The sequence below is a fragment of the Grammomys surdaster genome, unplaced genomic scaffold (genome assembly GCF_004785775.1).
Source record: "Grammomys surdaster isolate TR1022 unplaced genomic scaffold, NIH_TR_1.0 125928, whole genome shotgun sequence".
NCBI lineage: Eukaryota > Metazoa > Chordata > Mammalia > Rodentia > Muridae > Grammomys > Grammomys surdaster.
In genome coordinates this window covers 3391200-3455625 of record NW_021620751.1, presented here as the reverse complement: position 1 = coordinate 3455625, position 64426 = coordinate 3391200, and the positions used below count along the sequence as shown (strand labels likewise).

Below are 64426 nucleotides of genomic sequence, written 5' to 3'. Positions count from 1 at the left end.
CATCTCTCCTTCCTCCCTTCCCCCCTCCCTTCCTCCCCTCCCTTCCCTCCCTCCCCTCCCCTCCCTCCCTCCTTCCCTCCCTCCTTCCCTCCCTTCTTCCCTCTTTCTCCTCCCTCCCTCCCTCCCTCCTTACCACCCTTCCCTCCCCCCCACACACACACAAGAAAATAAATGAATACATCCTTGGAAAATTTCATTAATGAATTAATATGTCAGTGAACTGGGTATTGTTTCATCTGTAACCACCTCATGTTTAAGCTTAAGTGATACATGACAACCTTAGTAACCTTATATCACTAAAGTTCTGCAACAAAAGTAAACCTAGCAATGTGGTTGTCTTCAACAAAGAACACAGAGCAGTCACATCTGAGGAAATATTTCCTTCTGTAGAAATTTGACATCTCTGTGGACTCTCCTTTTAGAGCACAGATTCCAGGGCAGATTTTGCTTCATCTTTCTGAGGTATTGTCTTTGGTGATTGGAGCCTTCAAGTCCCTGCATGACCTTATAGCAGAGTATGAATTCAGTTTTTATGTTCTGTTTCAAATCTACTCTGCTTAAAAGGGTTTGTCTTTCCTGAACAATTATCAGCCACTATCCTTTCATCTCCCTCTCCCTTCCCCTCTCCCTCTTCTTCCTGCTGTATCTGTCCCCTCACTTTGTAGAATTGTTTTCATAAATAAATTAGATAAAGCTCTCATACTATGCTTGAAATCTCTTTTATTCTCGCACTTTCTCTATATTTCCCTTTCTGCTGTACCCTTCATAATTTCCTCAGATCTTCTAGGACAATTGTCTCTCTAGCTTAATCAAATCTACTGCTGAAGCAACCCCATGAGATATCCTATTGTTTAATTGTGCTTTTATTCTTAGAAGTCCCCGTGGGTCCCCCTCCCTGCTTCCTTGCTCTTTCTTTCCTTTCACCTGTCTGGTGAGGCTTCCACTCTTGAGTGCTGCTGGGTTTTTACCATTGTGTCAGTTTCTTGTATTTCTATTTCTTCTTTGATCTCTAATGACTTGAAACATTTATAATAGGCTCATTGATGGACTTTAATACTTTTGATTTTAGAAACTATGTCTGTTGTGGATTTGACTCCTAGTTAGAGTAGATGTTGCCTCTGGAGTTTAATAAATTTGGACTATCAACTCCTTCAACATGGCTTTATTTGGGAGAATACTGTGAGATCCATGGTGAAGGTGTGCCTTCAGCTTTAGTTCATTTTTGTCAGACATTGTTCTGGGGCCCTTCATAGTTCCAAGCTGTTCGAATACCCCACTGTTGCTTTAATGGAATCCAAAAGCTACTTAAGGGATGACACTAAATAGAAATCTGGTTTGACTCCCCCACCCATTCATGCTGAGGCAGACTTGCCCTGTCTCATTTATCTGTGTGCTTTAGTAGATATGCTTAGAACCTTCTGACATTTAAATAAGGGTCTTTGGTACAACCTTTCATCTTACTAGGATACATAGCTATGCCATCCATCTTAACATGAGGTTTAACTGTCAGCATCTCTATACTAGCTCCTCTCAAGCCTTAACTGACTACACTCAGAATGGCTACTTAACTGACTACTCTATGGAATGACCACTCTTGTTGTCACAGACCTCCTTTTTGAAGGAGATGAGAGGGGGCCCTGGGTGTTTTCTTCAACATTCTAAAAAATTAAGCTACTTATTTAAAGGAAATTTTTCATATCCAGTATTTCCAGATGACCTTTGATATAATACCTTTACCATAAACATACTGAGATCTCCTAAAGACAAAATAATACACTCACCCTCCTTTGATTTTAAAAAAGACTGCCTTCATGTCATAGGGTGACCCCACAAAGCTGTCTGACAGCTACTTTGGGAACTGTCTGCTTTACCCTGGGGGTTTCCTGGTAGCCACATTTCTATTATTTTGTCCACAGGAGGCCTGAATGTGAATGGCCTCAATGTCTCAAACTGGGTCAACCAATTACTTGCTTATAAAATATGGAACTTAACACACTAAAAAAACTCTTGGTCCTCTACCTTTGAATCTTTTTGTTTGGTTTCAGATGTCTATATGTAGCTTATTTGTATAATTATCATTTTTTGCTGTAATATCAAGAATAATATTTGCTATTTCTTCAGACAGTTTAACTGGTTTGATTTGTACATACAATAGTGAATACAAGTCTGAATGGATGCTGTAGGAGGAGCTAAGGTGGGAGGAGTAAGGAGAGGAAGAGGGAAAGGAAGAGGAAGAGATAGAGAGGGTAGAGATGTAGGCCGATGAAGCACCATGCAGGTATGGAGAACAGTAGCGGGTAACAACTTATATTTAGGTTAGCTAATTGAGAAACACCTCTAATTGTATGGGCATATTGTTATTGTATATTACCAAACATATAAAACCTTTAATTATTCTTTAAGCATTGGAGTTTCATTCATACTGGGTACCACATGGATGGAGGGATGGTCTTGGCACAGCCCAACCATGTAGAGACAGCATAGAGTATTGGCAGAGCCATCTCCCACACTGGTGTCTCGTGGGGTGTCAGGGCTGCTATTTTTAGCTGGCCATTCCTAGCTGTGGTGTGCACGTGGCCCTTGGCCGTGGAACATGGTGGCAGAGCTAAGCAGAGCCACTTAAATATCTCCCACTACAGGATGCAGTAATATCAGCATCTCCAAGCACAATCAGGCAATCACTATATAACAACAACAGAAACAACAATAATAATAACAACACCTGTTTTGCTTTTTATGTTTACTTTCAAAGCAACTTCAATATCTAATTGCAGCAACTCTGTGAGGGGCAGAGATTATTTTTTTTTAAATGTTCCACATTTATAACTGTGTATAAAAAAGATTATCTGAATATGAAGGAACTCAGAATTTAAGCCTGTGCTTTTTTTTTCTAGAATGTATGTATGTATGTATGTATGTATGTATGTATGTATGTATGTATATGCAGGAATTGGAGCAGCATCAGGTTCACAGAAAAGGTAAACATACAAGAGTTAGCTAGAGAAAACTAAAGGGCCTGGTGCCTACACCTACACACAGTCCTCTTTGGACACAGTGTTCCTGCCTTGGCTCCAAGGTAATATCATCTTGTAACACACTCTTTCATCAGCAATGACAAGCAGAAAGTAGAAGTTTGTTTATTTAATATTTATGGGTGTTATATATGCCAAATTTCTGCCAGGAATAAGCTAAGTGGTCAGAGCATAGCTGTCTTTCTACCTTTGTTCCCATCCACATTTTGGTTTGTCTATAGTCTTAATCAATGCTATCTAGAAGGTTTGCTCAATTAAAAAAAAATTAAAAAACAATGATTGGTCTTGAAAGATGACTAGTGCTTGTCATTCAAGCAGGAAGACCAAGATTTGAGTTCCCAGAATCCACGTAAAGCCAAACATAAATATATCTGTAGCCTCAGTACTCCTATGGTGACAGGAGGCTCCCTGGGATGCCATGGGTCAGCTAGCCTGGCATTCCCAGTAGAAAAACAACAGAGGAACCCTGACTCAAATAAAGTGGAAATTGAGGACTGGCACTTGAAGTTTTGCACACCCATATTCACACACATAAACAGATACACACACACATGCAAACTAAAAAAATGAAAAGTACATTTCAAATTTTAAAATATTTATGCTGTACAATTGATGTCACTTCATCTACCCATCTGCAACTGGTGGTGTGTGTGTGTGTGCGTGTGCGTGTGCGTGTGCGTGTGCGTGTGCATGTGCGTGTGCGTGTGCGTGTGCGTGTGTGTGTGTAGCACAGTTTCCATATAGCCCAAGTTAACTGACTATGTAATTCAGGCTAGCCTTGATGATCATTTTGCCTTAACTTCCCAACTGCTGGTATTACATGCATATCCTACCAAGTCTCAATTAACACATATTTTTATTTCTGATTTTCTGATGAATGAAAATTTTCCAAACAAGTGTTTCACTCTGGGGAACTGGAGATGAGGAGCCCTGCTCTACACTGAGATGCAGCCCTGTGACATCCCATACTGGAATGGGATAAGGCTTTGAAGCACAAAATATTAAGCAATCTAATGGTAGTTTGTCAGTCAATAAAGGGTATACCATGCCATTATATTTAATGTCAAAATGTAGAGGCAGGGGGAATAGTCACCTGTGAGCATCCACCATGAAGTCAAGTAGAAAAAAAGACAGTAGCTAGCAGCAGGAGAGGCAGAGTCTAGAAAGATAGTGAGCCTGACAGATAAATGCCTCATCTATTAAATGAGACTTGGGATTTATTTTTCTACATAATAATAGTATTGCCACCTCAACTCCTATCACCATTGTCATAGGCTAATCAGAAAAGCAACTAGAGGTCTCCAGAATTTGACAGGGGAATTCATTCTAGTCCTTAGGTTGCACAAATGAAAGATATAGAGGCTTTTCAAACTCCACACTGTACAGAAGCTTCATTCCCTGTGGATGTTTCATGTGTTCGTGGTCCTCAGGTAGGAAGCTGAAATACAAACAGAACACATATAATTACATAGATACATAGCATTATCCATCTCTGCTTAGAAAAAGCACATAGCTTGGTCCTCTGGGGGCAGACCTAGATACCCAGAGAGCCCCGCTATCACCCCACTTCAGAACTCCATTGCCCAGCCACCTCTCTGTTCATTAAGTGCCTTTATAAAAAAAATGGAGAGTTCTCATACTAATGATATAAAAGTATACATGAAAGGTCCAGGGGGAAAAAAAGAAAAGCAAACACACCCAAGAAGAGAAGATGGCAGAAAATAATCAAACTAGGGGGTAAAATCAATCAATTAGAAACAAAGAGAACAATACAAAGAATCGACAAAACCAAGAGCTTGTTCTTTGAGGATATCAACAAGATAGACAAACCCTTAGCTAACCAAACTAAAAGACAGAAAGACAGTATCCAAATAAAATCAGAAATGAAAAGGTAGACATAACAGACAACAAAGAAATTCAAAGAATCATTAGGTGTTACTTCAAAAGCTTGAGTTCCACAAAATTGGGGAATCTAATCAAAATGGATGATTTTCTAGATAGAACCACATACCAAAGTTAAATCAAGGTAAACTATTTAAACAGCCATATAACCCCTAAGGAAATAGAAGTAGTCATTAAAAATCTACCAACCATAAAAAAGTCCAGGGCCAGATGGTTTCAGCACAGAATTCTACCAGACTTTCAAGGAAGAGCCAACACCAATACTTCTCAAATTATTCCACAAAATATAAACAGAAAGATCACTGCCAAACTCATTCTATGAGGCCACAGCCACCCTGATACTTAATCACACAAAGACTCAATAAAGAAAGAGAATTTCAGACCAATTTCTCTTATGAACATCAATGCAAAATTGCAATCAAAATTTTGCATCAATGCAAAATCAATAAAATACTTGCAAACTGAATCCAGTAATACATCAAAAATATCATCTACCATGACCAAGTAGGCTTCATCCCAGGGATGCAGGGATGGTTCAATAGATGAACAATCCATCAATGTAATCCACCATATGAATAAACTGAAAGAAAGTAATCACATGTTCAGCCTGTTATATGCTGAAAAAGCCTTTGAGAAAATCCAACACCCCCTTCATGTTAAAAGTCTTAGAGAGATCAGGGATACAAGGCACATAACTAGACATGATAAAAGCAATGTACAGCAAGCCAATAGTCAACATCAAATTAGATTGAGGGAAACTTAAAACAATTCCACTAAAATCAGGGAAAGGACAAGGCTGCCACTCTCTCCCTATCTATTCAATATAGTACTTAAAGTTCTAGCTACAGCAATAAGACAACTAAAGTAGATCAAGGAGATATAAATTGGAAAGGAAGAAGGCAAAGCATTGCTATGGTATGATATATATGATATGAGAGTATACATAAGTGACTCCAAAATTTTACCAGAGAGTTCCTTCAGCTGATAAACACCTTTGGCAAAGTGAATGGATAAAAATTAACTAAAAGTAAATCAATATCTCTCCTTTATACAAATTATTAATGCACTGAGAAAGAAATTAGAGAAACAACACCATTTACAATAGCTACAAATAAGATAAAATATCTTGGTGTAACTCCAACCAAGCAAGTGAAAGACCTGTATAACAAGAACTTAAGTCGCTGAAGAAAGAAATTGAAGATATCAAAAGATGGAAAGACCTCCCATGTTCATAGATCAATAAGATTAACATAGTAAAAATGACCATCTTACCAAAAGATTGCAAATCTACAGTTCAATGGAATTCTCATGAAAATTCAACACAATTCTTTACAGATCTTTAAAGAAAAATTCTCAACTTCATATGGAAAAACAAAAAAACTAGAATAGCTGAAACAATCCTGAACTGTAAAAGAACTTCTGGAGGTATCATCATCCCTGATCAAAAGCTGTACTACAGAGCAATAGTTATCAAAACTGCATGGTTTTATATAGCAATAGACAGATTGATCAAATAGAATCAAATCAGGAAAGACCCTGAAATAAATCTGCACACTTGAGTTTTGACAAAGAAGCCAAAACCATCTAATGGAAAAATGAAAGCATCCAACTGGATCTCTCTATATAGAAGAATGAAAATAGATCCATATCAATTACTCTGCACGAAACTCAAGTCCTAGTAGATCAAAGACCTCAACATAAAGCTAGATACACTAAATCTAATAGAACAGAAAGTGAAAATTAGCCTTTGATCTCATTGGTACAGTAGACAACTTCCTGAACAGAACTACAATGGCTCAGAATCTAAAATCAACTATTGATAAATGGAACCTCATGAAACTGAAAACCTTCTGTAAGGCAGAGGACACTGTCAATAGGACAAAGTGGCAGTCTACAGATTGGGAAAGGATCTTCACCAAACCTTCATCTGACAGAGTGCTAATATCCAAACTTTACAAAGAAATTAGACATCCATAATCCAAATAACCCAATTAAAAAGTGGGGTTCAGAGCTAAACAGAGAATTATCAACAGAGGAATCCTGAATGGTCAAGAAGCTCTTAAAGAAATGTTCAACATCCTTAGTCATCAGGAAAATGCAAATCAAAATAACCCTGAGATTCCATCTTAAACCTGTTATAATGGCTAAGATCAAAAACTAAGTGGTAGCACACGCTGGTGAAGATGTGGATCAAGAGGAACACTCCTCCATTACTGGTCGGTGTACAAACTTGTACAACTCCTCTGAAAATCAATTTGGTGGTTTCTCAGAAAATTGGGAATAGTTCTACCTCAAGACACAGTTATACCACTCCTGGGCATATACCCAAAAGATGCTCCACCATACCACAAGGACACTTGCTCATCTATGTTCATAGCACCTTTATTCATAATAGGTAGGAACTAGAAAGAACCTAGATGTCCCTTAATTGAAGAATGGATAAAGAAAATGTGGTATATTTACACAATGGAGTACTCTTCAGCTATTAAAAACAAAGACATGAACTTTGCAGGCAAATGGATGGAACCTGAGATTATCATACTGAGTGAGATAATTCAGAACCAGAAAGATACAGATGGTGTATACTCACTTGTAAGTGGACATTAGCTATAAAGTGGAAGACAACTGTGCTACAATCCACAGACCCAAAGAATAACAAGGATAACAAGGAGGGCCCAAGAGAGGATGCCTGAATCTCACTCAAAAGGGGAACTAAATAGTAGTTGGAGGTGGATGGAGAGAGGGAACTGAGTAGCAGAGGAGGTGAGAACAGGAATGGGGATGACAATCAGATGTGGGAGGGAGGCAGAAGAGGGCTGTGAGTGAGAATGGAAACTGGTGGGGGAGTGCGTCTCTACCTGGAGACCTGGGATGAGAGAGGATACTAGTTTATGGGAGTGACTCTAGCTTAGATTCCCATCAGAAGGGTATATAGAGACTGAAGTGGCCACCTCCTGTAGCCAGGTGGGACTTCCAAAGGAGGAATGATACTTTGCTATGCTTGCAGACAGTAACCTAGCATAACTGTCTCCTGAGAGGCTTCATTCAACAGCAGATGGAGACAGATGCAGAGATTCATACCCAAATATCATGCAGAGCCCAGGGAGTCTTGTGGAAGAGTGGGGGATAGAAGAGAACAAGTCAGAGGGGTCAAGGACACCACAAGACCTACAGAGTCAATTAACCTGGGACCATGGGGGCCCATGCCACCAACCAGGGAGAATGTAGAAGCTGGACCTAGACCTCCTACACATTTGCAGTCTTCCAGTGAGTCCCCTAACAAGTGGAGCAGGGCTGTCTCAGTCTCTGTTCCTTGACATTAGATCCTCTACCCCCTATCTGGACTGCCTGGTTGGGCCTCAGTGGGAAAGGATTCCTAGTCCTGCTGGGATATAATCCCCAAGGTTGGTGTGGTACCCAAGGGAGGCTCCCCTTCTCTTAGGAGAAGGGGAGGGAACATTTGGGAAGGGATTTGTAAGGTTGAGACTGGGAAGAGAGGAAGGAGAAGTTGTGATCTGTATATAAAGTGAATTAAAAGGAGAACACATACTTTTTTAAAAGCTAAGATAGATAGATAGATAGATAGATAGATAGATAGATAGATAGATAGATAGATAGATAGATAGAGTCCATTTGCATTTGGTTGGTCAGTTGAAAGTTACCCATAGCCCCAATTAACCACTTCATATGTATATCTATGTTTCTCTGATAAATCAAATTAGGTCCAGATGATAGCATACAAATAAATGATGCTAAGTGAATTTTCCAGAATGACACCCTAAGTGATAACTGGTAAATCTAGAAACTAAAGCCACACCTCCATGACTGAATCTGGTCTCCCCATGCAGGCTAATGTTATCAAGATGACCATGACCTGGTTAGTTTTGTCAACTTGATTAGAACTAGAGTCACCTAGGTAGAGAGAACCTCAGTTGAGGATTTGCTTGCATCAGATTGGTCTATGGCCATGTTTGTGGGGATGTTTTCTTGATAAATAATTGATGTGGGAGGACCTGGTTTACTGGGAGCTGGGTCACTTCTAATCAGGTGGTCCTCACTTACATAAGAAACCAGGTTGTGTAGGCTATGCAGAGCAAGCCAGTAACAGCTTTCCTCCGTGGCCTCTGCTTTAGGTCCTGCCTCAGGGTTCCTGCCCTGACCTCTCTTAATGATGAACTATAACTGTAAGCCAAAATCTCCTTTCCTCCCCCAGGTTGACTTGGTCAGTATTTGATCACAGCAAGAGAAACCTAACCAGAACAGAGGCCCTTAGGTCATTCATAAGCCCTAACGTTTTGATTAGAAAACAAAGCAGAACTAGTTTCCTCCAAGTGGCTGCCTCTCCCCATTTACAGCACCGTAGCTCTAAAATCCCATTTCTTGGAAGTAAATTCAAACATATTCCTGCTGCCTGCTTTGTATTCATTATTCCTTTCTCATGTCACTGTTTTGCACATTGTATTTGGAGTTTCACTTAAATAAATGGTTATATTTTTCCTCTCACAATTTTTTTCCCTTAAAATTTCTCTTGACCAATGGGCCATTAGCCTACCTAGTTGGTTGGCATGAGACATATGCTAAACATTTTTATATCTCCTTTACATTCAATCAGGATATTTATAACTAAGGTCAAGTTGCTGTCACCTTCAATAAAAGGTGAGGAATAGTGACTCTCAACCTTGGGAGTTACTTGGAGATGCGTTAATAGACATCGTGGGATCTATTGCCATTATTTCTGAACCAGTAGAGCTGAAGAGAGACCAAAGATGCTGATCTAGGGATGCCGTTGGGGTCTATAGATTACACAATTCTAATCTCATTGTGGATTTCTTGTCATCTATGGAATATATATATATATATATATATATATATATATATATATATATATCCCTTTAAAATAAAACAGAGAGAATGTAACTATGGAGATTCTTGGTCTTCATTTTACCTGCCAGTAATGATGTGGACAAGAGTCTTTACCCATTCAGCATAAGGATTTAAACAAATTAAATCCCCATTTTTCAGTGTTGCTCTGTAAAAATAAAGTATTTTGGTCAAATAGCAATTGCACTTATTTACTAATAGGTCAGGTGTTCTCACTGTAATATCTGCAACATGGATGCATACACTTCAAATGAACACATAGATTTTTTCAAACTATATTAATCATATTGGTAGAGTGGAACTTTTAACACATAACAGTGTGCCTAACTAATTTAAAATGGCAGTTTGGTTACTTTTTTAAATCTAAAACTCATGATTTATTGAAATGAGGTGGCTTCACTGTGGAAAACTCTATGCCATTTCTTCAGAGATGTGGTTTGGTTGTGCATTTGTTCATGCACATGTGTGTGTTAAAGTGTGGGTTGCTGGCCTCAAACTCACGCTGACAGGCTCTACTTCACAGAACTGCAAAACTCTACAATAGATCAGGATTGTTTTGTAGTTTCTTATATAAGGCTGGATCATCTTACCACACTTTAAGCCAAATTGTATGCTTCAGAGGGTTAAAAAATAGCATAAACTAAAACTTTCCAATCATGAAAAATAACATAATCAAACTCTTAGCAATTGACTAACATAAGAAAAACCAGCCACAAAGTATTGTATGTAATGGTGCAAATTTGAAAATATTTGCTTTAAACACAGAAACAAGACAAGTGAGCCTGCCCTCAAAACAGCCATCTCAACAAGACTAGAAAGATAATTAAAAGTCATAAAGTTCCCAAGGGAGAAAATGAGACTGTCTTTAGTCCCAGACAGCATGAGCATCCATGTGAAGAGATGATGCCAACAAATGCAAAGCAAATGGATGCTGAGTCTAAGCACTGGTACCCAGGGTGTGAGATTTATTAGCATATTTTATAATAGCATTCAATTATGTAAAGTGTCTAATTGAGTAATGGAGAAATACTGAAGGACATTAAACAAGCCCTTATCAAGTGTGGTAGTGCACACCTGTAATCTCAGCAACCAGAATGGTGAGTTTGAGGCCATTATCCCTCTCATGGTCACTTAAAATGAGCACACAGAGTCATAGGAAGAGCCCCTGTCTCAAAGTATAAAATAAGAGAATGTAAATGTTATCAGTGAATAAGGAGCAAATCCATATTCTTGAAACAAAAAATTGCTGTTATAAAGCTTTCAACTTCCAGGATATAACTCCAAAGAATTACATTTGTAAGTATACTTATTATATAGCAAAATTGAAAACTGCTTCTAAGATTTACATGAATGACCAGAAATCCTAGGAGAAACAAGTTATATCTGAAGAAAAAAATGGAGTTGTCCATTCCTGTTATGCATAAGGCTGAAAATTAAGTCTCTAGAGGAATAAAATTGAAGATGTACAAATAGTAAACTCAATAAGAAATTCTCATATGAATAAACACATATAAAGAATGTGTGTCATAACAAAAACCTAGATAGGACACGAACTTTTATTTATTCAATACATTATTGAATAACTGAATTCTATTAATGTTTATGATGATGATGATGATGAAATACTATTGTTTCAACTTAATACATGAGCTAAACACAGCAAACTAAATGGATTGCAAAATATGATGTTAAGTAACAGAAACATGTTACAAAAAGATACATATATCCCAGTACAGTTTCCCTAACTTCCAAGTTTAAAAGCAGACAAAATAAACAGTAATTATTTTTAGTATTACATCTGGATGGCAAAGAAAAGAACAAAAAAGCAAGAAACAACAAAATTCAAATTGTTGCCATTTCTTGCAGAGATATATAATTTTGGAAGCATATAATTTGCATGGCTGTCGTAATATACCTGGCATAGAGTGACTCAAAGAATAGGAATGTGCTTTCTTCAAATTCTGAAGACTCTCTTCAAGGTACTGACATGCAAGCTTACTTTTTCCCCAATGTCTCTCTATTTGGCTTACACATGACCAACTTCTTCACACTTTCCCCATGGTCCAAGTGTTAACACTGTCTTACATCAGGGACTGGAGATGATCCCATGGTTAAGAGCACTGGGTGCTCTTATAGAGGACCAGGGTTTGATTCCCAGCATCCACATGGCAGCTCACAATTGTCTGTAACTTGAATTTCAAGACATCCAATGCTCTAATCTGGCCTCGATAGGCATTGCACATATGTGGGGCGCACACATACTCATACAGACAAACCCCAGGGGATAGGAGGGTGGGTAAAGGACACAAGTCAGCTGACAAAAACCAGTCACCTCTGGAGGCTTCTGCTGTTCTAGTTCCTTTGTAACTTAAATTTTTCCCTGAGTAGCTAATGCATGGGCAATTACCAAGGCCCCATAGCTACACTTCCATGTCCTCATACATGTTTATATTTGTGGCAGACAGAAGCCCACCCAGTTTCTCAACATTTCACAAAGAGGCATTGTGTTATCTGCTATATTAAGTTACAAAAGGGATTGTGAAGATACAACTAACGTTACAAAACAACAAAATAAACAAAAAAAGGTATGTTCAAATGCATCTCACGTAATATCCAGAGCAGTCTTCTCTGGTTGAAATCAGAAAAGAAAGTGGCTGGGAGGGGAGACCAGTGCAGTGTGAGGTACATTTTCCATTGACTATATCCAGAGAGCCAAGTGGAACAAGAATAGACTCCGGGAGTTTAAAAACAGCACAGACTAACAGCTTAGATCAGGAGTTCTCATCCTGAGAGTCATGAACCCTTGGGAGTTGGGAGGAGGTTAAATGACCCTTTCACAGGGGATATCTTAAGACCATTGGTAAACATACATTTACATTATGATTAAGTAGTAAAGTTACAATTATGAAGTAATGACAAAAATATTTTCACAGTTGGGGGCCATCTCAACATGAACTGTTTAAAGGGTCACAGCATTAGAAAGGTTGAGAACCACTGGCCTAGAAAGATGTTGGGGGGCTTCAGCAAGGTGCTAAATTCTACCAGCAGCCTAAGTTGAAAGCACAGCCCTTCTGAGAACCTCTAGATAAGCCTTCAGCTTCGTTGAAATCCTTCATAAAACAGTGAGCAGGCATGTTTCTCTGTGGCTTGACTGTGGTCTGGATGATAAACCCAGGACAGCTCCAGTGCCTTGTCACGTGCTCATTGGAACTCCATGGGTTGCCTCTTCTCTTCTCCCACTTTCTCTTCCCAATCAGCAAAGCAGCAATCCTAGCCACTCAGCAGGCTGAACTACAGAATGTAGAGCAATAGCTACATTCATTTTATAGTCTATTGTGGTAATTTGTACCTAGCAATGAATAACTGAGTCACACACATTTAGATAGACAGGTAGGTAGGTAGGTAGGTAGGTAGGTAGGTAGGTAGGTAGCTAGATAGCTAGGTAGCTAGGTAGCTAGGTAGCTAGATAGCTAGGTAGCTAGGTAGCTAGGTAGCTAGGTAGCTAGGTAGCTAGGTGGCTAGGTGGCTAGGTGGATGGATGGATGGATGGATGGATGGATGGATGGATGGATGGATGGATGGATGGATGGGTGGGTGGGTGGTGGGTAGGTGGGTGGGAGGGTGGGTGGGTGGGTGGCTGGGTAGGTGGGTGGATGGATGGATGGATGGATGGATGGATGGGTAGGTAAGTAGGTAGGTAGGTATACATACATACACACATACAAACATCATACATACATACATACATACATACATACATACATGGATGAATACATGCATACATACACATACATACACACATACATGGATGAACACATACATACATACATGCATACATACATACAAACATACATACATACATATATAGAACAAAAGTTATAACTACTGAGTTAAGGGATTTCATACAGTCTGTAAGGTCTGTAATTGCAGATTAATGCCCCAGAAATATTGGCCTAGAGTCATTAAGCTATATTGTATGTGTTAGCATACGCAAGTGTATAATGCAGAGATTCCTTTTTTTCTCATAAAATAAAGCAAACTTACTGCAACGGCTTCACTATAACATTCAATATAGCCAATATACAAAAGAAAACAAATTTTCATTTGCAGGGCCTTTGAGGAAGGGATTGTCCTATTGTTTGTAAGTTCTGGGGCTGGGAAGTCACTGATAAATGTGTACTGATATTTATTTTGGCAATAAATTGACTCAAAAGTTAAAAAATATTGAAATTATAATTGGTAATATTTTTGTAAGATCTAAATTTAGTGCATCTAACATTACAGCAACAGTGTACATAAGAATGTATTAATCAAATCTATCAAATTTTTAAAACTATACCAAGCATCTATCATGGTATAATATAATCTTTCATGAAAAAAATATATGTGTGTGTGTGTGTGTATCATTCATTGATGTAAGTATATGTATACATACATACATACTACATACATACAAACATACATACATTGATGGTTCCCCTTTTCTTACATTCTTGCCCATGGCCGTGTATTTTTGCTTTTTGAGTATTCACTGACTTCAAAATTAACTTTTCTCAGTAGAGCTTATGAAATCTACTGTCTTCTCTGCTTAAGAGCTGCCTTTGGTTTGTGGTTTGGTTTGGTTTGGTTTGGTTTGGTTTGGTTTGGTTTGGTTTGGTTTGGTTTGGTTTGGTTTGGTTTGGTTTGGTTTTTTTGATCTGGTTTGGTTTGGTTTTTTTCTGGAAAGAGTTCATGCCACTTTTAGAAATGAGGACACAAATGTAGGGCAATAGTTTTCCCATTCTGTGTGGGAATGACATTGTCCAGACCCACAGTCTTTTTTCTCTTCATGTAACAAAGTGCTTCTTACTCAACCTTCCTAATGCTGCAGCTCCTCAATACATGTTGTGGTGACCTCAACCATGAAATTATTTTTGGTGCTACTTTACAACTGTAATTTTGCTCCTGTTATGAATCATAATGTTAACATCTGTATTTTCTTATGGTTTTAGGCTACCCCTGTGAAAGGATTATTCAACCCACAGGTTGAGAATCACTGATGCACATTCTGAAAGGAGATGCCAGCCAGGAAACTTTCATGCAAGAGCCCCCACCTTCCTGCATGTCTTTACTACTTACATCACTTCCATTCTGTTGCAGTAAATATTCATGAAAATCACTTGGATAGTTTTAATGAATTTGAGAGAAATTGGCTCAGACTTCATCTGAATACACTGACACCGTAACTCCTGAGTGTCACAGGGATGGGCTGTAGGGGAAAGAGTAGAGAACATCTCCGCACAAACAAATAAGTCGCTAGTGCTCAGGTATTTACTTTGACTTAGGAGCCAATACAGCAGGCACGCAAGGCAAACACAGAAGGCTGACTGTATGATCTTATGACAAGGAAACACTCTTTAAGCTCCTACTGTGTTTGAGAAAACTGCAAATAAACTAGGTGACTAGCACCTTGCTTTAAGGTCAGATACAGTCAGTAACTAATGGTAAAACACTTACGCCTTCATGATTATGTGTAAATTTTATCAATTGAAAAGTGACTATTTCTATCAGCTTAATACCCTAAGTCTGTTGGTAATAATTCTGCTATAATCAACTCTAAAAACAAAAGCATAGACTCTTATTGTCAGCTGGTTCTAAGAAGTCAAATAGAGGCTTTCAGTTAACTCACTAAGACTTAACTTCAACAATCTAAATGCTTACAATCTAAAAGCTTAGGATTTAATTTAACCATTTCTATAGTTTGATTAATGGTCCAAAACACCTCAGTATATTTGAAATGTCTTCTGGTTTTTTTTCCCAGTACCTAGATAGAAAAGAAAAATGCCCCATTAGCTTACCAAAGATATCTAGGTTAAGGATAGCCAACAGAAGCACGGGCCATTGTGGAGCAGCCATGTCTGTCTGTAGTGCGACTCTGGTCTGGATGGTAAAATCAGCACAGCCACAGTGCTTCTTTATATGCTCCCAGCAGCCCTGGGGATTTAATTTCTGTTATTCCACTCTCCCCACTGAAGAAGGAAAAGTGTCATGCTTGCCAATTCACCAACCCATAAGGAGGGCTTATTTTTCAAGCTTTGTTTAACTGATAAGCTGAGAGCAGGTTGAGATGATGTATATGGATACGAATCTCTCATTTCTTGGAGCAGAAACTGTGTAAATATAAGGAGTCATTGTCGTTGATGAATGAGACCTCAAGAATAATTTCTACAAAACCTACTTTGTGCAAAGAAGGGAATTAACACCCTTTCCCACAGCATATTTGCTTTTGGCTCTTGTACGTGTTTGTATGGCCCTGCTTGAAATTTTAATAGAATTTACTGCCGTGAAATCATATTATAGCATCAACTACAAAGGAAACAGAATCCAGACTGAACTAAACTAGTAAGTTTTATCCTATCAAGAATAGAAGACTACAGCCATTCAGGGGTTAGTGTGCATAAGTTTCTTTGGGCTTCTAGATTAACCAAGTAGCAAAAGACTATGAAATTTACTCCCTTTGCTCTTAAGCAGATGACTGATCTTAATTATTAAAAATAAACTGTTCCCTGCTTGAATATATATATAATAACATGAGCTACCACAGCCAGAGGGTAGGTGGTCTAAATGGCAGCAATGTTTTGACTTTTAGTGACTTCAAGTCCAAGATCAAGGTGTGGACAGGGTTGGTCCTTTTCTGGTATTACAAGGGAAGGAAATGCTCCAGGCATTTTTCCCTCAGTATATTCATGGTTGCCTTCTTGATCACAATAGTGTTTTCTCTATATGAATGCCTATACCCAAATGTTCCCTTATTATATGACACTAATAATATTGGATTAGGGCCCATCCTATTAACTTAGTTTAACTCAATTGCTTATGTTTTTAAATGAAAAAAAGTTTATGCAATTATATTTTGATCATGTTTTTCTGTTTCCCTAGTTCCTCACAGATCATCCCTATCTCTTTACTAAACCAACTATCTAGTTTCAGGTTCTTGCTCATTTTAGTAATGCCATGTATGGCATGTGTGGGTTCCATCTCATGGAGTAGACCCTGAACCCAAACAGAAACCTGTTAGTTACTCCCCTAACAGTGGTGCCACTATTCCATTAGTGTACCCTGTAGGTCGGTCACTGTTACAGGTGACAGGATTTGTAGCTGAAGGATATTGATGATTACCTTTCTTCCCTAGTAGAGTGCAGAACATCTTCCAGTACCGTGAACTCTAGTCAGCAGGAGCAAAGATTCTAATTAGGTACCAGCTCAACCTCTCTGTGTTCAGTTACCCATGTTAGTGTTGTCTTCAGGAATAGAACCTACCATGTGGTTGTAAAGTGTAACCAACAGCCTTGGCAATAGCCTGTGATGTTTGGGGATTTCCATAGGGCCATTGGACCAATCATTAAACAAGATGTAACCCAGTCCTGGCACTGGAGGTTTTACTTGAGGGAATAAGATGTCTAGTTGGGACGTTGTCTTCCCCATTGCCCCAGTTCCTTCCCCAAAAGAATCAATTTAGATTTCTTTAATATGTGTATGTATTATAGGAAGTATCTACAGTAGTAAGTTTCTATATATGGTTTTTCAAATGGTCTTTAGTGTTAGTTGTCTTCCCCCATATTCCCTCCTCTACCTTTTTCTTCCATTCCCCTCCCTATTTAATCCCTCTACTGTGATGTCCTCTTTGTCTCTCCACTACACTATACAGCATCACATCAGTTGCCAGTTTAAAGACCAAATCTCCAAATAAGCTCACATTCTGAAGTATTGGGGCTTAGTACCTCTGCAGAAAAATTTTAAAGGACCACAGTTTAATCTATCATAGAATTTAGCCACAGAATCTACAAACACAAAGAGGGCTGATACAGTCCAAAGACGAACTTAGATTAAATAATAAAAAAGCTTCTTGCTCATTCTCATTGAGCATTCATTCTGTATCAGGACCCATTGTAGACACTATTTATTGAAAGAGAATTTAAATTGAGTTTTGTTCTTGAGAGACAGACCAAAAATAAAAGATTTAAACCCAAAGGGGAATCTGTGTTTACTATAATAATTCAGATCTTAAGTGTCCCTTAGAGTCCTGTGTGTTAAAGAGTTCATCCCTTGCTTGTGTTATGAGCAAGTGAAAATTTAATAAGAGAAGTCAAATGGGAGTTTTAAATTATGGCAACCAAGTATATCTAGCTACCAAAATACTAAATTTTTATTTCATTTATTTCACTTCTCCGAGCTGTCTGATCTCTTTTTCAAATGACGACTGAAAACAAGGGAAATGATTTTAACTATCTCACACTTTCATAGGGAAACACTGAATAGTATTTAAATGGAAGATAAATGTCAGTAAGGTACCGACCTATTAGAAACTGAAGCTGGTATGGCTTGGTAAATCTGCTTTCCTCTGTTTTGGGTGTGGGGAACTAAGGATTCAGGTCTAGGTTTCAGCTTTAAATGCAGTCAAAAATAAGAGAGGAGAGAAGAGAGAGGAGAGAGGGGAGAGATGGAGAGAGAGGGGGGGGAGGGACAGAGAGAGAGAGAGACAGAGAGAGAGAGAGACAGAGAGAGAGAGAGACAGAGAGAGAGAGAGATGGGTGGGTGCTCAAAGACTAACAACACTAACAACATCTGGCTTCTTAGGCAACTTATGAGCTTGACGGAAATGACTGCATCTTTGATTTCGTGATTTAAATTGGTTTCATAATTTCTTCGGAATAAGAATACAAACTCTACAAACAGCTCAAGTGGCCTATAGCCCAGGTGAAATCGGCCATGGAGTGCTTGCTGTTATACCCTAATCATACTGACTACATGTGTACTTTTGGTCAGAGTTCATAGATTTCCCGATTCACCTCACTTTCTCTACCTCACCCCTACTCCTAATTCTAAGGCAGTCTACTTATTAATAAAATACGTGAGTCTTCGTCTTTCAGGTCTTCTTTCTAGGAATACTAAGTGTGCAAGTTCAGTTTCCTCTGAAAGCAGAATCCAACAGGAAGATGCATCACAGGATGAAGCAGAGAAAGAAAGCAGAACTCGGAGGAGAGGAGAGAAAAGCAGTAAAACAGAGCAATGGTGAGGTAGCCCTGTGGACATCAAAACTGCTTCTTACTCTAGGACAACTTGTGAAATATTCCTCACAGTTGTCCCTTCGTTTATGTCATTTAAGATTAAAGTTAAACAGCCGAATGTCCTTCAGCAAAACATACACACTATGAGGCTAGAAAGAAAGCACGCCTCATCTGCTAACTGCCTTCTGCTCCTGCGGGTTGAAGGAAGCTTTTGAGGGCCTTACATCACAGATTTTTCTCTCTGCGAGTTCATCAAACCATTTGCCATGTCTGCTTTTCCTTCAGATGACCATGCCTCAGAAGACAGGCAAGAGGAGAGGGGCCTTAAGTTGAACTTTTGGTGATCGAGGGCGCATAGAGCGAGCAGAGTATCGATGTGTGCGACTAGACCGTCTCTTTTTCTTTCTCTGTGTGGGTAGAGAAGGAAACCATTTGTTTCTCTGGGTTGCCACACTGTACTGTTGTGAGCTTTCACTTCTGTCATCCCTGGTGGCTCTTTGGTTACTTCTGGTAGTCTCAAGAGAGTTCCTCTGGAGCACTCTCAAAGACAGGCTAGTGTCAGCCCCCACCCCCACCTCTCTGAAACCTTACTCAGGAGCCCCATCCGTGTCGCCATTCATGTTTCCGGTAGCCACTTTCAGGAAACAGTTCTGTTGCATCATTTTCATTTCCTGCTACTTTCAACCAATGACCACCACCTCAAGTCCTGTGTCCCATTTCTTAATCAAGAAAGATGCCCAAGATTGTGATAAGATTGACATAGACTCCATCAATCTGAGTCTTTGAAACCTAGTTTTAACCAATCTTTTGTCCTTCCTGTGTCCTGTGCTTACTACTGCTTACAAGGACATAGCAGCCTGAAGGACAAAATTCAGTGTTGGAGGGTCTTAGGTATGAATTATGGCTTCACCTAACCGTTAGGTTCCCTCTTCTACATGTTTTCCTGTATCAGGTCGCTTGGAGTCAGGGAGGAAATGCCAACGTTGTGGAGCTAATAGACGGGTCGCAGTGCATTTATTTCTGTTTAGTTTATAAATTTTTCTTCCTTCCAGAATCATTTACAACCAATAACCTTGGAGATGAAGAGATTACTACAACTTTCAACTCTTAGGTGTGAGTGTGTGGGGGTAGCCCACAGAGCTTGTTTCTCGCTTCTTACAGCCTTATTCATTCGGATACCGGGGACAAGTTGAAAAGATCTCAAATACTCGGGCTTCCCCTCCTTCCTCCTTGCCTCTATCCAAATCCAGGAGTTCCCAGAGAGTCCTAAATCCCTAAATAGAAAATAAGCACACCCTTATTAGGTACACACACACATACATACACACACACACACACACACACACACACAAAACTCTCATGTCCAGATTTGGAGTTTAGATGACTGACGTTTTTTCATGCAAATTTGTCCTTAGGAACTATAGTGTAGCTCTCATCTTGAGCATCTTTGTACACAGGATATTCAAAGGTTTCTTTCAAGGTCTATAAAATGTCATGATGAATGGTGAGACTAATAGATGATAGATAGATAGATAGATAGATAGATAGATAGATAGATAGATAGATAGATTAGCCTACATGTATGTCTGTGTACTATGTGAGTACCTGTTGCCTTTGGTGGCCAGAAGAGGGCATCAGATGCCCTGGAACTAGAGTGGAGAGGAGAGGTGGGGATTCTCCTGAGTCAGCACTGGGAAAAGTACATTCTTGGGTGGGGAGCAAGAGACACCACCACCACATGAACAGAGTGATGACGGAGAGTGTGATTTATTTTTTTAGCCAGCTAAATGCCTAGAGGAGGAGGAAGAAAACTTTGGAAACACTGAGGTAAATCACTGGATTAACCGTAACAGCCCTCCAAGGAAATAGAACACGCATTATGTTTTAAAATATTTTATTTTCAAATTATTTGTAAAAGTACCAATAAATATTTAAACTTCTCCATTCTGAGACATAGAGGCATTAAATAGTCATTGTGCCTTACTTTAAAATAATCACTTAAAATGTCTAAGGAATACATGGTACATTATAATTCTTAAAGCTTCAACACAAAGTTGATCGGTCATTCACGTGACCCTATAAAACCATTTCAATAAATAACAACTGATAATCTTGTCTAGTTAGAAAACTAGATGCGCACATACATTCTTCCTAAACTGAAATGACCTTGTTTGTCTGATTCTTGACTACCACAGCTGCTACCAAAATGGTCAGCTGGGGAAAACTGCCTCAGAAATAGCAATAGAATTCCCTGAGAGAATCAGAAAAACTTTAACCTTCAAATTAAGATTAAGGATTGGTGAAACTTAGACTTGATATTAAATAAACATTAAATAAGATGCCATCTTGCAAGTAGATTCAATTATATACCCTTAGTTTTTTCTTTTAACATGTAAAATATTAACATAGAATTTGGGGAAAATAAATAGATATGAACTCTCGGGAGCTGTTCAAACAAGCAGGTGAAGGCATATCCAGACAGCCTTGGGAGGGATTGTTTTTCTCTGCTTTAGAAGGCAGGTCCTCCATCAAAGCAAGGGGATTCTTCCTTTCCCGGCTCAGCTGGACTTGCCACTGTCAGGAGAAAATAAGATATCTTTATTAGATACACAGCATTCTTCTTTGTTCTCCTGAGTTTTCTGAGTGACCTCTTAGGCCTGGCCTAATTGACCTTGGCCTGTGATGACTGTGCCACAGAGCAAACACCTCAGGCCTGCAGATGCTCTCCTACGGGATGGAGATGGAGTGGGGGCCTGGGGTCTCAAAAAACTAAAGCTGTTGAAACAGCTTGTCTGTCACACAAGGTCTCACTTAACTTATGAAGTACTACTATAAAGACATAGATAATAGATTCTGGTGGACAGATAGATATATAGATAGATAGAGATATAGATTAGATATAGATATATACATATTTACCAAATTATATATAAACAAATATATGATTTATATATGTATATATATATATATGCACACACATATATGTATATATGTGTATATATAATGTATGTGGAATATATGTATTATATTTAATATATACATATACATCATATATATATATATATATATATTCTGAGCCACTGCAAATCTCTTGCTTTTCCTCATTAAATATTAAAAATTAGAACTCTGTTTCTAAACACCACTGACCTGCTGTTTAAAACTAACTGGGATTGAGAGGCCAAGCAGATGAGAATGTTTTAAAAAACAGTGCTGTCTCCCTCTTATACAATGGAAATAAGCTCCAGGTAGGGATAAAAGATCCTGGAAAAATCCTTTCAGACACTACAGTAGGCTAATTATAATTGTAAAAATAATAATCACTATCCTGTGACTTTCCCTGGCATGATTTTCGAGAGATAGAAGCCAGTACCTCTTCAGTATCTTCTGGATGATTTTCTGAAGCCTGGGGGCTTGGGGGTTGAGGCAAACTTCTTGACCATTCTTGAGAGTGGCTCTGTAGAGAGATGAGGATCATTATATGACAAGAGGTTCTGCTGGGTGAGCATGGGGCAGCAGGAGGGTCTGGGCTCTAGTCTGGCCATGGCAGAAGCTACCCAGGGAGACACTCACATGACTTCTGTCTGGATGCAGTGGGGTCCCGGGGGCGTCACCGTCAAGCTATGGATGTTCTCAAAATCAATCCATGGTAGAGTCTTTAGGCATTGACAGCGCAGCTCACTGGCCACAACAGCCCCTGTAGGAGAATACACTGGGTCAGCAGGGCTGGGGATGGCTGTGCCCACCTGAGGCTTCCCCAGGAGCATCAGCCTCGGATCCCACCTGTAGCCTGGTGGTTGGTGGCCAGCAGCAGCAGCAGGACCAGTGCAGCACCAAGGAGCCGGTAGGTGGGAGGGGCCATGGCGCTAGGTTGGAGTGTGACTGGAGTCTGGAGCGCGGGAGCTGATGCAAAGTGCTGTAGCACGATCTGAGGCTCTACGGCCCTGTGAGCCCCTTTTATACATGATGGCTGGAAGAGCCGAAGCATCAGGCTGGGGAAATTCCCGCAGCTCCAGGTCCCTGTGTCAGAAGAAAGATAGGGCCCCACCCCTGGGCTCGTGGGATGAGTGTGTAGGGGACACACGCGTGCTACTGGCTCTCCCTCCTTCGCTGCTTGCCCACTGTGGGACCCTGAGATGAGTCCTGCCTCAACTGCCCCCTCCCCTGCTCCTGATCCATCCCCTTCAAGGAAAGCCTGTGTACTTGCGCTGGAGTGACCCCCTGTGTGTCACTGCAGGGACTCCAAAGCACCAGAGCAAGAGGAGGAAGGGAAGAGCTGTGGTTGAAGGTAGAAATCCGCCACTGGGTGGCGAAAGGCCAATAGAGAAAAATAATTGAGGGTGAAGGATTTGCAGTCCATAAAAAGCTGGAAAAACTGAAGTTTCCACCTCGTCCTCCTGTGTATACATCCTTTCTGCCTCTGGCCTTGATTGTTTGTGTTTGTTTCCGGTGGGGTTTCAAAGCTAGAATCTTAGTTAGACACCTAATGATTTGTTTGATTTGTTTTATTTCGACATTTTCACACACACACACACACACACACACACGTGCACACGCACGCACACACATAAACAGATAACTTGCCTTTATATCAAACTTCCTTCCCTGAAAGAAAAATAAAATCTAACAGAAAGGTGTATCCTCTGGATTTTCTTTCACATCGATTTCTTTCTATTATTCACTGACCTAAGCTGTTAGTAATTGCCTTTAAAATGGAGAGGCATACCCTAGAGCTGAATGTTCATATCAAGGCCATAATCTCGGCATCTGAAATTCCTGAGTGTGACTGCTGTTCATAGGCGAACACCACCAAACGAGAATCTTGGTCAAGAGTCGGGTAGTGTGCTGGAGAGTGCGTTAGACAGTATTACTAAGAAGGTGTGCACTGTTAATGCTAGCATGTGCGCCCCAGTACTTTTCGCCTCTCTTTTCCTTCCCTACCCATTCTTCCAATTCTTCACAGGAAGAAACCACGCCCAAACACCACCAGCTACTAACAAAGGTGGAAACATGAAGTTTTCAAGCTATGGTAGGTGTGGTCGACTTTTAAAAAAATAATTAAAGGATTAATTGGTTGGTTGGCTGACTGATTGATTGATGATTGATTGGATGATTGAGGCAGGATCTGTTTGTACCAAACGTGGCTTGAAATTTACTACGCAGTCTAGGATGACCTTGACCTTGTGGTAGGATTTCTGGACCACCCATTCAAGTGCTGGTATTACAGGCAGACAACACCTTATTTTACAATGTTGAAACGTTCTAAATTAAAACAGTTAATCAAAGGTTTACTTAAAAAATAAAATAAATTGTGTTTAGGGATTTCTAAAAGAAATGGCCATATATAATCTACTGGAAGGTGCACTTGGATGGATTTGCATGTGTGTGTGTGTTTCTGTGTGTCTCTGTATGTAATATGTTTGAGTGCGTGTCTGCGTGTGTATGTGTGTCTCTGTATGTGATGTGTTTGTGTGTATGTGTCTGTGTGTGTGTCTCTGTGAGTTTGTGTGTGTTTGTATGGTGTGTTTGTGTGTGTATCTGTGTGTCTGTGTGTCTGGGTGTGTCTATTTCTCAGTGTGTGTCTTTATGTCTCTGTATGTGGTGTGTTTGTGTGTGTGTGGTGTTTGTGTGTATGTCTGTGTATGTGTCTGTGTTTGTATGTGTTTGTATGGTATGTTTGTGTGCATATCTGTGTGCTGTGTGTCTGTGTGTGTCTGTGTGTGTTTGTGTCTCTGTATGTGGCATGTTTGTGTGTGTCTCCTGTGTGGTGTGTTTGTGTATATGTCTGTGTGTGTCATGTATGTGTTTGTCTATTGTGTCTGTGTGTGTCTGTGTGTGTTTGTGTGGGCTTGTCTGTGTGTGTCTTGTGTGTGTCTGTATTTGTGTGTCTGTGTGTCTGTGTGTGTGTGTGTGTGAGATGAGAGATATATCATTGAATTATTTTGTCATCATACTTTCAGTTTGTCTATAAAAATGAAAATTTGACTAAACAGTTGTCTTATTTATTTGGAAGAATGTACAAAGTAATTAATTTGGGAGGGGGCAGGGTCAGACAGAGTTTCTTTGTGTAATAGTCCTAACTGTCCTGGAACTCTGTAGAGCAGGCTAGCCTCAAACTTACAGAGATCCACCTTTCTCTGCCTCTCAAGTGTTAGATTGAAGGTATGCATTACAACTGCCTGGCTCAAAATCAATAATCTTTTTATTAATCAGTTTAGTTCCTTGATGATATAAGACATATAGAAACACATTCTGACTGCACTCTCTCCTGGCCTTCTCTCCTCTCCATCTTACCCATGTTACTCCCCCCTCTTTAATCGATCCCTGTCCCAGATGTCATTCAATAAGACCCTACAAGAATAACTAGAATGATTAAACGATGTTTCAGGGAAAGGGAATGAGAGTGAAGTGTACAATCTGTAAATGTATGACTAGCTGATGAACAATAGCCAAGAGGGAAGCAGTTCCTCTTCTAGTGTCATGAATTCTCTAAGGATGAGTGGATAATTTTCCCAAAAGATGAAAGTACTTCTTTGAAACTTGAAAGGTATGGCACATTGCTTTCTAATTGCAATTGTAACATATGTTGATTTTTATAAAGCTTACAAAGTCAGAAAGGCAAAGTATTCTTCCCCCCCCCCTTAACTCCCCATCCACATGTCCTTAGAACTTACAAAATTATATTTAGTCCTTGGAAAGTTCTGGGGTCATTGCATTTCATTTTTTAGATAAGAAAACTAAGACTTAAGGTGTGGGGAAAATTTAGAGACCGCCACAGCGGTGGGGGCCCAGAGGGGCTTCCACACTGAGGCGGGTCCCACATCCAGGAGGAATCCTATGGTTCCAGCGGCATGGAGGCCCTGGCAGCGGCAGGCCCCAATGACACAAGGAAGTGCTTGGTTCCAGAAAGGTTTATTGTCATGGCAGATGGTAGATGGATCTAGGCATACCCCTCAGAACTCAGAGCAGTCCCGAGTTATATAGGGAGGGAGAAAGGAGGAGGATTGGGGGAGGATCTGGGGGAGGCATGCTTAATTTACTCTGCCCTCTGGCCTTCATTAGTATGTAAATCCCTAAGGCCTGAGGCCTATAGTCTGGCCTATGTGACTGAACAATGTAATTTTATGAAGACATGACTGCTTTTTAGGACCCTGGATTCTGGGGGGAGCCGAACTCCTTCAGGTACTCACGCAGAGTCTCAGTGTTCTAGGCACCTGCTCAACCATGACCCAGGATACCCTCACGCAGTCCCAAATTAAGGAGGTTAAGCACTTTGTTTAAGGTTATGTATCTAATATGGTAAAGAGAGAGTACTAGACTCAAGTTCTTTTGCCTCTTACACTCTTTTTAGTTTGAGTGTTTTGATTGTTTCTTTTCAGGTTTTCCATTATACTATAAATATCTCCAATATCTATAACTATCCCTCCCCTCTCTATCTGTCTGTCTGTCTATCTATCTACCTATTCTCTATCACTATATCATCTATTCTCTCTATATATTCTAGATTTATTTCTAGTCATATTTGTTTAGTATATGCTCATGGTACATTAATTAGAAACATTTGTGAAGTATAGGAAAATAATTTATACTTGTGTGTTGTCTTAAAGGATAGTGAGAGGCAGTGTGGTGGAGCTTGTAATACCAGCACTCTGGAAGCTCAGGTGGAAGACAAGTTTAAGAATCAGTCCCAGCTACATCATGAGTTCCAGGCTGGCTTTGGATACATAGCAAGATGATGTCTCAAATAACAAGGACAACAACTAAAACAATAGCATGTTTGTTGCCTCAAAACAGGCATCCACAGGAATGGGAGTCATTGTTCAGTGATGAGTGACTGGCCACCCTGTCTTTCTGTCCCACTACCCAGAAAGTCATGTCACCTTAGGCTCGACTGTCATTTTCACAAGGCAGCTCTATTATTTTCAGGTCTCTCATTCTTTCCATAATTAATATCTGGCTGTGAATCTCTATATTTCTTCCCATCTGCTGCAGGAGGAAGCATCTCTGATGATGGCTGAGCAAGGCACTGATCTGTGAGTAGAGCAGCATGCCCTTAAGAGACATTTTACTACTTTGAATGTGTGTGTGTGTGTGTGTGTGTGTGTGTGTGTGTGTAACAGTAGTATTTGCCTTTACTCCATGTCCCTGAGCCACCTACTCTCAGTTTTTTTGGTGACCCAAGCAGTGTCAGGTCTGGGTTCCATCTCTTGGAGTGGGCCTTAAGTCAAATCAGATAGCAGTTGGCTACTCCCACAAGCCTTTGCCACGATTGCACTAACATCTTACAGCAAGACAATTGTCAGTCAATGGGTTTGATATTTTAACTTTTGTGTATGGAACAAGCATGAATAGTTCTTGAATTTTTCCACCCTTTGATAAACTAATAGCTAAAACAGATTATGGGATTCTGGAAAATATGAAGCATGCCATTTCTGTAACTGAGTTAGTTGCTACACACACACACAGAGTCATGTTAGTAAATATTTATACCTACCCTAAGACACACAGTGTTTGTTTTATGTTCTTCTAAGCACTTTACAAATGTTGGCATATTCAGCCATAAAAACAACACTCTAAAGCAAATATTATTGTTATCTTTATGGAATTTTAAATAAGAAACTAAAGCCAAGAAGTTAGGTTACTTCGTTAACATGTGTCATTGAACCTGGAAATCAAACCCAAAGACATAAAGCTCTGTGATATACAATTTATAATTCCAGGAGACTGGTAATGCAAAAATTCAGTTAAGTGATACAATCGTCTGTACTCTAAAAGGAAGCACAGCAAATGGCTGTACATTTCATAGCTGGGTTTCAGTAAGTGCATAACTTTTCTTCTACAGCAATGAAGACACTGCTACACAAAGACACTAAAAACATAGTGGAAAACGTCCAAGTAAAATCCAGAGTTCAGCTAAAAGCGGTGTGTGCATTTTGTTTTCTTAATTTGACCACAGTGGTGCCGAATGCTCAATGCTCACAGTGGAGAAAACTGCAGAAAGGTGTATACGTACTATATTACAGCTTTGCAACTTTTATAAATTTAAAATTATAAGCTCCTAAACCAACTTAGAACAGCACCCAAATGAAATTAATGGACCTGAATGCTCTACTGGCTAGCTTTTAAGAAAGGATATCGGATTTTGTTGTTGTTGTTGAGTTGATACTTATTCAAACGCAAAAATCCAAAGTATCTTTTGCCTTAGTTGGGACACTTCATCGTGTTTCATAGGATTAAACAGTTTGATTTCTGCATTAATCATGCTGTCTGAATCTTTCGTGTATTTCTTGTAACTGATGGAAAATGAGAAGAAAATTGGCTGTGATGTTCTCCAAACCCAGAACAACAATGATGTAAAAGTGAGTTCTCAGTGGATAGTCAGAGTCTGGTTCATCAGCAGAAACTTCCAGAAGACTGAAGCATGCTGTGATCACTCAACATTTGTACATTAATAGGAGTGGACTCGTGGGAATAACTGAATCAAAATCACTTGGTTTTGTAAATGAAGAAAAACCAAACCAAAAAAAAGTTGGTTTAGCATAATCATTATTTTCTCATTAACATGCCACTTGAATCAATGAAATCTCCACAGATCAAAATGGCAATGTTCTAAACACAGGAATGATGTAGTCTAATGCAATAAACAAATTCACTCTTTTATTTAAACATGTGCTTCTTGAGGCATGTACTTTGCAAGAATTGAATGCTGGACTGTTGTGCAGCTTCTAAACCCATATAAACCATGATCCTTACATTTGTCTCCTAACCTGGGACAGGTGTTCACTACATAGATAAGATGGTGACATTATAGGAGAAAAAGAAGAAACAGAGGATTGCCCAAGTTACAACAGAAAGGAAATGAGAAAATTTCTCTGGGGAGATATTACATAAGAGATTGTTCTTGGAAATAAAAATAGTATTGTGACTGATAGTACACAAAGAAAAATTAAGGAACTTGAAATCTGAATATATAAACCTCAAATGAAACTTGCATACATAACATGAAGGTCTAATTTTTAATCAGAAAAAAAATACGAATCACTATAAAAACTGTATCTTTGCAGCATTATTTTTATGTTTATTAACTTCTGATCAGAAATATCTTCGATTTTTTTTCTCCTAGACTCTACCTGAGGGATCCGGGGATGAGAGTGAGTGTATATTTATTGAGATAAAATGAAAGGGAATGGGAAGACATCGGGAGGGGCTTCAGTGAAGGCACACCCTCAAGCTAGTTTTGAAACTTGGTCAAACTGATACTGATTTCAAAGGACTGAAGCACTGCTGATTTGCAACTGAATTAGCTCTTGGGTAGACATTCCTGAATATGTGAGAACACTATAGACATTTAAGATTCAGTTAAGCGCGGTGGAAACTACCTTGGAAGTCGAGAAAGAGTGGCCTGGCTTTGTTTTATGGAGATATGTTAAGCAGAGGAAGCAAATGTCTGCCTTCTGAGCGCAAGTTACCATCATGGCATGTGCTTGGAGTTTGTGGCTGGGCAAATAGGTGATAGTGTGGTAGATTTCTTAGTAACCAATGTGACATAAACGAAAGCACCCAACAAACCAGGGCGGTGCCAGAGGGAAGGGTGTGACCCGTGCTTTGAGTAACTTGGTGCACCCTGGGAACATAACAAGGTCAGCAGTTGAAGGCAGTGTCGTTATGTTCCATTGGCTCTCTGTCTGTAGTGTGTTTTGTCTCCAGCCCTCAACTGTGCCGTTACTGTTTCTCTCCTGCTAGTTAATAGTTGGTGGATATTTACTTAGTAGTGGTACTCTGTCAGGCGTTCATCTGTATCAAAAATGAAGAGGAGGGTGGGGAAGAGACCAGATGCCCATGGACTGATTTAAAGTGGAACTGGATAATGACACAGCTATTCTGAGAGTGAAGGAATTCACACACAACCTCATTCCTTAACAAGCCCTATAGTTTTCTCTGGAATTCCTGGGGAATGAATACTGATTCTTGAACGAAGCTGATAGGGTTGATTGTTCTAACCGGGCCTGATGACTATGCCGCCTTCAGGTGGCATTCCTTTTACCATAGATGCTGGATAACAGCATGTATATTGATAGAATAATACCCATGTCACATTGCCTCAGGCAGGAAGTTTGTTTTAGTGTTGTTTGAACATGTCTCTTCAGCCTCTTTCTATATTGGAAACTTAATCCCAGGGCAAAGGCTTGGAGAGGGAAGAGCTTAGGAGCTGATCAGTATGTGAAGTCTGTGTCTCACAAGTGAATCAGTGCTGTTATCACAGAAGATTCACTGTAGCTGAGGTGGGTTCCTTGGGAAGGATGAGGTGAAAGTGGACTCTGTTTCTTGGAGAGTTGGTCTTTTTCTTCTTCCTCCTCCTCTCCCTCTTCCTCCTCCTCCCCTCCCTCTTCCTCCTCCTCCTTTATTGTCATCTTCTTCCTCTTCCTTCTTCTTTTTCCTTGCATAATGCTATAAGGCTGCAAGAAGACCCTCAGCAGATGCAACCTCTCAATCTTGGAACCCGAAACCTCCAGAATCAGAAGCCAAATATATTTCAGTTATTTTAAATTATGATTCTGTAGTACTTTGTTACAGAAACATAAGATGACCTGAACTTATTACATTAAAAGATGGTTTTTCCTCAACTTGTTCTTTACTAGAAAGGTGGTTTACCTCACAGTCACTGGGCACCATGTGTATTTTATAAAATTGTAGGGAAAAAAAAGCGTTATGGTTTTGTTATTTGAATGTTTCTGTGGTTACCAAGAGTGAAAAACACCACCAGTGTTTATCATGTTAACCCCCCCCCCCGCCCGCCCATCCCCAGGCCAAGGAATTATCTGCACCAGGCTTTCTGTTGAAATTTCAGGTTTAAAATGTTTGCCTTTCTTGTCTAATTTTATTTATCTCTAATGAACACGAGGGTACTATAGATGCGCATCTTTAAAACCAACTCACCCCTCAGTGCACCATGCATTACAGAGGAAGCTGTTTTCAACTGTAGAAGCCTTATAAGGGGGGAAGGAAAAGTGAAGGTCACAAAAACAGAGCTCTGTGGACAGCAACACACACTTGTGTGGTTTCGTGTTGTTGATAGGGTCCATGACTGTGCAGTGAGTGCTGGGTTTGTGGATGTTTTCTCCTGATTGTCCCCAACTGCTACTTAGAATGCAAGGTTGGAAGCAGGGAAGTTCAAGAGCAATTTGGCTCTACCAACCCATAGATGTTCAAAGGCCGGCTGCCACTGCCGCTGCCTGTTGCTGCAGGCTGTGGGACTTCCCAGGTGTCAAAATCCTGGTCCAATGCCCTTGCTCATAAAGGAGATTGCTTGAAAGTGCTCTCAGGATGCATGAAGCAAGGGTTTATGAGAACCCAGCCCCCCCCCCCACTACTTGACACTATAAAATTGGTTTGATCCCTTTAACACACTGAGTCCTGTCTGCTAAGGGTGTCAGAGGTAGGAAGCAGAAAGGAAAATGAACAAACAATGTCATTTCACCCTCATCTCGTTTCCAGTGATTTCTCTCTTAAAGCTCACTCCATTCGAAGAACTTTTACTGTGACCATAACATTTTCCTCTCACTCAAAAATGCCCAACCAAATGCCTTACCGCTTTAAATTAACTGGTGTTTTAGGAACAATATTGGTAGCAATAAAACTGAGCCTTGCTCATTTTCCAGCCCAGAATATATGTGAGGAACCAGAGCGAGGGTTTTGCATATACCACCCAGTAACCCACTTCATAGATGAGGACGCTAAGGCACAAGGGAAAAATGGCACTGATAAAGCTGTAGGTGCCAGGCTGAGGACTTTGGTCTTGAACATCTTGTGAAGGTAAGCATCATGCTTATATCTGTGTTTTGGAAAGGTAATTAGGTTATCATCCTTAAAAGTGCCATTGAAAGCAAAAGTCACCAAAAAAACTAATTGTGTAATCACCAAAACCACTAATTTTGTCCCCTACTTTCCCCCCTAGATACCTGTGCACCTTGGCAGCATCTACACACTAGGACTGTTTTCATGTATTCCTCATTCTAGAGCTATCCCCTTCCTTAAAGGACTCAATTGCACATGCTCTATCTTCTCTTAGAAGTTAAAGCCAACAAACAGTTCTACACTGTCAAGTTAGGTTGAACCCGGCAATCATGATAGATTGTGTCCACTCATGAGCTAGTGTCTATATCTTCTTCTTGTGTCAATTAGAGTCTGCTTTCCTGCTCAGTAAAGTAACTTGAATAATAATCTCACCCCCAAGATTTCTCTAACCTATGCATGTTATTTCACATGACAAAAAGGCTTCACAGATGCATGAAGGCTTTTGAGTTAAAAATGTTCATTCTAAATTATCCAACAGGGTTCTAAGAATCTGCCAAGGGTTTTATAAGACCAGACGAAGGAGGGCATGATATCTAACCAGTATACACATATCACAGCATCTTCCTCTTTCCCCAATGTGTGGTATTTGTCTTCTGAAGTATGAGTGTAAACCCATCTGGTCTCACTCCTTCGTCCCTTGGCTGCTTAGCATACCATAGTATGAGGGGATGTTAAAGAAAATTGAATGGCAAATAAGGCTCCTCTGAGTCCAGGAATCCTGCAGAAAGTCTAACTAAGACATCCACATGTTTAGAGCAACAGTGAGGTGGTAATTAACAGCTCCTAGTAGGACTCGAACTCGCCAGGTCAAGATCCCCTACAAGCAGTAGTATGAGAATAAAAGCTATTTTTTAACATTTCATTTTTGAAACATAAACATTCTTCAAGAACTCATAAGCAGAAAAGTATTTCCGTATGATGTCTTGAAAGTATCAACATATTAGCATTATGTATTCATTCTAATCTTTTATTTTTATGATAATCTTAAGAAAATGGAATTACAGTTGGATTTAGGTACTTATTTTCAAAGACGACTTACCATGTTAAGTCCCATTGATGGTTTTTGACAAAGCTAATTACAACACAAAACTAAAATCTAATTATGAGACAATGTAATTGAATAAGTATGCAAATATTCATCACCTGCCATACAACCTGTAATGCCAGGCAAACTCAGTTCTTAGACCAAAACTCCCTTCAAAATATTTTTGTTTAAATTTTTGGAGTAAGTTTTCTTACTCGTGACATAATTTTTTGCTTCATTACAAAAATAGCTTGACTTTATGACAACTTGGTTCAATGCATTTATTTAAATCTCAAAGGATAATATAAACATCGGAAGACTGCAGTTACATTAAAAGTCAACAAGATTCCAAAAATCCCATGTAACACATTGCACATTTAAGGCAGCTGGTACCTAACTCTCCAGGATTTTCCTGATTACTTTCTTATATAGGGGTGCTTGCCGGTCCAGGCAAACTTTCCTCCCATTCTTCAGGGTGGCTCTGTCAGAGAGAAAAGGGGGGGAAAGGGAAGGAATTACTTTTCAAACCCTTGATTGGAAGAAGGGAAGAGAAGGGAAGGAATGGGCAGCGGAGGAGAGGACAGGCCTGGGGGATGTGGGCAAGACTCACAGGAGCTGGGGAACCGCACAGTGGCGTCCTGCCTTGATCACCTCCAGGCTGGTGATGTGCTTGGGATGGATCCCAGAGGAGATGGTCTTCACACACACACAACTAAGATCGCCATCGCTTTCTTCAGGACTAGCTGAGGGTAAATGGGGAGAGAAAGAGGGGAGTAGAAGAGATAATGGTGGCCCTCTCATCGGCCAGTGGTACCTCTGGACCTTTTCCACATGCTTGGCTAGAGCATCACCTTCCCCTCAGAAGGCAGGTGGGTAGTGCAGTGCAGTTGGCAAGCCCATACAGTCTGACTGCCCGCGCCTGAGGCTCCTGAACTGTCTTCCTGCCCCTAGGATCCCTTCACCCAATCTCACCGCTGGTGACAGCAACCACAGCTGGCAGAAACAACAGGACCAGAAGCAGCAACTCAGGGCTAGGCCGGAGGCTTCTAAACATCACAGCAGCGCTCATGTCAAGAGGGTGCCACTGGATCCAAGGACAACTACCTCGGGGTAACTGGAGTCTGGGGCTTTAAGCTCAGGCCAGTGGCTCCTGGAACCTTCCAGGCAGTTTTTATCTTCACTGCCAGCCCAGTCCGGAAACCCAGGATACAAGATGAGGAAGTGCTCTGCAGAAGCGATGACACTTGGGGAACATTAATTGGTATCTGGCCAGCCAAGATTAAAACAGAGCAGGGAAAAAAAAAAAAAGCTGAGGCCAGCTATCTTTACAAGTAGCAGGCAGCAGGATCCACATCTATAATGTAAATTTATAGGAACAATTAGAGTTAGAAACAGTAAGACTTGGATTTTTGCAAAAGGTATGCTGTATGTCGCAGAGAACTTCCTGTCATCGCCATCCGGTTTGCAGAACAAATACCTTCAGTACCAATTTGTTGCCTTCCCGACTTCCAGTTTCGTTATCCCAAACAGCCCGTCTGTCACTCTTGCTGTCGACTGCAGTGAGTTTGACTACTGTGTGGGTAGAGACGTGTGCTTGGAAATTTATCTTCTGCCACGACAAAAAAGATGAAAGTTCATGTCTAGGCAATGACTTCTGACTTTCATCCTCATATGGAAGCTTTCCTGAGTCTCTTGGATGAAATTCTGGAGGCTCTTCTAACTGCTGTCCAATCTTCTGCAGGAAACAGGACCTGCTGTCCCCATCACCCTTTAGAAAAATCCCCGAAGTAGTATTTGAATGCATTTCTTTGCTTAAAAAACAATCTTTGAGTCCAGCTATTTCTCTATTCAGCTCGACTCTGGAGAAGACAAGATAAGAGTGTTCTGGGACAGTTCGAGATCTCTATATTAATTTATGCTATATATGGTTATAATTATGTGGCCCATTATCTGTCCCTCACATGTAGTGACATAGTCAAGCATAATTCCCTAGGACATATTTCTGAACACTCAGCATAGACTACCACAGGCTACTGAAGAACATCCCATAATTCCTATGCATTTAGGGAACTGAAACTCAAGGCCTCGCCTAGGTCAGAAAAAAAAAAAAAAAAAAAAAAAAAAAAAAAAAAAAAAGGATAAGAGGATTTGAATCTGGACAACAAGGAAGCTCTTCTGTACAGCCTTAGCCAAAGATTTCAGCATTCACAAAGTAAAGGAATTCAGGCAATGATGTCAGGTAAGGCAGCCTTTCTCTAAATTTGAAGGAAAGAATCCTGTTTAGGTGCACAACAGTAAAAGATACTTTCATCTCAGGAAGAATAAGCACAGTGCAAACAGTACCATGGTAAGAGCCAGTCTTGATAGCTTTCATAGAGAGACCACCTCAGAGACACACAGCTGTTTACCATAATTGGAGAAAGACTAGTAAAAATGGCTCGAGTCTCTGTTCACTGCTATATCACATGTTTATGGACACTTGTGTCGTTATACTGAATTAAGTGTTCATTTTACAGATAAAACATCTGAAGGCCTGAACCTCTGGCGGTGAAGGGACAGAAAAGGAAACCCTCCATCATGCTGAATTTGAGTGAACTACATGCTTAGCTTATAAGTGTGCCCCAAAGTCCATGTACAGGTGGGAGGAGGTGAAATTTTCTCTTCCTCCAGGACCAGGATACAGTATGGGAGTTCTGTATCAAATAGTATCCAATGTACCTATAACTGAAGTGATATGTGCTGTCTTCTTAGGGAAGAAAGAAGTAGCAAAATGGTCAAGATCCACTGATGCATTTATTTTCTAAGGCAGGTTTCTTTGGACTCTGTTGGGATTTGAACCCAGGGCCTCTCACATGCTGGACAAGCACTCTACCACTGAGCTACACTTCTAATTCAAGGCAAGTCTCATGTTCTTAAACTTCAGGTTTCCTCCCTTTCTACAATATGGGGAGGGCTAGCAGTTCTGCTAATGGCCATATCCTAACGATTATATGTGAATTGTATTCACACAGTATTTAAAACACTTTTAATTAAGTCCTTTCCTTTCTCTTACAACTCTATTAAACAGCAAGAGATCATTCCCATTTTAGAGATGAAGAAACTAAACCACAGAGCAGGTCAACAACCTGACCAGACATAATTCACTACTAGGCAAGGTTAATAAAGCTCTGGGGGCTATGTCTAGCATCTTTCTATTCTTGATAGTGTAGGGCATTAAAAATAGCACAACTTAGTGGCTTTGTCTGGTAATATTGATAAATAGAAAAATTAAAAAAAATAGAGGCCAAGGAATGTAGCCCAGTGGCAGAAAACTTGCTTAGCATATATGATGCCCCAAAGTTCAGTCTGAGAGAGAGAGGAAGAGGCAGAGAGAGAGAGAGAGAGAGAGAGAGAGAGAGAGAGAGAGAGAGAGGTTCACTAGGGGATCAGACCTATCACATTTCTTTATTGCAGACAATAGTGGAGTTTTTGAAACACAATTTGTGTTAAACCTTTTTTTCAATTTTTACCTCATACTTTTGGTCCTACTGGTGTTGCACATATTCATTATAAAGGAAATGACCAACACTTGCAGAATTTACTTCCTAAGACTTTATTGTGTTCGGTTTGAAGGTTAAATCACATGTTGTAAGACATTGCAGAGGTAGCTTGGGAACCAGGTATTCTAGGGATAAGAAACTGGAAAAACCCTTGTAACCAAATATCATGGTCATGACCAGAGCAAAAAATGTTCTGCTTATCTCCATGTGGTTTCTATTACAATTGACCACTATGAAATTTGTCAATATATATGTACATAAAAACAGTCAATGAATAAAAACAGCTGCCATGGATTTGAAAGAGAGCAGGGAAAGGTACAAGGAAGGGTCTAGAGGGAGAAAAAAGAAAGGGAAACGATGTAATTATAATCTCAAAACTAAACAAAATAATTTTTAAATATATAGAATGAAAATTTGACATAGTGCATCTGGAAAGAAAAGCTTGAATAAAGAAATGCAGAACACGGCACAGTGTTTGGCCAAGAATTGCAGAAAGATGCCATAAACTGCAGGTGACAATTTGGCTTGTTCATTTTCATCAGAACAAGGAATCAGGGAATTACATCACTTCCACTTTGGAACAGTGAACTCCTGGCCTGAACACATTCACAAGGGAGATAGAACTGACCAAGATCCCAGAGATTTTATCATTCTTACATCTGCAGTGATCAGTATATTGGTCCAGATTATTAGCTGCACTGAAATGCAATATTTAATAATAACTATGCATTACTTGCCTAACATGTAAATTGAAGGCGGTTGTCCCTCTTTCCCACAGATATTGTGAATATGGTCTGAAAATTTGAACGACGAGGCTAGCAGATTGTTGTCCACATACAAAATGCCCGTAAGTATGTTTTCCAATTCTTAGTCATTATACCTTCCAAACCCAATAGCACTGATACAATGTGTGAATATCACCAAGTCCCATCATCAGCACCACAAGCCTCAGGACCTCTTGAATACAAGAGGAAGGGAAGCTGCTTCCCACATTCATCTTTCCCTGAATTTCTCTTACGTTTTCCAACTGTAAGGGGAGCCAGCCCAATGAGGAGCAGGCCCAGCAGCAGCAACACCTATAGGTTATGAAGTCGGCTGGCCCTGATGCAGGAGAATGTAGGTCTGAGTCTGAAGCCCATAGTGAAGAAGACAGAGTTAGAACTGTTTCCAGATCCAGAAAACTCAATGCATTTATATGTATATGTGTATATGTATGTGTATGTGTATATGTATTTGTATATATTTATGGAGATACACATTAAACACATATGCACAGAAAGATTGTTCTGAACAAAAGCATAATTCTAAAGGAGTTATTACAGATTTACTCAACTTCCAAAATTCACAGTGAAATAGAATTTTTAACATTATTCATAAATTTTCATTTTCTGGTCAACAAAAAAAAAAACTCTCCACATTTTTGACAGTGTTTATTGGCTTCACTGTACATTTTTCTCTGTGTTTAACACTACTTAAACTTCTTTTCCATGTTCAACTATTACAATTCCTCTAATTCTTTGAGGGGGACTCTATGAAGTATCTTCTTAGGTGTAAGAACACTCAGTGTAGATGAAGCTGGCTTCAAACTCACAGTGGTTCTGAACCTGTGGATTTTTGACCTTTTGAGGAACAAACAACCCATTCAAAGGGTGGCACATCAGATATCCTGCATAATATATACTTACATTGTAATCATAAAAGTGACAAAATTACAGTTATGAAGCTGCAATGAAAGTAATTTTATACTTGTGGGGTCACCACAACATAAGGAACTGAGGTAAAAGTTCACAGCATTAGGAAAGTTGAGAGTCACTAACTGATAACCTAGAGTAGGTTCAATCCTCCTCCTCCTCCTCCTTCTGTCTCCCAAGTGCTAAGACTGAAAGCATGCCCCATGATGACCTGCTTTAAGTCAATCAGCAAATGCATCTTGTCACAAAAAAGTCCTAGTCCTCAATCTTCAGAAGGAGATAGCAACAAACTAATTGCCATGTAAATTTTACAAGCTTCATTAGTCAGCCTTGAGATAAAACATCTATTTGGTAGTTTCTGTTTATTCAAAAATATTAAATAACTATGATGTGCCAGACTTTATAAAATTCTTATGTGACAGTAGTAACTTTCAACACTATGCCTATCAATTGAATAAACTCCTTCTGTTTCCAAGGTATATAAAAGATAAAGAGCAATGTTGATTCATCGTGAAAGTGTGTAAAAAGTATCTTATAACAGCTATTCCATTAAAAACAGCTGGTTCGTATAAAACTATAATTTTTATGCAGAATAAAAAAATGAAGAGATAGCAGAGTCTCTTAGCTCAAAAATAACTTTACAGCCTTTATATAAATTAACCTTTCATTGCCACTCCAATGTTTTTTAAAATGTGTGGTAAATTATTTTATCTATTTTCCCCTTAAGCCACTTTATAAATAGCAATCACTACGGAAACAAGCAAGTTTCTATGACTCAAAACAAAACCTATCTATTAGCTGTTTTTTTAAATGGCTTTTGGAAGATTAATTATTCATTAAAATAAGGACACATTAGCTCTGCTCAACACAGAGTTCTGGACTGTGTGCTCTTTCAGATTGCTCTTGTAAGTACTGAGGAAATGAGTAAATCTTCTGAAAATCAGGTTGAAGAGCAATTGGTGCAGAAGATGCTAAGGTCAGTAAAGTTTTCCATTAGTTAAGGTTTCCTAGCACACTGAGAAAGAAGGCAGTAAAAGATTTTTTTGGGCAAGATGGAAGCAAATGTTTTCTTCCTACTGCTGAGCTGACTGAAACTGAGCAGATCTCAACAGCACTGAGACTCACAGTACCTAAGTATCTCCTTTCTGCCCAGAGGAAAGTGTGAAGGGAGGTTTGTGCAGGACGGACTATCATCCCAGATACTGCTACCCAGGAGCACTACCTCCTCTGCATTTGCTGAGCATCAAATGCATGGACATGAGTCACTTGCGTTGTGTGGACATTGTTTAAGGACATTGTTACCTGAGGCTGCTTCAGAACCTGAGAAGCAGGTAGCTCTGTGCGAAGTTCACTTTTAATAGAGTGGCTTGGAATAATTCATCTTTTGAAGGCTTGTTTTATTATTGCATTTGAGGTTTTGGTGTTGTCCTCTCCCCTGCTTTCTCTTTAGTAGAGATGGGTCTGGTTAACTGGGCACAGATATCACTGAAAACTTAAAATGGCTGCCTCTAATTGGCTGGCTGGTGCTGGCTGGTGCTGGCTGGTGGATCTCCTCTCTACATGATCCTGCCTTTCTTCTTCCCTTCTCCACCCTCTAATCCATGCCTCTGTCCACTCAAAACAAACAGCTTTGTGCTGACAAGATTGTTCTGTGGACAAAAACACTAGCTCCAAAGTCAAGTAGCTCACATTTGATCCCTAGAACTCATTTGACATGACATACCAACTCTCCCAAGTTGTCCTCTGACCTCCATGTGTGTGAGACACTTATGCCTCTTCACAGAATGAATAAATGTCATTTTTTTAAAAATAAAAACAATTGCTTCCTGGTGAAATACTGCATTTTCTATAAGAAGATGTGAAGAGACTGGATACTTACTTCATCATAATCATCCCAAGTTACAAGGATCCTGCACAATGTCTGGTCTGCTGTGTAATGACATTGCATTGTCAGATGGTTTAGGTAGAACAATTGGTCATACATTCGATAAAGCTGTTACATAACTGACACAGAAATGTGTCTATAGAGAATGGAGACTTTTCTCAAGTCTTTTGACATAAATTTAGAAATAAATCCTTAAAGTACTAACTTCGCTCAAATACAGTCGCGATATGCATGAATTTATAAACTATATGTGGCTTGTAATATCCAGAGCACTGTTTTCTCACTGAGAATGGGAGTCTGAATTTGGACACTAGGACAGCAGCCATAATTCCAAGATAGCCCTCAGTGCTCCCTAGTAAGGTAGGAGTCAAAGTAGCATGCAGGTGACAGCATTGAGGAATGAATAGCTGTGTAAGTTGTCAAGGCTGCACAACTAGCAATATTCAGAAGTAGAATTGAAAGGCACTGTCCCTGGCTGTGAACTATACCCAAGCTGCAAAGGGGAGTAGCCAAGTGCTTTAGAGAAGAGAACCAACTCTTTCTTTTCATCCAGCTGAAAAGTAGATCAGGGCAAGTGCTGCAATACAGTTGAGAAACAAGTCCATGAAGATACATTTCCACAGTGGATATATCTTGGCAGATACTCTAAGTTTGTGCAACAAGATGCTGATATTGATATTCACAGAAACAAAATCTTAGACTAACATATAGGTCTCCCTCTGTCATTATTTCTGTCTTCTATTTGGAGGTCTGAACAGCCCCTCTCAGGACACTAGTATTAATTCTCTGACTAAGAGTGAACCCAGTGTCCCCTGCACCCTAAATCAGACACACACTGCACATTCTGTTTCTCTTCCATGGCTTAGTCACAGAGGCAACTACAATTCCCCAGATGCTCCTTCTGTGTGGCAAAGTTCTGCTTCCATGACATCCAGGAAGGATTTTCAAGTTAAGTTTAAGAGAGTTTACCCACAAAGATTCTTTTCCTCATGCAAGCATTAAAAACAATGTGAGAAATACAAAACCACTAGTCATAGTTTACCATAAATCTGTCATACCTTCAGGAATTAAATGTGTCACACCCAGAGGCAAGCAGAAAGTCTGGCATACTGATCAAGGGACAGTACAAACTACAGATTACCTGAACCAAGGCAGGTACACAGACAATGGTAACCAACCACATATTTAAGGCCTAGTGACCTCATGTGTATGAATTTCAGAGAGTGAAGGGTAGAGGTTAGTGTGAAGCATCAAGGAGACAGACATATATAAGACATCCTTAGAAGATGGTAGATTAATATCTCCAGATGTTTTCAAGAGGAAGGATCAAGTGGTAGTGAAGTGGAAATAGCTGTCACCAAAGTTCCTGTATAAACTGTACCTTTGGTGATATACCAAAACCCATTTGTTCCCTATAGAGTGACGAGTTGGAGAACGGCCATGGCACCCAGAATTGCAAGCACAACACAAATTCCAGTGAGTCTGCAGTCTAGAAACAAATGAAACTTTTACCTTTTGCATGTGGAGAAAAAAATAGCAACAAAATTATACACATGACAAAGGAAAAATAATCAGTAGTGTTCCTTTATTCACAAACTTGTATTTCATCATTAAAGGGTATCTGCTGTTTCCGTTTATCTCTCTTGGGCACTTAATCAGGAAGAGACCATTCTCATTAAAGACTATTCAAAAGTGGAATTTAGAGTTCAAGTATTTCTGGCAGTCTGGTTTGTGTCTTGGTGTTTCCCTCAACTCATGGGATAATAACATTTGTTAGTTGAGAGATTAAAGAAGCTACTGTTCAAGTTCAATGTGTTTTTCTTTTTCTTTTTCTTTTTGTAACTTAGAGGTATTTTCTACTTTCCTATATCACTAAAATCTTGTAAGGAAAGGCATACTTTTAAGACTTTGTTAAGCCATGTTATATTTTTGAATCTCCTTTCTGTCTTCCTCTCTATCTCTTATAAGATACATCAGCATATGATAGTACAAAATATATCAATTGAGTTGATATTTTATATACAATGAGAGAGATTCAATGTAAAGAAAAGCACAGTTTTTATATAGCTAATAACATATTAATACACATCAGAATATGAAAATACAAACCAATGTTTGTGTGTATACTACTTTACTTGTAGCAGGTATGTATTTGTTTTTGAGTTACACTAGTATTCTTTGCTGTTCCTAAAAATGGACTATTTCTACAAATTACTATCTTGTGCTGGAGAGAGAACCAGGATTCTTTGGCCTAGATTCTGGGTCTATTTAAATATCTACTGTGCCCTAAGCACTCTCTTAGGAACTGCAGTGAACATGACAGGTACTGCCCCTACTCTCACGAAGATCACAGTGATGTTGGACTAAACAGACACTAAACACTTTTGCATACAAAATGTTACAAAGGAAAAATGCAAAACCCTATGAAAAAACAAAAAGGAGTCCTAATCTTCTGGTGGATGGGGGAGAGCTCAGGTTTTGTTTTGTTTTGTTTTGTTTTGTTTTGTTTTGTTTTGTTTTGTTTTGTTTTGTTTTGTTTTTGAGGAACTGAGAGAGGATTGAAGTCTGTCACATGACTTTACCTGGCAATATTGATAAACAGAAAAATTAATAAGAAACAAAAATAGAGGCTGAGGAATGTGGCCAAGTTGCAGAAAAGTTGCTTAGCGTACATGATGCACCAAAGTTCATCTGAGAGAGAGAGAGAGAGAGAGAGAGAGAGAGAGAGAGAGAGAGAGAGAGAATATAGTAAAACATTTACTAGGAGATAAGACCTATCACATTTCTTTATTGCAGACAATAGTGGAGTTTTTAAAAATAGTTTGTATCAAACCCTTTTTCACCTCACACTTTTGGTGCTACTGGTGTTAAACACATTCACTATAAAGTAAATGACCACTGCTTGCATAATTTACTTTCTATGCTTTTATTGTGTTCGATTTGAAGGTTAAAACACATGTTGTACAACATTGCAGAGGTTGCTTGGGAACCAGGAATTCTAGGGATAAGACACTGGAAAAACTCTTATAACGAAGTATCATGGTCATGACAAGAGTAAAAGTGCCCTGCTTGGCTCCAGGTAATTTCCATTAAAATTGTCCACTTCAACATTTGTCAATATATATGTATATAACAATGCTTAATGAAAAAAAGCAGCCATGGATCTGAAAGAGAGCATGAAGGGTACATGGAAGCGTTTGAAGGGAGAAAAAGAAGGGGGGAGTGATGTAATTATAATCTCAAGACTAAAAGAAATAATTTTTAAATATACAGAACAAAAACTTGACATATTACATTTGGAAAAAAAAAAGCTCAAATAAAGAAATGCAGAAAACGGCACAGTGTTTGGCCAAGAATTGCAGAAATATACCATCAATTGCAGGTTACAACTTGGCTTGCTCATTTTCATCATTGTTTGTTTGTTTTTTGTGACATTCTTTAATATGCCTTCCCAGAATACAATGTGGCTTCTGAGACTGAATGAGAGACTATCCCAATTTCAAAGGGGAAAATAACTCTACAAAGCCCAGATTTCAAACCCTCAACTGCTCCTGCACAGTAAAATGGTTTGGAACAGACAAAGCAGCTGGTCAATAACCATTCAGTATTTTCATGACGATTTTCTGGATGACAGGGGCAGTTGGGTCCAGGCACCTTTTTTCTCCATTCTTCAGTGTGGCTCTGCAAAGGATAAAATGACTGTCTGTGTATAACATCCTCTCTGTCAGAACAGATCCATGAGGAGGGAGGAAAGAGTAGAGAGAGTTCCATAATGATAATAGCAGAACAAAAATTCAGACACTTACATCACTTCCACGTTGGCACAGTGAACTCCTGGCCTGAACACATTCACAAGGGAGATAGAATTGAGTGGGATTCCAGAGACTGTATTTGTACATCTGCAGCGCAGTTCAAGATATGGGTCCATGTCATTAGCTACATTGAAGCACAAGACTTAGTGACTATGCATTATTTTCCCTCCTTTCCTAATATGTAAATTGAAGGCAACTGTCCATCTTTCCCACAGACATTGTGAATATGGTCTGAAAATTTGAACAACAAGGCTAGCAGATTGTTGTCCACATACAAAATGCCCACAAGTATGTCTTAGAATTCTTAGTCATTACATCTTCCAAACCCAGAAGCACTGCTGCAGTCTGTGCATACCCCCAAGTCCCACCACCAGTAACACAAGCCTCTTGAATACAAGAGGAAGGAAAGCAGCTTTTCACATTCATCTTTCCCTGAATTTCTCTTACGTTTTCCAACTGTAAGGGGAGCCAGCGCAACAAGAAGCAGGAGCAGCAAGACCTGTAGGTTTTGAAGTGGGCTGGCCCTGGTGCAGGAGGATGTAGGTCTGAGTCTGAAGGCCATAGTGGAGAAGACAGATCCAGGAGAGTCAATGTGAGGATGAACCATTGCCCAAAACACTGCTGCCATATGGCTTTATATGTCTCCAGACCTCCTTTTATACTGATGAAGAGGTGAGGAAGGGGAAATGAGTGTATGTGGCTCATAGCCATAAAAGGATGGTCAAGTTGTGTCCAACCCACATCAACCAGACAGGTTAAAAAATCCTGCAGAATTAACTACAAGCTGTGCATCAGTTCATCTACATTCTTGCTGGCACTCTCTGTGTCTGACTCTTACAGATGCATAAGCCCCTGACTTAGAGGTAAGACCTAGGCCAGAAGACTGTAAGCATTCTCTCTGTGTGAGCAAGTAGTCATGGGCCACACCTTTCCTATAATGTAGTTTTGGGGCGTGGTAGACTCCATACATACTTTCAGTCACAAGCATGTGGTGTTTGAGAAGGAGCTTCTCTACTCTCACCAAATAACAAAGACAGTTCCTCTGTTGGTTCTTAGTGGGTATCGGAATTTGCAAGGCATGTAAGGTAAAAATAATTGGTCACTTAATATAAAGGATTCACTTTGGGTGTGAGCTTATGGGCTTATGGGCTTCTCTCTGTCTTTTATGTAAACTACCTTTTTCAATTTTATCCAAATAGTATAAATAAGAATTTATTTAATAAAAAATTACTTGTTTCTACTGTGTGAGTGGACGTGAATACCAAGACCAACATATTTGTTGTCTCTTTTATTTTAATGAAATAGTCATACATTCTAGACATATGAAAAATTAAATATTTTCCTTCCACTTCACAGTTACTTCACACTATTCCTTTCCAATGGTAGCAATCTGTAGCTAATTGAAATTTAGTATTACTATACTTTATGCATATATATATATATATATATATATAATGTGTGTGTATTTATGAAGACACTTATAAAATACATATGCACAGAAAGATTGTTCTGAACGAAAGCATGATTCTATAGAAGTCATTACAGATTTTCTCATCTTCCAAAATTTAGAGTGAAATAGAAAGAATTTTTAACATTATTCATAAACTTTCATTTTCTGGTCAACACAAAGAACTCTCCACATTTTTGATAGTATTTATTGGCTTCACTGAACATTTTTCTCGTTGTTTAACACTACTTAAACGTATTTTCCATTGTTTTTCATTGTTCAATTGTTAAGATTCCTCTAATTCTTTGAGGGGGACTCTATGAAGTGTCTTCTTAGGTGCAAGAACACTCAGTGTAGATGAAGCTAGCTTCAAACTCACAGTGGTTCTCAACCTGTGGGTTTTGATCTTTTGAGGGTCAAACAACCCATTCAAAGGGTGGCACATCAGATATCCTGCATAATATATACTTACATTGTAATCATAAAAGTGGCAAAATTAGAGTTATGAACTTGCGATGAAAATAATTATATGGTTGGGGGTCACTACAACATAAGGAACTGAGGTAAAGAGTCACAGCATTAGGAAGGTTGAGAACCACTGCTCCATAGGCTAGGATAGCTTTGAATATATTATCCTTATTATTATTATTATTCCTCTTCCTCTTCCTCTTATTCTTCCTCTTCCTCCTCCTCATCATTCTCCTCTTCATTTTCCTCCTCCTCCTCCTCCTCTTCTTCTTCTTTCTTCTTCTTCGTCTTTGTCTTCCTCTTCCTCTTCTTCGTCTGCTTCTGTTCTGCTTCTGTTTCTTCTTCTTCTCTGTCTCCCAAGTGCTAAGACTACAGGCATGCCCCGTAATGACCTGCTTTAAGTCAATCAATAAATGCATCTTGTCACATATTGTCATCAAGGTTCAGAAGGAGATATTAACAAATTTATTGTCAGGTAAAATTTACAAGCTTTCTTAGTCAGTCTTGAGATAAAATATCTATTTGATAGTTTCTGTTTACTCAAAAATAGTAAATAACTATCATGCATCAGACATTATGTGACTTATTCATTTAACTTTTTCTTTCTCAAGGAAGAATTAAAATATTTGCCCAAGGTGTTGGGATTTAGTAATATTCTATATTCACTGGCGGTACTACTACTGTTCATTGCTATTCCTATTATTTGAATAAACTCCTTCTGTTTCCATGGTATAGAAAATATGAAGAGCAACGTTGATTCATTGTGAAAGGGTGTAAAAAGTATCTTACAACAGCTATTCCATTAAAAACAGCTGGTTTGTAGAAAATTATAATTTTTATGCAGAATAAAAAAATGCAGAGATAGCAGAGTCTCTTAGCTTAAAAATAACTTTACAGTCTTTTATAAATTAATCTTTCATTGCCACCCCCATGTTTTTTTAAATGTGTGGTAAGCTATTTTATCTATTTTCCCCTTAAGTCACTTTATAAATAGCAATCTCTACGGAAACAAGCAAGTTTCTATGACTCAAAATAAAACTTATCTGTTGGCTGTTTTTTTTTTAATGGCTACTGGAAGGTTAATTATTCATTAAAATAAGGACACATTAGCTCTGCTCAACACAGAGTTCTGGACTGTGTGCTCTTTCAGATCTCTCTTGTAAGTACTGAGACTATGAACAAATCTTCTGAAAATCAGGTATAAGAACAATTGTTTCAGAAGATGCTAAGGTCAGTAAAGTTTTCTATTAGTTAAGGTTACCTAGCACACTGAGAAAGAAGAAGGCAAAAAATTTTCTGTGAGAGCTGGAAGCAAATGTTTCTTCCTAATGCTGAGCTGACTGAAATTGAGCAGATCTCAAGAGCACTGACACTCACAGTACCCAAGTTTCTCCTGTCTGCACAGAGGGAAGTGTGAAGGGAGGTTTGTGCAGGATGGACTATCATCCCAGATACTGCTACCCAGGAGCACTGCTACCTCTGCATTTGCTGAGCATCAAATGCATGGACATGAGTCACTTTCACTGTGTGGACACAGTTTAAGGACATTGCAACCTGAGGCTGCTTCAGAACCTGAGAAGCAGATAAAACTTGTTTGCAGCTCTATGCCAAGTCCACTTTTAATAGAGTGGCTTGGAATAATTCTTTATCTTTTGAAGGCTTGTTTCGTTATTGTATTTGAGGTTTTGATATTGTCATCTACCCTAGTTTTTCTTTAGTAGAGGTGTGTCTGGTTTTCCAGCCACACACATCACTGAAAACTTAAAATGGCTGCCTCAAATTGGCTGGCTGGTGTTGGCTGCTGGAACTTCTCTCTACATGATCCTCTCTTTCTTCTTCCCTTCTTCACCCTCTGATCCATGGCTCTGTCCACTCAAGAAAAGCAAACACTTTTGTGCTGACAAGATTGTTCTGTGGACAAAAACACTTGTCCCAAAGTCAAGGAGCTCACATTTGATCCCTAGAACTCATTTGGCAGGAGATACCAACTCTCCCAAGTTGTCCTCTGACCTCCATGTGTGTGGGGCACGTGTGCCTCTTCACAGAATGAATAAATTTCATACTTTCTTATAAAAAAAACTATTGCTTCCTGGTAAAACACTGCCTTTTCTATAAGAAGATGAGAAGAGGCTGGATATTCACTTCATCATAATCATCCCAAGTTACAAGGATCCTGCACAATGTCTGGTCTGCTGTGTAATGACATTGCATTGTCAGATGGTTTATGTAGAACAATTGGTCGTACATTTGATAAAGGTGTTACATAACTGACACAGAAATGTGTCTATAGAGAATAGAGATGTTTCTCAAGTCTTTAGACATATATTTAGAAATAAAACCTTAAAGTACTAACATCATTGAAATATAGTCACAATATGCATAAATTTATAAACTATATGTGGGTTGTAATGTCCAGATCTCTGTTTTCTCACTGACATTGGGAGTCTGAATTTGGACACTAGGACAGCAGCCATAATTCCAAGATAGCCCTCAGTGCTCCCTAGCAAGGTAGGGGTCAAAGCAGCATGCAGGTGACAGAATTGAGAAATGAATAGCTGTGTAAGTTGTCACGGCTGCACAACTAGCAATATTCAGAAGTAGAATTGAAAGGCATTGTCCCTGGCTGTGTACTATACCCAAGCTGCAAAGGGAGTAGTCAAGTGCTTTAGAGAAGAGAACCAACTCTTTCTTTTCATCCAGCTGAAAAGTAGATCAGGGCAAGTGCTGCAATACAGTTGAGAAACAAGTCCATGAAGATACGTTTCCACAGTGGATATGTCTTGGCAGATACTCTAAGTTTGTGCAACAAGATGCTGATATTGATATTCACAGAAACAAAACCTTAGACTTAACTTATAGGTATCCCTCTGTCATTATTTCTGTCTTCCATTTGGAGGTCTGAACAGCCCCTCTCTGGACACTAGTATTAATTCTCTGACTAAGAGTGAACACAGTGTCCCCTGTACCCTAAATCAGACATACACTGCACATTCTGTTTCTCTTCCATGGCTTAGTCACAGAGGCAACTACAATTCCCCAGATGCTCCTTCTGTGTGGCAAAGTTCTCCTTCCATGACATCCAGGAAGGATTTTCAAGTTAAGTTTAAGAGAGTTTACCCACAAAGATTCTTTTCCTCATGCAAGCATCAAAAACAATGTGAGAAATACAAAACCACTAGTCATAGTTTACCATAAATCTGTCATACCTTCAGGAATTAAATGTGTCACACCCAGAGGCAAGCAGAAAGTCTGGCATACTGATCGAGGGACAGTACAAACTACAGATTACCTGAGCCAAGGCAGATACACAGACAATGGTAACCAACCACTTATTTAAGGCCTAGTGACCTCATGTGTATGAATTTCAGAGAGTGAAGGGTAGAGGTTAGTGTGAAGCATCAAGGAGACAGACATATATAAGACATCCTTAGAAGATGGTAGATTAATATCTCCAGATGTTTTCAAGAGGAAGGATCAAGTGGTAGTGAAGTGTAAACAGCTGTCACTGAAGCTTCTGTGTAGACTGCACCTTGGTGATATACCAAAACCCATTTGTTCCCTATAGAGTGACGAGTTGGAGAACAGCCATGGCACCCAGAATTGCAAGCACAACACAAATTCCAGTGCGTCTGCAGTCTAGAAACAAATGAAACTTTTACCTTTTATATGTGGAGAAAAAAATAACCACAAAATTATGCACATGACAAAGGAAAAATAATCAGTAGTGTTTCTTTATTCACAAACTTGTATTTCATCATTAAAGGGTATCTGCTGTTTCTGTTTATCTCTCTTGGGCACTTAATCAGGAAGAGACCATTCTCATTAAAGACTATTCAAAAGTGGAATTTAGAGTTCAAGTATTTCTGGCAGTCTGGTTTGTGTCTTGGTGTTTCCTACAACTCATAGGATAATAATATGTGTTAGTTGAGAGATTAAAGAAGCTACTGTTCAACTTTAATTGTTTTTTTCTTTTTTTATGGTTTGTTGTTTTTGTTTAGGGTTTTGTTTGCTTGTTTGTTTGTAACTTCAAGGTATTTTCTAGTTTCCAACATCACTTTAAAACTTATAAGGAAATGCATCCTTTTAAAACTATGTTAATGTGTCTCATGTTTTTGAATTTCCTTTCTGTCTTCCTCTCTATCTTTTACACAAATACATTAGCATATGATAGTACAAAATATATCAGTTGAGTTGATACTTTATATGCAATGAGGGAGATTCAATGTAAAGAAAAGCATGTTTTTTATATTGGTAACAACAGATTAATACACACTAGTATATGAAAATACATACCAATGTTTGTGTGTATACTACTTTAGTTGTAGCAGGTGTGTATTTGTGTGTGAGTTACACTAGTGTTCCCTGCTGTTCCTAAAAATGGACTATTTCTACAAATTACTATCTTGTGCTGGAGACAGAACCTGGTTTCTTTGGCCTAGATCCTGGGTCTATTTAAATATCTACTGTGCCCTAAGTACTCTCTTAGGAACTGTAGTGAACATGATAGATACTGTCCCTTCTCTCATGAAGATCACAGTGATGTTGGACTAAACAGACACTAAACACTTTTGCATACAAAATGTTACAAAGGAAAAATGCAAAACCCTATGAGAAAACAAAACAGAGCCCTAATCTGCTGGGGGATGGGGGAGAGCTTTTTTTTTTTTTTTTTTTTTTTTTTTTTTTTTTTAGTAAGAGGAAAGATTGAAGACTGTCAGATAAAGTCTAGGGGGATGGTATGAGTTCAGAGCTTTCCCATAGACAGGGAGAAATGAGACAGGTACCAACCATGAACCAGATTACTGACTTTAGGACAGCATCCAATAACTTGGGGTTAGGATGTTATTACCTCCTTTCATCGGTCTGTGCTGTACACTGGGGATACACAGAAAGGTAGAATTCATTACCTGCTTTAGGGGAGTTCTCTGTAGATTAGGATGGAGAAACCCATACTTGGTCAATAACAAAGCAACAGTTGTTGTAACTCAGTCTATCTCTTTCTCAAAAGATGCTGAGCTGGGAATGGCCAGGAAAAATGAGAGGTATTACTGGAGCTAAACTATGAATTTGCTCTTGTGGGCAAAAAAAGTTCCAAGCCCTTTGCAGGTAGAACCATAGCAAATGAGACAGAATGAGCCAGGCTAGAGAACCAAATGCCCAACAGCTCAGAGTGTGAGAGAAATGCAAAGCTTGAGAACAACATAAGAGGAGACACAATCTTACTTCCTGGACTTTTGTAACATTTATTTTATGTCTAGGAAATTCGGAGTGTGCTAATTAGCTCCCTGTCACTGGAACTATATCTTCTAAGGTGAACTTTAAATGGGTAAAAGGAGAGAAAATCTATTTGGCACCTAGTGTTGAAGGTTTGAGGTTTGGTTTCATGATGAATCAGTCTTAAAATTTATCTCTGGCAAGAGTGCAGACGGTACTGACCTTTCTACCCATGTGGGTTGTGTGGGAGAACAGAAGTTAAGGGGATAGGGTACCCACCCCCTCTTGAAAGTTATGCTTGCTATGATTTAAATCCCCATCTGGGCCCCAACTCCCAGGGTTTCCACTGTTCCCCAAGGCACCGAGTTGGGGCCTCTGCCTTTTATGTATGAACCCCTGGAACTCACCTGAGAGCTGAACTACAGTAGGGAACTGGTCAAGGACTTAAGATGGGAAAGTCTTAGCATATTTGTTTTCTTCTAAGGTCCCCAGAGGCTACTGATGCCCTGGAGGGGTAGCCAAGGTGGGGGGGATGAGTTAAGGCCATAGGGAGTAGGATGGTCTAGCAGGGTGGGGTAGGGGGTAGAGACCTCCTCTTGGAGACAGGGTGGGGAGGAGGTTGGAATGAAAGCAGTCAGAGGGTGGACCAGGAGGGAATAAGATTGAAGAAGAAAAAGAAGAAGAAAAAGTAGAAGAAGGAGGAGGAGGAGGAGGAAGAGGAGGAGGAGGAAGAGGAAGAAGAATTAAATACAAAATGGTGGAAGAAATTAGGGGAACAGATCTTTCTGCAAACCAGGGAACTATAGATCTAAGTTTGTGAATAATGTAGAGTTCAGAATAATGAGATTCACCATCACAAGAAATCAGAAAACACCTGAATGAAATTTAGAGATACTTTATTTTTATCAAAAAGAGTAATATAAACAAGTGAGACACTTTAAAATGTACAGTTTTAAAATAATGAATGTGCTGCATTCATTAATTTCCTTATAACAAAGCAAACTCTTTAAAAGACACACTACAGACATCTAAATATCTCCTCAATGCATATTCAAACATGTTAAGTACAGTTTCAAAACCCTAAGACTATAGATATTTGCCGAAGTTTCTCTCACTAGAAATAACTTTAAATTTTTTTTTATGAAACTAGGTAAGGAATTTACTTGCTTACCTTCTTCATCTATCTAAAAATATATACTTAGTGGCCCAAATAGTAATACTAATAAACTAGTTAATAAATAGTGTACAGTTTGATGAGTAAGTCATGACATTATGCCATACTAAGAAGACATCAGATGTCTAAAATTATGAGATGAGAACACATTGATCCTTCTAGAACTCACACATTTAGAAATTCTAAATAAGGAAATGCATTCTACACAGGTTTCTGCATGACATAGCAGCTTTCTAAAACCATAAAAGTTATATGTCACCCCAGGCTCAGATGTAAGAAAGCTCCTTAACACACCCAAGAAACAACAGTAAAAGAGGTTCCCATTTCATGAGAGAGAGGAAGAGGGTATCTCCATCAACAGCTTCTAACCAAACTTCATTGGTATGTTAAAGCCACAGTCTTCTCATGAACAATAAAAAGGCACTACAGATATATATTCTGGAGACACAATGCAATAGTCACCTTCAACTCAAGACATTTTGAAAGGTTAACAATCAATGATTCTTGACTTACACACTAAAATACCCATAATTTCTAGTAGTTTAACTGATAGGAAAGAATAGGAAATATTCTGCTAAATACACTCATAAGATGAGCAGGAAGCTCCAGGGACAATGGTTTTCTCTTTTTCCATCAAAGCAGGGAGTTCATAAAGAAAACTCATAGGTGGAGAGAATCAGCCCTTCCTTCTTGTCTTCACTGGGGAGAGAGTCCCAAGAAATCCTTTCTATTGACTACTGGCTGTTCTTTTCACTGCAAGTGTATTCCGCTTAGTTTTCTTTTTTTCACTGTTGAGAAAAGAATTATATCAGTAACTAAAATTCTTCGGTTTATCCTAACACACACACACACACACACACACACACACACACGAGTAATGAGTTCTGGGTTATTGCAACATTCCAGAATAACAACTTTCCCTTCTGAATCCTTTTATTCTAAGCCCAGTTTAGAATGTGATACCGGAATCTCAACTCATACAGGCAGAATAACGACCTTGCCCGCTGCAGAGACTAAGAGACCTCAAAGACCAAGATAGCAAGTACCTGTCCAATATTTTCTGAATGATTTTCTTTATCAATGGAGCTTCTGGGTCCAGACAGACATCCTGCTGCTGGTTCTTCAGCTTCGCTCTGAGGAGGGAAAACAGAATGCACAGATGAGCTCCGGTGACTGAAGACCCCAGGGTAGGAGGGTGTGTGTGTGTCCTGAACTTCCATTTCCCAAGATCACCTGCACCCAGAGCACAATCACAGAACAGAACTCACATGACTTCCACCGTGGGACACTGTGGACCTGCCGGGATCACCTCCAAATTAGCGATCATTTTGGGATTAATTCTTGGAGTTACGGTTAAGCAAACACAGCGCAGCTCTGTTGCAGCGGCTATGGCTGAGAAAGGAGCAGCTGCGGAGGAGACAAGATTATAGGAGGGTGCTGGAAGAGCCTTCCCCCCCGCCCCCCCGCTCCTGGGACTAGCTGACTGAGATGGCCCGTTGGGGTGTGTCAGGCACCCTGTGCCACAGAGGTGCTGCGCCCTCACCTTCAGTTAGATGCTGGTGCGGCAGTATGAGCAGCAACAGAAACGCCAGCTGCGTGAATGGCAAGCTGGAACGACTAGGGAGGCGGGCGGAGCTGCAGTGCTGGAGGCTCATTGTGAACAAGATCCGGGACCAGGGAGCACCAGTTCGGGATATGCTGGAGGAGGTGTGAAGATTGGGGCTCTGTAGAGCACTATGGTATTCTCAGACCAGCTGCACTCCTTTTATCTGTTCTCCTCTCTTCCTTCAGGCAGGAAACTGGAGCTTGAAGATGCTGGGGAAATTCCCTGGACTTGAAGTTAGGGGATGGGGGGGGGGGGGGCCCAGGGGGGCGGGGCAATGGGATTGGGGCGGGAGGATGGCTAGGAGGAGTGGCCCTTTGCCAAATCAGAGGATGTTGTAGTTCCGCCCCAGGAGGAGAAGGCTGCTGCTCTGGGTCAGACTCCTCTAGGAGACCTCTCCCTCTCCGATGTTAGGGTACTAAGGCAGGCTTTCGCAGCAAGGAGGACAGAACTCTGAGGATGCCCTTATTTTCCTTGTAGGAAGACTGGAGCCAAAGGCAGGAATTTTGACTTTAGAAATCCTTCCACAGGTCTTTAACTGTTATTACTACAAACACTATTGTTGGCACCTGGGAGATGGCTCAGCAGTTAAGAGAACTGCTAGCTGTTGCAGAGGACCAGGGTTTGGCTCCGCCTAGGACCACATTGCGGCTCAAAAGCTCCTCTAGCTCCAGTTTCAGGGGATCCCACATTGTCTTTTGGCCTCCTTGGGACATCTGCATCTACTTGGTACACATACAGATAAGCTGACATACACACATGCTCATAAATAAAAATACATTTGAAATGTGTGTTTAAAAAAAAATGAAGACTATTTTTGTTCAAGAAATGTAATCCCTGACTAGAACTGAATTTAAAAAAAAAAAGTTGCCCTCTCTTTGTATGTGGGTTACTTAATGATTCTTTGGGATTCTGCCAACTTTGAAAGCCAAGAAACTATAAAAGTGCTTTTACTTCCACTTAAACCAGTGGCAGGAATGGCCTTCAAGATAAAAGCTGCTTTCTGGAAGCCCCGTTCTTGTAATTGTTTGGGTTAATAAACAACTTCACCGATGACCCAGCAAATTGCTTTGGGAGGAAGATAAATACTTTGTACCTGGCGGTTCCTTTTGCTATTCTCTTAGGCGCAGTCCTGTTCTTCATCTGAGTAAGGTACTCGGAATCTGAAGCAATACTAGGGGTCCCTTGCTGTGCTTTCTAATGTGGCTCCTCTGCCAGGTGAAAATTTGACAGTTTGTAGAAGCTAAAGGAGGTCAGTGCAGCTGAGGGACTCGACTGTGGGACTTAAGTTTGGTGCATGGGTTTGATTCAATTTGCCAGCAAGATAGCATCCATTCTGACTCCCTTCAAGCAACTTCTTGGAAGACAGAGGGAGAGATGATTTCCCCAAAGGCTTTGGGGAATTTTCAGCTGATCAGTGGAGGTTAAGGATGCTCTAGAGTCTGGAGGAACTACCTGATGTTGAAAGATGAGATGACTTCCTGTAACTAAAGGCCTTCACACCAAGGCAGTCATGGTTATAACATTAAGGAGTACACTGTCTTTCTTTATAGAGGTATAACAGATCTCCTCTGGATGGTTCTCAAAACCTTTGGCCATGTGGTAGCCTGGCAGAGGAAGTCTGTAAACATGACAGCCTTACAAATAGAGTCCTGGAAGGAAATTGTTTTTCTCATCCCCTGTAACCATGGGAACTGCCAGCAACTCCACTCATCTTATTTGGAATAAGAGCACTTCCTTTGCTGAGCAGGAAGTGATATTAGACTTTTGAACTTATATTCTGGAAGGGAACTTAGTCTAGGCGAAGGAAGTCGGGAGGTTTGGTGAGCATATTGTGAGAAGCTAATGGGAAGTTCTGAGTCCACCTGCTTCCTGATACCATCAGCATCATACCTGACTCAACAAATGTAATCCTTCATCCTTCTGGGGAGTGACAATCTGTAACAAGCAGCCCATAGATTTATTAAATTGGACATTTAGAGATTAGAATATATCTACAGGCAAAATATAAGCTTAATTTCAATTTCTTTTAAAATATGGCTTTAAAGATATTGAGTAATTAAACTCACCCACAGAGAATAAACCACATTATGCTAAAACTTCATGAAAAATATAGTTTAGTGACACAAGCTACTGTATATTTAAGGTGTGTGTACACATGTACCCAAGTTAGTTCCAAATAGCATATTTTAAATATAACTGAGCATACAAATTAATTTTGGCACGAAGTGGTAAGACTGGGTAAAATCTACAAAATGAGAGTGTCAGCTTCCCCTAACACTATTCTAGGTGTGTATCTCTCACAGGGGTTGCTCCCTGTACCCATTTGTTATTGGTTACTTATAGAACAGAAGAAGCAAAAGAAAAGACATCTGTGGCTGGCACTCTGGTAATAGAAAATCCACTCTGTAAAGGAGACTGTTGTGTTGCCACACCTAATCAGGAAGCAGTATGTAACCTAAGCTGGCTTTGCATTGAAATTGTTCTGGTCCACTGGAATGCCTGGCTCCTGTGTAGGCATCTTTGGTTTATGTAAGGACATGGAAAGATGTAGGTGACAAAAGATTCTTTGAGTTTGAGGATGACATCATTAACACTCAGTGAGTACAAAGTATTTAAAATAATTACGTTTATGTTGCCAATTTAAAGTGAAGTCTGTCGTATTAACCCCACTACATCCAAGTAGTAGAAGAAAGCTGGGTTACTTATTCCCGACAATAATAAAGCAATCAATAAACCTATGGTCAGCCTTATAGCCCTAAATGTTTTCAATTATAATTTTAGTTTAATGCCACAGTTATTTAATATAAATGAAAACACTTGAAATGGCTTGCAGCATCAAACCGCATTCATGCCTCACACCGATAATTCTTTGAAACAAATGAGAAAAACTTTCTTCACTCTTAATTAGTTACAGAAATCAAGGCCAGTAAAAAAAAAAAAAAAAAAAAAAAAAATGCAGACTTGGAAGTTGAGCCACTTAGCCAATCTGTTACCAGAATGTTTTAATGGTTTCCAGGTTCCAAACTACATTTTTTTTTAATAGTTGTTAGCACACATCCCCCAGAGATTCTCCATAATTTTGCTAACCACTGCCTTGCACTGCCGAATAGTACTTTTAAAACCATTGAATTCCCCAGTCTATCTATGTGTGTCTTTGAGGGGCTCAGTAATATTAAGGTCCCAAAGACTTTCAAGTAACCTCAAATGTTCCCCCTTTTAAGGTCAACCAAAAATGCTTTTCTGACAAACCCATCTGAACATCTCCCTTTCATCTGTGGTCATTGAGCATCTGCTATTCTGGCTATAACTGCTTTGTGAAACAGTTTATAATCACCCATTAATGCAGCTTCTGCCTTTCTTAAGTCCACTGTGTCTTTTACATTCAAGGATAGTGATTTCTTTTACTCTGATAACCTGTTGTGTTTCAAGTTCATTCCTAAGTGGTCTGTGAGGATCTAACAATGTGGAATGCAGGTCGTCTTTTCTTTTATAGTGTTCTGAACTCTCACAGTAGACCTTAAAAGTAGAGAGAAAAATAAACAGGACAACTGTGTGTTCTTAATCCCCCTACTGTTAGAACCCCACTACTTTTGTTTGGCTTACTGTCATGTTGGCAATCATTTCCTTCTTATTCCCAAAGGAAATTCAAATGATAATTTTCATTCTTTATATTCTGCACTACTCAGCCCAGACTACTGAGAACCCAGGGGGAAAAAAACTTGATATTAAAGAAACAAAAATTATATTGACCATGTTATCTATTTTCTGTGATCTTAATGTTCCTGGAGAAAAACAACAAAGATGACAACTTGATTAACTTATACTGTGTTGATTGTCAGTAGTGTGACAGGGTTACTCTAAAATGCTCTCTCCCAGCAATCAGTGTGACCTTGAATTATATGACTGAAGATACGGTATAGGCCCTTATAGGTAGTATTTTGCTAAATTCCCATTTTCCATTGTATTCACTAATCTTTATGTGGTGTTTAAGAAATACTATGCTAGTGTAGCAATTAAGGATGCTGATATAACAATATGAGGAAAAAAGTAAACAGCTGTGGAAAGGTCACTTCCTCATATGCAGAAGGAAAAAGCCAGTGAATTTGGGTTAACTTTCCAATGACTATGAATCTGTCTTCCTCTCTATATACTAGGTTTGACCACCCAGTGAAGAGGCAGTAACTTTGAGGGAATAGATTTGCTTCATATTTTCTTCACCATTAAATTAAATGTCAAGAATATTTTCCTCTTCTTCCTCTTCCTCCAAACCCTCCACCTCTTCCTCCTGATCCTCCTTCTCCTGCTTCTTTTATCATTATCCATTATTTCCTTGCCATCCATTTCTGATCAATTCTACTTGAGAAAGGAGTAAATCAATGAACCTCGACTGAGCCCACACTGACTGAGGTTTACCATAGGTAACCATAGTTGGTCAGATCCTTGCCAGTTCCTGGGTAGATGGGGTCACTAGCACACTGCCCCTGTTTGTGGAGATATCTAAATCTAAAACCTTTTAGTGAACAATACCAAGTGATGAATATGGGGAGAAAGATGGGAATTAAAGTTTTAAATATTTCTGAAAGCCTTGGGCTCTCAAAAGAGGAAGAATTTATAGCTTTCTTCAGAAATTCCATCTTGCTAAGCAAAAAATAAGTATATAAGTAAAAGAAAAAGATATTTTCAGTGGTAGCTGTTCCAGCTAATTTTGGGGGATGGCGAGGAGGGCTCAGGAGCAATGGATATTTGCTGCTATTGCAGAGACTCAAGTTCAGTTCCTAGACCCTATATCAGGCAGTTCAGGACTTCCTATTACTTCAATTCTAGGGGATCCAATGTCTTCTTCAGGGGACACTTGTATATACTGGGTACACATACATACATATGGAATAATTTTTTTAAAAATCTTAATGAGTTTTGAGAAAGAATTTTATGATGCTGTAAAAGTCCTTTATAAGGAAGTTAGACTGTTAGCACTGTGCTTAGTAATGGCTGTTGGATACATGGTTTCTAACCACCACTGCCTTGACTTCTCAGCTTCTTGACTAAGAGCAAGTGCAGTACCTGAACACTACCTTCATGCCTATGTTTTTCTTTTCTTTTCCTTTTGGCAGAGCATTCACCTCCGCAGAGCTTCACAGTGTAAATCAATACATCTCCCACTTAATACACAGTAAAACTTTGGCACTGGTCTCCCAGGAGGGACTGAAGTGGCTTTATGTATTTTTTATTATATACATTATGTATATTTGTGTATACACACAATCTATGTATTTCTTCTACAGTCACAAGTCTGCTTTCCTTACTACTGATTAAAATATCACTTTATGCTTGTTAGTGTCCAAGGCTGTGAATGTATAAGCCTTCAACGTGTTTTATGGACGAGTCATGACCACTAATCTTTTCTTAATCTGGTTATGAATTCCTGGTGAATAACAACTTTCATGCACATTCAAATATTATTTTACAGGAACCTGTATTAGGAAATTGTTCTCACTGACATAAAATGTGTTGCAATACCCAGCCCAAACTCACAAAATCCTAGAAACTCTAGCTAATGTCAAATTATGAATACCTTATTAGCCACTGGGACTTTAGGGAATGCTTCTCTCTAAAGAATAAATTGACTAACTGGCTTCAATGTTTGACTTTGAGTCACTTAGCTTCCAAAAAGTTCATTGTTAATAAATTGGACTTTTAAGTCATCTTCTTTGGAACAGAATGTACTTTAGGGAAAGTTTTTTTTAATTTGTTGCTTAATTTAAATTTGAGAGAAGACCAATAAATGCTATGACAAGGTATTATGTCATAGAAAAGAGAAATATAGTAGTGGTTGGTGTATTGGAATGAACTAAAAAGGCTGCCATCTGTCACAGTATGGCTATACAAGATAGCTCTTAGTAATGATATACAAATAAACTGATAGCTAAAAGAGTTTTAGATCAAAGTATATAGTCAGGTTTCTATGGTGATTTGAAAATAAAGCAACTACTAAAGTTGAGATTCTGTATAGAAAAAAATCCTTCTCCAGCCTTGAATACTTACTTGTATTTTTATAGTATGTATATTATGTGTATCTGTGCATATTATGTGTTTATGTGCATGATCTACATATTCCATCTACATCACAAGTCTGCTTTTCTTATTACTAGAAAAGACATCAAAGATCTTGTGCTTGATAGCATCTTGCCACATTCTAGTCATGCCTTTGACTTTCTGTATAATCTTGAACAATTTATCACCTTAATAAGTGAAACTATTAATATCAGCCCTACCCCCTATAAGCTACTGAGAGGAACAGATGGAACAAATATGAATACTCTTAAAATAATTGTATAGTGCATTTAAATTAAGGTTAAATTTACATAAGGAAATACACACGTCTTCAGGGGATAGTGTGATGAAATTTAAAACCAGTTAACAATTACTCAAGACAAAACATTTTCCTTCTCCAGTAAAATAAGTGTTATTTCCATAAAATCTCTCTTCTGAAGAAGCCACTATTTTTAGTTTTAGTCTTGCCCATTCCTAACCTCCATGGGGTCTTTCCTGTAGGGCTCCTTTAATTCAATTTAATGTCTTGTGATTCATCCATGTCATTATGAATATTTGAAGCATAATTTCTTTTTTTCTATTGAGTACTCAAAGAATAATTCAATAGTGTTCAATTTTACATATGTGTCGATATTTATTTTTTACTTTTATTTGTTTACCCATCTATGTTTGTAGATTTCAATCATTTTCCCTATAGAGTTAGAAAGTTGGCTATTATTGAGCCAGTAAGATGACTCAGTTGGTAAAGGTGCCTATGGCCAAAACTGACAACCTGAATTCAAACCCTTAGGACTCATGTGGTAGAAGATACCGATTCAACAAGTTATTCTCTTGCTTCCACAAGCATGTAGGCTATGCTCACGATCATAAAATTTCTTAGATGTGGCTAAAGCTCTAGTTGAATGCCTAGCTTTTTTATTCTAAGTAGAGCCAGTTTCACATGACTGTAATGCAAGCCATATGGAGCAAAAGATCAATCAGGTGAGGCTTCTTCCCAGTAAGTCCAGACAAACACTAGCGCATGACGCTATTCCAATGAATCTATTGTTTTAAGCCACTGAGCTCAGAGATAGATTTTCACACACGGCATTTTTATTTTATTGATAAATATATATAGTAGTCAAACTGGTAAAACATAGAGTACATATGTATTTAATTAGCGTATGTATATGTTTAACAGAGGAGACCTGTAAGAGGTTTATAAAATAACCTAGCTTAACATTGTTCTGTAAATCTTCAGTAGCTGGTGACTAGTGGTTATTGACCGGCTTTTAGTTGGTTCTTTGTGTTTACTGCTGATGCTCCACACATGTTCACATGCTCATTTGTCATGCATAAATCTTTTTGTGAAGTGTGCTTGTAACCTTGTCTATTTTGTTTCTATTTTTATTATTTTGACTCATTTGTTTGGGTCCATTTTATTTTTTAATAAATTTTTGATTGATAGATAAATGTATTGTTACTCTTTATCCCGGTGTATCGATTTAAATTTTGTTGTTTTGTTTGGTTGTTTGTTTTTGTTTACTTAGGTATGGAGTCAGTGTTGGACTATGCAACTCAAGCTGGTCATGAACCAACAATTCTCTAGTCAGAGCTCTCCTAGAGCTAGGATTGTAGGCATGTGTCTCCAGACATAAATTTTCAATTTCAAATAATATCGTTTTATGTTATGATGAATCAAATTTCTGAATGTACCATATAAGAAATCAACTTCTGTCCCAACATTCTTCTTGAAACCCTTTTAGCCTTAGTCTTATTGTTTATGTATACGCACCATGTTTAATTAGATTTTCATGAATGATTCAAATTATTGGTTGAGCTTCACTGGTCTCCTTTTGTCTCCATACAGATACCCACTTACCCTAGTAAGACTTTTTTTCAACTTTTTCCCATTGAATTTTCTTGGGATTGATAATCAAAATTCAAGTGGTTCTATGCATATGTATCTATTTCTGGACTTTATTTGGCTTCAAGAGTCTATTTGTCTTTCTTTATACCAGTGTCCCTACTATTGTAGCTTGATAATAAAGCTTAAAACCACACACTATGTTTCCACTAATTTTATCCTATTTCAAAATTGAGTTAAGATTTATTGATATCCAAATAAATACTATAAATGATGAGTCAATTAAAAAAGAAACCTTTTACCTCACTATAATTCTGGTTCAGAAACATTAAATGCACAATCCAACATTAAAAGAGAAATCATCTTATTATTATCAAGTTTCCTAACCAATGAACATGATGTAGATTTCTGCTCATTTATTTAAGGCCATTTGTTTATTTCTGAAGTGTTTTATACCTTACAGAGCCAAATTATTTTTTATATTTTGGGAAAGTCATGAAGTATATCATGTGTTTTGATAAATGGCAAATCATTAAGTTTTAATTTCCAATTGTTTGCCACTATGATATATCAAGTAACAGATTCTAATATATTAATTTTATATCTTGGAATTTTCTAACTTAATCTATGGTTTAATTAATGTTGTACATTTATATTTTTCTATATAAAACATTATTTTCTATTCAAATAAATTTATAAATTCTATTGAAGTTGCTTATGTATTAATTGACAGCTTCTAAGGTCAAACAAAGAGTGAAGCCTCATAACTGTCAAGGTAATACATTCTTATCTTGAGTTGATGTTGAGGTAGCCAGCTTTATGGCGCCAGGTTGGGAGAAGGGAGGTAGCCAACTCTGTAGTACTCATGTTTGAGGTAGCCAGGGCTGAATCTCCCTTGACTCTTTCTCTGTAACCCTGGCCCATTATGGTCCCATAGTATGACATAATCCAATATCCATGATACAAAGGTCAGCAGCATTGATTGCTAGAATCCTAAGTCTGTACAGAGGGCCTATTGAAAGATTGTTATAGTCCTTTTTCTGGTTATGAGAATGTACTTTGACCCCACACTGAAGAAACCATTCAGATACTGTCCAATCAGGGCCAACGTTCCTGATGCATTCATAACCACTTTACTAAACAATGTATTCAACCATTCCCAGAAGTATGGGGAGTTATATGACCATGGGAATTTTATTCGGCTGCACAGCTGCCCAGAAATTTTTTCAAACACCATCATTTGACTGCAACCCCATGTCCCTACCAACTGTGGTTTATCAGCAGGACACTCACCTGATGTTTTCACAATCCATTTTTGTTCTGATGATACCTTCTGCTCTTTGTATATGTGTTCAACTTCTCATGATTATTCAGTAAATCCTTCATTTCTAACATACTTCTCAACACAAGAATTTTTATTTTCTATCATTTTTAATTATGCTTAATTATAATCACTTATTGTGATTATAATTCCCTTTAAGTCCTTGAACATATTTACATATGTTACTCTAAAGTCATTATCTACCAATCCTAACATCTCATTTAATATTAGTTCAATTTTAAGGGCATTGTTTTCTTTTTTATTGACCATTCTACTTATTTACATTTGAGATTTTACCCCTTTTTCCCCAATCCTCCTACCCCCCAGGAACTTCCTATCCCATCCCCCCTATTGCTGTTTCTATGAGGGTGTGCCCCCACCCATCCACCCACTTCTCCCTCCCTGTCCTCGAATTCCCTACACTGGGGCATCCTGCCTATACAAGACCAAGGACTTCCTCTCCTACCAATGCCTGACAGGGCCATCCTCCACTGTATATACAGCTGGAACCATGGGTCCCTCCAAGCGTGTTCCCAGGCTGGCAATTTAGACCCTGGGAGCTCTGGTTGGTTGGTATCGTTGCCCTTCCCATGGGGCTGCAACCCCCTTCATCTCCTTCAGTGTTCTCTCTACCTCCACCATTGGGGACTCCATGGTCAGTTCAATGGTTAGCTGTGTATACAGAGGCGTATGCTCCCAGCTAACCATTGAACTCTTTATGAGCATTGTTCTCTTGAATTTCGTCATGATCATATACATTTAGCACTACTTGCTCATATAAAAAAAAAATCACATACTGAATTTTGACAAGCATCTAAGTGAAGTTGTTTATTTTAATTAACTGTGTGGACATGAGTTTGAGGCTAGTGCTAGCATTCTCAGTGCTATGTGAGCTCTGATCTTACCATCTTGCTTAGAGTCAGACACAACCCATCCTGGGGAAGCCTCATAGCCCCAAGTGACAGCCTAGACTGCATAGGCCAGCCTTTAGCCAAGGCACCACACTGATCCTGGCAGAATAAGCACTATTTTGCATCATACAAGAAAATCTAAACCTTGGTCTTCAGGACCTTAGATTAGGCAGTCGTTACTTAGCTATAATTCAAAACTACATCCAATCAAGGAAAAGTTTAAAAAATTCCAAAGGGCATTGTCAAAAGAATCATAAATAAGGAATGAAGTAATGTTTCAACAGTTAAGAGCACTGGCTACTCTTTCAAAAAGACCTGGGTTCAATTCGTAGCACCCATATGGTGATTCACAACCATCTATAACTTTAATTTCAGGAGGTCCAATGGCACTGCAGGCACATGGTGAACAGATTTACACAGAAGCAAACTGCCCATGTACATGAAACACTAATAATTTTAAAATTTTAAAAGAATAAAACAGCCTGCATATTTGCAAATTGTTTTTTTAAATTTTTTATTAGATATTTTATTTATTTACATTTCAGATGTCATCCCCTTTCCCCATTTTCCCTCTCCAGAAAACCCCTATCCCATCCCTCCTCCTCCTTTTTGCTTTTATACCATTTTAATTACCTGCAAGTATTAAGGTCAGTGCTAGGTTGAGGAACTAGCAATACAATAGATGCAAATAGTCAAAGAACAAGCAAGGCATTAAACACAATT

General features: G+C 39.1%; 5 protein-coding genes across 5 annotated transcripts; all 5 read right to left on the bottom strand.

The window, feature by feature from the left end:
* Positions 1 to 4358: 4358 nt before the first annotated feature.
* LOC114608644 (C-X-C motif chemokine 15-like) lies at positions 4359 to 15710 on the bottom strand. The gene is made up of 4 exons (XM_028752649.1): positions 15653 to 15710; positions 14934 to 15063; positions 9880 to 9963; positions 4359 to 4470 (listed from the first exon to the last, which is right to left on the bottom strand). Exons 1-4 carry the CDS (start codon positions 15708 to 15710, stop codon positions 4359 to 4361), a joined length of 384 nt encoding a protein of 127 aa, XP_028608482.1.
* Positions 15711 to 20744: 5034 nt separating this feature from the next.
* LOC114608632 (C-X-C motif chemokine 3) lies at positions 20745 to 22784 on the bottom strand. The gene is made up of 4 exons (XM_028752644.1): positions 22643 to 22784; positions 22433 to 22556; positions 22233 to 22316; positions 20745 to 21436 (listed from the first exon to the last, which is right to left on the bottom strand). The coding sequence occupies exons 1-4, from the start codon at positions 22719 to 22721 to the stop codon at positions 21421 to 21423; spliced, it is 303 nt and encodes a 100-aa protein (XP_028608477.1). The 5' UTR covers positions 22722 to 22784; the 3' UTR covers positions 20745 to 21420.
* Positions 22785 to 33005: 10221 nt separating this feature from the next.
* LOC114608631 (platelet factor 4) lies at positions 33006 to 33949 on the bottom strand. The gene is made up of 3 exons (XM_028752643.1): positions 33711 to 33949; positions 33349 to 33481; positions 33006 to 33219 (listed from the first exon to the last, which is right to left on the bottom strand). The coding sequence occupies exons 1-3, from the start codon at positions 33805 to 33807 to the stop codon at positions 33132 to 33134; spliced, it is 318 nt and encodes a 105-aa protein (XP_028608476.1). The 5' UTR covers positions 33808 to 33949; the 3' UTR covers positions 33006 to 33131.
* An 8811-nt stretch (positions 33950 to 42760) lies between these two features.
* On the bottom strand, positions 42761 to 44276 carry LOC114608656 (permeability factor 2-like). The gene is made up of 3 exons (XM_028752661.1): positions 44113 to 44276; positions 43660 to 43789; positions 42761 to 43534 (listed from the first exon to the last, which is right to left on the bottom strand). The coding sequence occupies exons 1-3, from the start codon at positions 44270 to 44272 to the stop codon at positions 43444 to 43446; spliced, it is 381 nt and encodes a 126-aa protein (XP_028608494.1). The 5' UTR covers positions 44273 to 44276; the 3' UTR covers positions 42761 to 43443.
* An 8381-nt stretch (positions 44277 to 52657) lies between these two features.
* Positions 52658 to 53623, bottom strand: LOC114608657 (C-X-C motif chemokine 5-like). Its single transcript, XM_028752662.1, has 4 exons — positions 53512 to 53623; positions 53237 to 53375; positions 53015 to 53101; positions 52658 to 52756 (listed from the first exon to the last, which is right to left on the bottom strand). Exons 1-4 carry the CDS (start codon positions 53621 to 53623, stop codon positions 52696 to 52698), a joined length of 399 nt encoding a protein of 132 aa, XP_028608495.1. The 3' UTR covers positions 52658 to 52695.
* Positions 53624 to 64426: the final 10803 nt, after the last annotated feature.

Coding starts and splice junctions, on each gene's coding strand:
- LOC114608656 (XM_028752661.1), bottom strand. CDS start 44,272: ATGGTTCATCCTCACATTGACTCTCCTGGATCTGTCTTCTCCACTATG. Junction 43,790..44,112: donor TCCCCTTACAGTTGGAAAAC/GTAAGAGAAATT, acceptor GCTTCAATGTAG/CTAATGACATGGACCCATAT. Junction 43,535..43,659: donor TGTGCCAACGTGGAAGTGAT/GTAAGTGTCTGA, acceptor TATCCTTTGCAG/AGCCACACTGAAGAATGGAG.
- LOC114608657 (XM_028752662.1), bottom strand. CDS start 53,623: ATGAGCCTCCAGCACTGCAGCTCCGCCCGCCTCCCTAGTCGTTCCAGC. Junction 53,376..53,511: donor GCACCAGCATCTAACTGAAG/GTGAGGGCGCAG, acceptor TCTCCTCCGCAG/CTGCTCCTTTCTCAGCCATA. Junction 52,757..53,014: donor ATTCAGAAAATATTGGACAG/GTACTTGCTATC, acceptor TTTTCTCAACAG/TGAAAAAAAGAAAACTAAGC.
- LOC114608632 (XM_028752644.1), bottom strand. CDS start 22,721: ATGGCCCCTCCCACCTACCGGCTCCTTGGTGCTGCACTGGTCCTGCTG. Junction 22,557..22,642: donor CACCAACCACCAGGCTACAG/GTGGGATCCGAG, acceptor ATTCTCCTACAG/GGGCTGTTGTGGCCAGTGAG. Junction 22,317..22,432: donor TGCATCCAGACAGAAGTCAT/GTGAGTGTCTCC, acceptor ATCTCTCTACAG/AGCCACTCTCAAGAATGGTC.
- LOC114608631 (XM_028752643.1), bottom strand. CDS start 33,807: ATGAGCGCTGCTGTGATGTTTAGAAGCCTCCGGCCTAGCCCTGAGTTG. Junction 33,482..33,710: donor TGTGGTTGCTGTCACCAGCG/GTGAGATTGGGT, acceptor ATTTACCCTCAG/CTAGTCCTGAAGAAAGCGAT. Junction 33,220..33,348: donor TGTGCGGTTCCCCAGCTCCT/GTGAGTCTTGCC, acceptor TCTCTCTGACAG/AGCCACCCTGAAGAATGGGA.
- LOC114608644 (XM_028752649.1), bottom strand. CDS start 15,710: ATGGCTGCTCCACAATGGCCCGTGCTTCTGTTGGCTATCCTTAACCTA. Junction 15,064..15,652: donor CCTTAACCTAGATATCTTTG/GTAAGCTAATGG, acceptor TTTCCCCTACAG/CCCATCCCTGTGACACTCAG. Junction 4,471..9,879: donor GTCCACATCATTACTGGCAG/GTAAAATGAAGA, acceptor TTTGTATTTCAG/CTTCCTACCTGAGGACCACG.